The 70,739-nt window shown below is 37.6% G+C and overlaps 5 protein-coding genes, 2 long non-coding RNA genes and 1 pseudogene across 21 annotated transcripts; 5 read left to right on the forward strand and 3 right to left on the reverse strand.

Annotated features, from left to right (window-relative positions):
* Positions 1-14,993: 14,993 nt before the first annotated feature.
* On the forward strand, positions 14,994-25,069 carry LOC147566386 (F-box protein At4g19940-like). 12 transcript variants are annotated; one of them, XR_015230447.1, is made up of 12 exons: positions 14,998-15,910; positions 16,208-16,562; positions 17,050-17,138; positions 17,254-17,335; positions 17,598-17,638; positions 18,420-18,513; positions 18,603-18,720; positions 18,835-19,109; positions 23,274-23,328; positions 23,620-23,697; positions 24,203-24,231; positions 24,450-25,069. XR_015230447.1 is itself a non-coding variant. In XM_086652886.1 (6 exons), exons 1-6 carry the CDS (start codon positions 15,167-15,169, stop codon positions 18,655-18,657), a joined length of 1,398 nt encoding a protein of 465 aa, XP_086509012.1. In that variant the 5' UTR covers positions 14,997-15,166; the 3' UTR covers positions 18,658-19,605. The 12 variants fall into 12 exon arrangements, 3 of the variants coding, with proteins under 3 accessions (XP_086509012.1, XP_086509011.1, XP_086509013.1); XR_015230441.1 differs by lacking the exon at positions 17,254-17,335 and adding an exon at positions 19,483-19,583 and having other exon boundaries at positions 14,994-16,582; XR_015230443.1 differs by having other exon boundaries at positions 14,994-16,562.
* LOC147566387 (uncharacterized) lies at positions 16,996-18,224 on the reverse strand. The gene is made up of 2 exons (XR_015230449.1): positions 17,421-18,224; positions 16,996-17,388 (listed from the first exon to the last, which is right to left on the reverse strand). It is a non-coding gene; the product is annotated as an uncharacterized LOC147566387 (long non-coding RNA).
* On the forward strand, positions 21,038-22,674 carry LOC147566388 (uncharacterized; annotated as a pseudogene). The gene is made up of 2 exons (XR_015230906.1): positions 21,038-22,381; positions 22,459-22,674. The product of XR_015230906.1 is annotated as an uncharacterized LOC147566388 (transcript).
* A 4,359-nt stretch (positions 25,070-29,428) lies between the features above and the next one.
* On the forward strand, positions 29,429-39,219 carry LOC147566389 (uncharacterized). 2 transcript variants are annotated; one of them, XR_015230450.1, is made up of 3 exons: positions 29,429-30,006; positions 31,082-31,749; positions 39,156-39,219. XR_015230450.1 is itself a non-coding variant. In XM_086652888.1 (2 exons), exons 1-2 carry the CDS (start codon positions 29,658-29,660, stop codon positions 31,612-31,614), a joined length of 882 nt encoding a protein of 293 aa, XP_086509014.1. In that variant the 5' UTR covers positions 29,457-29,657; the 3' UTR covers positions 31,615-31,761. The 2 variants fall into 2 exon arrangements, 1 of the variants encoding a protein (XP_086509014.1); XM_086652888.1 differs by lacking the exon at positions 39,156-39,219 and having other exon boundaries at positions 29,457-30,006; positions 31,082-31,761.
* A 6,102-nt stretch (positions 39,220-45,321) lies between these two features.
* Positions 45,322-48,918, forward strand: LOC147566390 (calmodulin-like). The gene is made up of 4 exons (XM_086652889.1): positions 45,322-45,693; positions 46,854-47,011; positions 47,836-47,916; positions 48,586-48,918. The coding sequence occupies exons 1-4, from the start codon at positions 45,618-45,620 to the stop codon at positions 48,718-48,720; spliced, it is 450 nt and encodes a 149-aa protein (XP_086509015.1). The 5' UTR covers positions 45,322-45,617; the 3' UTR covers positions 48,721-48,918.
* A 3,135-nt stretch (positions 48,919-52,053) lies between these two features.
* On the reverse strand, positions 52,054-53,821 carry LOC147566391 (protein BASIC PENTACYSTEINE2-like). The gene is made up of 2 exons (XM_086652890.1): positions 53,712-53,821; positions 52,054-53,264 (listed from the first exon to the last, which is right to left on the reverse strand). Exon 2 carries the CDS (start codon positions 53,155-53,157, stop codon positions 52,288-52,290), a length of 870 nt encoding a protein of 289 aa, XP_086509016.1. The 5' UTR covers positions 53,158-53,264; positions 53,712-53,821; the 3' UTR covers positions 52,054-52,287.
* A 5,550-nt stretch (positions 53,822-59,371) lies between these two features.
* LOC147566392 (uncharacterized) lies at positions 59,372-62,403 on the forward strand. 2 transcript variants are annotated; one of them, XR_015237416.1, is made up of 5 exons: positions 59,696-59,855; positions 59,982-60,058; positions 60,785-60,895; positions 61,960-62,044; positions 62,211-62,403. It is a non-coding gene; the product is annotated as an uncharacterized LOC147566392 (long non-coding RNA). The 2 variants fall into 2 exon arrangements; XR_015237417.1 differs by lacking the exon at positions 59,982-60,058 and having other exon boundaries at positions 59,372-59,855.
* Positions 62,404-64,226: 1,823 nt separating this feature from the next.
* Positions 64,227-65,645, reverse strand: LOC147566393 (uncharacterized). Its single transcript, XM_086654440.1, has 3 exons — positions 64,775-65,645; positions 64,561-64,686; positions 64,227-64,261 (listed from the first exon to the last, which is right to left on the reverse strand). Exons 1-3 carry the CDS (start codon positions 65,643-65,645, stop codon positions 64,227-64,229), a joined length of 1,032 nt encoding a protein of 343 aa, XP_086510566.1.
* Positions 65,646-70,739: the final 5,094 nt, after the last annotated feature.

Here is a 70,739-nt window from a genome sequence, read left to right on the forward strand (position 1 = left end):
TTGACTGAAAAAAGAAGAGGTATGGTTGTGCTCAACAAGTCGCATCTCATGAGTAAAAAAAAAGTGGGAGTAATTGACAAAAAGTTGGTAGATTCTCTCTTGTTTTAATGGTTGTTACGAATGGCGCATAAAATGGTCCTAATCCGCGTAACGTATGTAAAACTAATATTTCTGACATAGTCAAAGAGTTCTTCTGAATAGTCTGCAAATGAAGAAGTAATTGAGACTTAAGAGCACTGTTCTACGCAGAGAAGGTGGATTCTAAATAGGTATAGAAATCCTTTGATATGTTGAACTCCAGAGTTGGAGCAAGAACAGATAGACACGATGTTGTATTCAACCAATTAATAAGAGTTTGGTCGATGCGAGTCCATCTCATAAAAGCAAGATCGACGATGTTCATATTAAGAGTTTCATCGAAAATCTGATCGGGAGGAGGAACATCCGAGACATCAATGTGGTGGAATAAATCCTGAGATTTCATAATGGGAAGGATCTACTTCTTCCATGTTAAATAGTTGGTATTATCAAACTTAATCGAGACAAGTGCAACAAGATTCGTAAGGGAAGGGAAATAATTTTGACTTTGAGAATCAGTGGCATTTGGAGTTGCTGTGGAAGTTAATGAAGAGAGAAAGAAAAATAACCAGAGAGAAGGAAAAATAATTAGAGTGAACCGTAGCTCTAGATACCATGAAAGTTAACAACCAAACAGAATTACAACTATCAGATTTACAAAGAATTGATGCTTATCCTATATAACAAATATTCAAAATTTAAAATACATTTGAATGAGTCAATAATTGAATGGGTTAATGCTCTATCAGAAGGAGCTGTAACTCGAACACGTGACTTTAATGTAACTAAGCATGCTACTACCATTGAGCCAACATCATTTTATTGGTCACAATAGGAATGCAGTTTTACTCATAATGTTAAAGTAATTATTTTTTAATTATTACATATTATATATTAGTTTATAAATGTTGGGTCTAGGGGGGTCTATAGACCCCATAGACCCAACATTGATCCGCCACTGCACACCACCATTGTATCTTAACCACCACCACCACCACCATGTGTATCTCAACCACCGCTACCGTCCCACCACCACTACCGTACCACCACCACCATCACCGTTATACATCCACCACCACTATCCCATACCTTGACCACTACCATCGTACCTCCAACGCCGTCGTACCTCCACTAACACCATCCCCCGTACATCAACCACCATCGTCACTTACCCATGACCACCACTATCATACCTCCACCATCATACCTCCACCATCATACCTCCACCACCACTGTCGCCACCACCATCATACCTCTACCACCACCACATCCCTACCACCGTACCTCCACCACTACCATAACTCTGCCACCGTACCTCAACCACCACCATATCCCTACCGTCGTACCTTCCACCACCACCACCATCACACCTCAATTACATCACAACTACCACCGTTTCCATCACCATACCTCGAAGGCTCCACCACCACCACCACCACCAATATCACCACCATGAAAATCATAAATAAATTTAACTGAAATCAAGTATCTTTATGAGAAAAAATAAAATGAAATAAAAATTACATTACTTAACTAACATCATTCTTGGAATTGGAAGACCATCAGGAAGCATTACTCCATTATTGAGGACATGGCTACTTGGGAAGTGCAATCGGGCAGAGACATTAACATTTGGGAAGATCACTGGATCCCAGGAATTACAGAAGTTGCTCAAAACAATAATCAATCTAATCTGACGAGGGTTTCACATCTTATCACTGATAATAGTTGGAATGAGGAAGTGCTCAATGACAACTTCGATAATGTTACTCAGAATCTCATCAAGGCTATCCCGGTAAACAGTGAAGGAAATGATCAGATCAAATGGAAGCTTACGGAATCAGGCAAATTCACGGTGAAATCCATGTACCAGTACCTCAGCACCAATAATAATACGCAAGAAACTATAGCACATAATTGGAAGTTCATCTGGGCTCTCCCCACTGTACCTCGCATTAAAATGTTTATATGGAAAATATGCACTAATTCTCTCCCGGTTAGAGATCGCATTGGTAAATACATTGATAACAACATAATGTGCCCTAACTGCACGAACGTTGAAACCATAGAACATGCACTTCTCCACTGTGCTCTAGCTAAGAACATATGGTTCCACTTTAATATTATTACGGAAAATATTACTTCCATCAGGGATTGGATCTTCTCCTGGGAGAACGATTCGAACCTTGGTTTCACGAATGACGATATACATTTTGCGAACATCCTTTGGATTATGTGGAAAATTAGATGTGACCATTGCTTTCAACATGAAATAAACGATCTGAATAAAATGATTAAAATGATCATATCTTTTCCGAGAAACAAAATACATATAGCGAAAAAGACACAAAAACCTGTAGAAAAATGGCAACCCCCGCCGCCTCATTTCATAAAAATTAATGTTGATGCATCGTTTGTGAATGTAATATCCAATGCGGGAATCAGTTTGATAGCTCATAACAATAAAGCAAAATTCATCGAAGCACAAGTGAAAACTACCAGGGCCAGAAACAGTGAAGAAAGTGAAGTAAAGGCTATTCTGCAGGGTCTTGAATGGGCAAAAGAACAGAACCTCAAGTCCATCATCATAGAAAGCGACAATAGCCACATCATCAATCACTTAAATAACCAGAAGCACTCAATTCACTGGCAATCGATGTCTCATGTTCAGAAAATACGAGGAATAAGACGATGGTTCGAGAAAGTTCATTTCAGATATATTAATAGAGAATGCAATGTGCTCGCAGACAAGATAGCAAAATGGGCGAGAAAGAAGAATAGAAATAAGAAATGGTCAAATATTCCATGTATTTTAATTGACAAATATTGTAATAACTGTATTATCCATTAATGATATAACCTCTTTCAACAAAAAAAAAAAAAACTTTTTGACTTCTTTTAGGGTTATTTTCCAAATGGCCCCCAACTTTGTGACCAGCTTCCTGCCTAGCCCCCTAGATTAGCAAAAATACCCATATGGCCCCCATTTTGAATTTTCGTAATAACACCATTAATCAGTCAACATTTCTCTCTCCTCCATCTCATAACCTCTCTCTGCCACCTCATCTTCTAGCCAACACATCATCTTCTCCGGCGAAGGTCGTCGGCCGACCAATTTTCCTGCCGGCGACCTTCAAATTAAAAAAAAAAAAAGTTATTTTTTTTCATCTCCTCTCTCTCTCTCTAAACTCCGGCGAAGGGGGTTTCCCTTCGCCGGAGGTCGGAACAGACCTTCAAGGTCTGTTCGAGCAGACCATGAAGGTATGTTCGAACAGACCTTTAAGGTCTGCCGACCTCCGGTGAAGGAACACCCCCTTCGCCAGAGTTTAGAGAGAGAGGAGATGAAATTTTTTATTTTTTTTTAAAGAGAAAGAGAGGAGAGATGAATTTTTTTTTTAAAATTTTAAGGTCGCCGATCGGAAAATTGGTCGGTCGGCGACCTTCGCCGGAGAAGATGATGAGTTGGCTAGAAGATGAGGTGGCAGAGAGAGGTTATGAGATGGAGGAGAGAGAAATGATGACTGGTTAACGGTGTTATAACGGAAATTCAAAAAGGGGCCCATATGGGTATTTTTGTTAATCTAGGGGGCTAGGCAGGAAGCTGGTCACAAAGTTGGGGGTCATTTGGAAAATAACCCCTTTTTTTAATTCATAAGTTAAAATTTTGCCAAACATATGATAATTTTTTTACTTTCTTGAAGAAAGCTCTACTACAAGTTCCACGTACTTGTACTTATTTAAGTAAAAAAATTAAAAAGTTAGTTTGGTAACACAAAAACTTCTGACTTTACTCAAGTTAAAATTTGACTTCATTTCAAACTTCAAAATTTTTGCTTTTGACTCCACAGTTAAGTTACTTATGTGCAACGCATACACGAAATGACTATTTTTTTTGTCTACCTCTGCTCCACCACAGTAGAATTAATTCTTGTATCAAGTTTAAGGATCTTATTTCCCAAATATCTTTCATCAATAGTCATTTGTCTCACTCCCAAGAATGAGGCACTTTCTATTTTTAATTCATCGGAAACACCTTTGCTGAAGTATATTTGACGATTTGTGAAAATTTATCTATTGTCCTGAAAAACTTGTATAAAGGTGTAAAACTTGATGAAGTCCATAAAGATTCGTGATATTGCATCCACCAAAAATGAATAGATTGTCCGCAAAGAGCAGATGTGAAATTGGAGGAGCTAAGCCATTAATCTTATACCCTTGGAAGAGACCTGATATTTGTGCCTGAGACATCATAATAGAAAACCAATTTTACACAAGGATGAAGAGATACGGAGATAATGGACATCCTTGTCAAAGTCCCCTGCTACTACCAAATTTCTCTTGAGGAATTCTATTACATAGAATCTGAAATGTTGGTGTAGTAACACAATTCATCATCAAATTTTGTATCAACCCAGTTATACCAAAACAATGTAGAGTTCATTTTAAAAAATTCAATCCACCCTATCATATGCCTTTTGCGTATCCATTTTAAGAGCGAAAGTACCCTTTTTTGCGGTGGAGAGTTTCATTGAGTGGATGAGTTCCTTTGCTATAATTAAACTATCTGTAATTTATCGTTTCGGTACAAAAGCATTTTGAAATTCAGATATTCTATCATCTAAAAAGGGCCGAATACGATTAGATAATATATTTTGGTCACTATTTTGTATATAACATTACATAAGGAAATTGGCATGAAATCTGATTCTTTACATGGAGCATCCTTTTTAAGGATTAAAGATATAAAAGTATGATTCACTTCTGGAGGTAATGTACAAGAACTGAAAATGTTACATATGAGAGAATGCATTTCAGAACCTATAATAGATCAACATTTTTTATAAAATAACACCGAAAATCTATCTGGTCTTGGAGACTTTAAGGAGACCATATTTCTAATAACTTCAAATATTTCCTCCTAAGTGGGAGGGGCTGCCAATATAGGAATGTCAGAAGGAGGAATACTCGGGAAAAGATGGTCGAGAGAACTCAATACTGGTTCAACTAGTTCAACAGTGAAGCGAGATCTAAAGCGATCAGTCAACATTTGGTCGATTTGGGCAGAATTAGTAATCCAGGTGCCGTCCTCTGTCTGTAAATATTTGATAGAATTTTTCTTCCTTCGATGTTTAACTGATGCATGAAATGCCCTCGTATTTCTATCACCGTTTTGAACCCAATATTGTTTCGCTCTTTGTTCCCAAAACTGTCTATTCATTTCTTCTAATTGTTGTAGTCCTTGGCGAAGATGTAGTTCTAAAGATAAAGAAGATGGCGTAGGTGATACAACCTGAATTTTCAACAATCTTGAAGATAAACACTTTATCTGTTTTCTGACATTGCCAATGGCGTTTTTGCTCCATAATTTAAGAGTTATACCCTATTCCGCCAATTTTTTAGGTACAGATGGGGATGATGCCAACCATGCTTGTTCCACTGTCTCGTTAAATTGATGACGAGAAACCCATTGAGATTCAAATTTGAAAATATTTTGTGGTCTGGATTGTGGGCTATCTGTTTTAAGTAAAATTGGAGCGTGATCCGAATTATATCTTGGTAAATGGAAAACACTTGAGTTCGGATATACACCACACCAGTTGATATTTGCTATTGTTTGATCAACTCGTTATCTTATATGACCACGATAGGATTGTTGATTTGTCCATGTGAAAGCAGGGCCTATATGACCAAGGTCAATAAGAGCATGATCATTAATAAAGTTGTTGAAATATTCAAGAAATGGGATCCTATCCGAACCACCAACTTTTTCAGATCGAGAACAAATAACATTAAGATCTCCTGTGCAACAATAAGGGTGGGTAGAGCCAGAAATAATTTCAGAAAAATGATCCCAAAATTGTATTTTGTTGGCTAAAGAAGGAGGTCCATACATGCAGTGAAGATCCCAAATTGGGATTGGACCCTCTCATTCAATTTGAAGAGAAATTAAATTACACGAGTGTCGTACTATTGAAGCTGAAATTGATTGATTCCGAAAAACCCACAATACAATGGTATGGGATGTGAACACTAAGAGGGTGTTTGATTTTTTAGCACTTACAAGTGATATCACTTATTAAGTGATTATCACTTAGTAAGTGATATCACTTGTAAGTGATATGACGTTTGTTTTCTATCACTTCTAAGTGTTTGATTTATGTTTTTATATTAATTCTAAATGTCATAAAAATGAGAAATTGTCTATTTTGACCTTAAAGTATCTACATATTAGCATTTCATACTAATTTATTATGCTCGTGAGTTTGGGTACAAGAGAATTACGATTTATGAATACTTTATGTTGAAAATATTAACCTCAAGTAATTAAAAATTATGAAGGAAAAAGACCTTAAGTTGCATGATGGAGTTTGGGTGGTTCCGTGATTAATGAAGGAAGAGATGTGAAAAAATTTAAGAGAAAAACTTAGGTGAAGAATGAGTAAAGAAGGAAAAGGGTCATTGATGAAGTCATAAAAAGATTTTTTTTTACTTATCAATTGTTTAAGATTTTCTGTTTAGTTATAATTATATTGGTAATTATTATATTCGGTAGGGATAGAAATGTCTTTTTTAGCACTTAGAAAGTAAGTGCAAAAAAATAAGCTCCAAATTGGAGCTTACTTTTTTGCACTTACTTTGACCCCACTTACAAGTGATATTCACTTATTAAGTGAAAAAACAAACGGCCTAAAATTGCCGGCCCGCACTTATTAAGTGAAAATCACTTAATAAGTGCAAAAATCAAACACCCTCTAACTAGGACACTTCATTTGGTACGATGATGTTGTAGGTGTCTGTCTTGTCTTGTCAGTGCATCGAACCTGTTCAAGTGGAGATCAGTAGACGAAGGCGAGCCAATGAATGCAATATCTTTTTCCATTGCCTCTGGATACGAAAAGTTACTTTTTGAATGGTACTCGGAAAACATAATTCATCTGCTCACTGAGAGATCTACCCAAGTACACTGGATATCACATCATCTGAAGCAGAAAATGATTACTATGCGCTTCTTTTGCTAGTTATAAATTTTGTTATGTAAATAGAAAGTTCAATCAAGAACCAGATAGACTTGCTCGATGGACTTAGAAAAAAAAAATGGAATCGTCCCGGCGTAATGTAAGCCACTCCACTAACTACCCCAATCAAATTTGTAATCTTTTGAACTAGTAACACGACAGTTGGTTTTAAAAAATATGCCTTAATTATTTCGGTGCGCCGAAAGATTTTTGTTGTATTAGGGTGGTGTTCGTTTTTTTTTTTTTTGAGAATTCGACTACTATCTACGTTAGTCGTTACAAGGCATTGATGCATCATGGAAATGTAATAAGCATGATAACCACCTAATTTAAAACGAGAAAGAAAGAGGTCTAACATCCGACGACAAAGAGGTCAAAAACCCGAAAAATTATTACATTATTTATAGCCTAAATTACATAGGATAAATCTTAATGGCAACTGTTTCCACCGAGACTTGATCACATGACCTCATGGGTTTAAGAGGGGTGGCCAACCGTTACACCAAAGAGGGGTGTTCGTTAAATTGAGATCTAGACCGATTCGATAGGATTTGTGATGGGTTGTTTTTTTTTTGTTGAAATAGTAATATTATTGAAACTAGAACTTTAGAGTCTTATTACAATACAACTTAGAAACCATAAAAGGAACATTATTCCAAGATTGAGTCTTTTTTCTCTTTCTCTCCCACTTCGCCAACTTGTCTGCAACTTGATTGAACTTCCTGTTCGTGTAGGAGAACTTGACTTTATCCAGACGTCGCTTGATATCCTGAATTTTCTTGATATGAATTTTGGATTGCCATTGTATTTCATTCCTTTGATTCTGTAAATGTTGTATGATATTTATATTGTCACTTTCTATGATGATCTGTTTATGATTGTGGGATTCAGCCCAAATCATGCCATTTAAAATTACGATTGCTTCGCTTTCTTCTGCATTTCTGCTCCTAGTGGTGGTTGCATATGCTTCGATAAATTTGGATTCGTTGTTATGAACAACCAAACTCGTTCCTACAACATTCTGAAAATCAAGGAAGAATGCGTCTACATTAATTTTTAATGAAGATCTATCAGGGGAGTTCCATTTTCCTGATTCTATTTTGGTTGTGGTAGTATTTACTTCTGTGTATTTAGGGAAGGTGGAGATCATGTGATGGGTTGTTATTCTTTTCAATTTGCGTCTGTCTTAATGGCGAACTCCGAAAAAAAAAAAGGAAAAAGAAAAAAAAAAAGGGGTGGGCCGTGGGCAGAGAGTGAAATGGGCTAAGAACAAAAAAGCCAGGACGCACGTGACCCATTTACCTAGTAATGCCCTCATTCATGTGTGTTCTTCTTTTATGATTTTGGGCAAGCATTGTCCTATTCTAATATCTACCTTTCAATTATCTCATCTATCCATACCATCACTAACACCCATATGAGTCATATATGTGTGGACGAAAGGGTTTTTGAGGAGAGAGAGACTCCGAGATGACGTCAGCCACTTCGAAGTCACCCCTCTCCTTTCTCCCTCACTGAAAACCCTAGTGCATGCTTAGGTATTGGTGAATTCATTAGTAGTAGTGATCAACAAAGGTATCTAGGTAAAGCATATCCTCAATCTAAGTGTAAATCCCAACTTCACAGAAGACGAACAAGCAAGTAAAGGAAGATCAAAAGCTTCTCGCCTCGGGAAGGAAAAGGAGAAAGGATATTCAGGCATATCCAGGTAAGATCTTTTTCCCTTCTATCTTTATTACATCTGGCTTAATTATTCTGGAAAGCCACCATGCGTAATTAAGCGGGTTTCAACCGAGTAAACTCCTCGTCTTCCCCTCGCATGCGCCGTCCCTAGGATCTGTACCAGACATCCATAGGTTAGTGGTTCTTCTCTCATTACAAGTGTCGCTGATATCTAGAAGATCCTTCACTTCTTCAGACGAGTGTAACCACCCGAGTGTACACGTGGTAGATGGAGTGGAAGGAGAGGTTTTCGATAAGAAGAAAGAAGAGTCCCAAGATGTTCTTTAAAGTTCTTTCCTGTCTTCTTCTTCTTAGTTGCAGGCTCCTTCTTAATCCCAGAAAGTTATTCCTTAACTTTGTCTTCTTCTTTCCCTCGAGTCCTCTTATGTCGACCCAATCCTCTGATAGGAATCTAGAAGACTTAACTAGGAAGATGGCAGTCCAACTGAGTCTCTCTGAGGGAGGTAACCTTACCATCAACTACCCAAAACCTTCTGAAAATAAGGAACTCATGGAAATTTCTTCTGGTTTTCTAGCTAGGTTATGCTGTAGGTATGACTATGGTATTGGTTTTATAAGAAAACATCTTTCGGGTCAGTCTAGGTTCTTTAGAGAGTGTAGAATAACCCCATCGGCTACTGGTCCTAACCATTTCCTCATTATACCACGCAACCTTACTGTTTTGAACGAGATACATCAAGGGAGGCCGTGGATCATTCGAGGCTACTTAGTGGTGATGCAAGAAGTGGAGCTACCACTTAAGGAGGTTATCCCTGCACTCATGTTAGAACCCATGTGGTGCAGCTTCTCGGGCTTACCCTCCTCGATCCAGAACAGACAAGATTTGGAGCTCATTTTCTCTTGCATGGGGTACATAATACAAATTCAACCTAAAAACTTCAGCTCAGGGGCAAACTCCACCATTAGGATCCAGTTCATGTACGACGTGAGGAAACCTCTCTTGGTTACCCTCAACTCCATCTTCACAGACAGAGGTAAACCAGTTAATTTTAGTTACTATAAGTTCCCCAAAGCCATCTGTCATAAGTGCAGAATAGTTGAACATCCGATCACTCCATGTATTTTACCTCTACCTAATGCTTTTGGTAATAATCTTAAGACTAAGCTCCCTGTTCCCCTCTCTACTGATTCTTGGGCACTCTCTGTGGTTACGTCTACTTTGGCCAATGAAATGTTAAACCCTCCTATTCCTCCTCATGAAATTTTTCAAAGTCGAGGTAAGAGGAAAGACTTAGACGTGCTAATGGAAGTGAAAATAGAAGAGGATGTCAGGAGAAAGTCAAATCTTAGGCAAGCATTCGAGATGGAGAAATTGAAAGATGTTTATAGGATGGAGAATCAGGTAGGTTGGTATTCTGGTCAGTCGCCTTCATCTTCCTTGCATTCATCCTCCATTCCCCCTAGTTGGTTCTCTCCCCCGATGGAGTCTATAGATAGCACTGAAGAACGGCGCAGGCACCTCTTTGCTGACACTCTAATGGAATCCCCTGGCTCAACCATGGAAGTCAGAGAGGAAGGGGATAAGGATAGTTTACTCGGTTGAAGAGCATAGCCTGCAGTTATTTAGTTGTTTATCTTTCTGTTTTGTTAGTTTTGTTAATTAATCTGGTTTGATAACTGTTAATGCATCTAATATAAGATAGATGCTTTTTGATTTATGTATAAACTTGGTTGGTTATGTTAGTTTGAATTGATTAATAGCTTTCGGTTCAATAGTACTTTGGTTTTCATCTCTTTAATTTGATAACTTCATATCTGTTTGCTTCCCTTATTATTCGATCTACTGTTAGTTTTAATCCAATCTATCTTTAGGGTTTAGATCTTTTGTGCTATTATAATCTACGCTTCTGTCTGATTAGGGGTGGTATTTCACCATCTTATAGGCCACTATAAATTATTCAGTAGTCTTTCCGGACCTAAGGTCCACTTACTTTCACATTACCACCCTCGGTTTCTCCCTTTCTCTTTGGTGAAGAGAAGACACAGCAGAGAAGGACGGGTGTTGGTGTCTGGGCTTATTAGTGTCATTTAGACCCGTGGGCCAAATGCAGAACCCTACTATTCAGAGCCCACGCATTCTAAGTTGGAATGTTAGAGGGATAGCCCAATTCCTCACTAGGAAGCACCTACTGGGCTTAATCAATAGATATGATCCGGATATTATCTTCTTAGCGGAAACCAAGAATAGAACCACTGTGATTAATAAAAACTTAAAACTCCAAAAATATTATAGCAGTCATTTTGTAGATCCTATAAATAAAGCGGGAGGGCTTGCTATGTATTGGAAACACCATATTAATATGACCATCATACACTCTGATAATAATATGATTCATGCCAAGTTAGTTAACCCTAATAATAGTAGCAATACTTTCATTACGGGCTTCTATGGTTGCCCTTATCATAAGAATAAGTTGAAACCTTGGAAAACGCTGGCTTCCGTTAATGTAGACAATAGTATGCCCTGGACGATCATAGGAGACTTCAATAGTGTGTTAGATAGAGAGGAGAAAATTGGCGGGTCCTCAGCCAATAATTCTCATCTAGCTAGGATTCTCTCCATTATAAGTCAATTAGAGCTCACCGACTTAGGTTTTCAAGGCAATCCGTTCACCTGGAGCAACAAGCAATTCGGAGAGAACCTGATCCAGGAAAGGCTAGATAGAGCTCTATCTAACTTTAAGTGGCTTCAGATGTACCAACAATCTTGCATTACCCACCTTGACTCGGTGGGTTCGGATCACCTCCCCATTCTACTAGCGGACAAGAATATCACTCTTAGGAAGACTAAACCCTTTAAATTCATCCGGACGTGGATGAATCACCCCGAGTGTCATGATTTTATTGCGGATAAATGGAGAATTAATCTTGACATTCAAGGTAAACTTAAGAAATTAAGTCAACACTTAACAACATGGAACAAAAAAGTCTTTGGTAATATAGATAATAATATTAAGAGTCTGACGGAGAGAATTAATAACTGTAGTAATAGAGAGGAACTCAGCATGCTGAACGAACAGTTGGAACAATTGTACCTTAACCAAGAAAATATTTGGAAGGAGAAATCCAGAAACAACTTCATTTCGGTTGGAGATAAGAACACCAAATTTTTTCACTCTCAAGCTGTGCAGCGTAATCGCCAGAACTTTATTAGGGCAATTAAAGATAGTAATGGTGATTGGCAGGAGAACATAGAACACATCCAAGAAATCTTCACCTCTCATCTCTTAGACATTAATACTTCTGAACATACTTCAACCGCACCAGACATCCTTAATCTTTTTCATCCGTTTATCTCCCCTCAGCAAAATATCAAGCTAACCGGCATCCCAGATGAATATGAAATCAACAATGCGATTAAAAGTCTTAAGAGAGAAGCGGCGCCAGGACCAGATGGTTATCCCCCATTCTTCTTTCAATCTAATTGGGATACGGTCAGCCCGGATATTCTTCAGCTAGTTCAAAATTTCTTCCTCACAGCGTCGCTTCCTGAAGGAGCCAATCACACACACATCTGTCTCAATCCTAAATCGACCACCCCGCAAACCCCGGCAGACTACAGACCCATCAGCCTTCTGAACACGACATATAAGATCATCACTAAAATTCTAGCCGATAGGTTTAAAGTCACCCTAAATAGCATTATTTCCCCGGTCCAAGCAGCCTACCTTCCAGGACGTCAAATTTCCGATAACATCATCATCGGGCAGGAAATTATTCACTCTATGAAAAATATGAAAGGAGCGACAGGTTATTTTGGACTGAAACTGGACATGTCCAAAGCTTTTGATAGAATTGAGTGGAACTTCCTTACAGACATTATGCATAAGCTGGGTTATTCGGAACATTGGATTAGGATGATCAATACATGCCTCGCCACCTCCTCCATGGCAGCGCTGGTCAATGGTCACCCCGGGCGCACCTTTCATCCTACCAGAGGCATAAGACAAGGAGATCCACTGTCCCCTTTCCTTTTTATTTTGGCCATGGAAGGTCTTAGCAGATTATTAGCTAACTTTCAAGACCAAGATTGTTTTAAAGGGTTCCCTACTAATAGCTCGGATCTTACCATTTCTCATCTGCTGTTTGCGGATGATTGCATTATTTTTGGCCGAAATTCCCTAGATAACACTCACATTCTCAAGTCCATCCTTAAGATTTTCTGCGAGTCATCAGGCCAGATGATTAATTATAAGAAGTCTAACATTTTCTATTCAAAAAACTCCCACCCAAAGTTCAAGAGTATGATTATGCGCACTTTCAAAGTTAAGAACGCTTCTACTTCAGACAAATACTTAGGGGCGCACCTATTTATTGGAAAAAATAAGAAAGCTGCCTTTCAGGATATTCTCCAGCAGGTTAAGAATAAACTAGAGAAATGGAATTATTCATTCCTTTCTCAAGCTGGGCGCACTATTGTTATCTCGACAATAGCTGCCGCCGTACCCCGATACCAAATGCAATGCTTTGCCATTCCTAAAGGCATATGCAAGAGCATTACGACTCTTCAAAAGTCGTTCTGGTGGGGTAAGTCCAGAAGTATCTGTACGAAATCGTGGTCATCCATTTGCCTCCCTAAAGCCTTGGGAGGGCTAGGGATCCACCACACAGAGCTAGATAACGTAGCTATGCTAAGTAAACTAGCTTGGAGACTAAAGGCGGAACCTAAAGCGATGTGGGTTCAATTCCTCAAAGCGAAATATTTCCCTCACACGGAAGTTCCAGGCCCGGTTAAATCTCACCACTCTTGGCTGTGGAAAACCATCAGTAAAAGGTTATTTCAGATAGAAGAATTAACTATTTGGGAAGTTCACAGTGGTACTCAGATTAATATTTGGTCTGATCATTGGATTCCAGACACTCTCCCATCCCAGATCTATCCCAGAGATAATCAACTTACGAAAGTGGCTCAATTAATTTCTAACGCTAGATGGGATGTAGTATCTCTTAATAATAATTTCGACTCCCAAACCCAAAACCTTATTAAATCTATCCCTATCTATCCAATAGGAGAGGACCAACGGATGTGGAAACTTACAAAATCAGGCAAATTCACAGTTAAATCCATGTATAACTACCTTATCACCAGTATGAATTCTCCCGTGAATCTCAACCCCAACTGGAATTTCATTTGGAATATCCAAAATGTTCCCAGAATACAAATCTTCTTATGGAAGATTTGTACTAAAGCTTTACCTGTCAAAGTGAGAATTGGACCATACATTGACTCTAACCTCATATGCCCTAATTGTACTGAGATTGAAACTATACAGCATGCCCTCCTTCACTGTTCTATTGCGAGGAACATCTGGTTCTATTTCAATATTATATCTGAGAATATTAAGAATGTAGCAGATTGGATCTTTTCCTGGGAACACAACCCTCAATATCGTGAAACTACTGTTCAAAACCTCCTATCCACTATATTATGGATAATTTGGAAAACTAGATGTGATCATTGCTTTCAGCATGAAATCAATGATCTTAACCACATTGTTAGAATGATCTGTAATTTTCCTAAAAAGATGAATTTACACAGTAACAAAACCAAACCCATACATACTAGATGGAACCCGCCAGACTTTCCCTGGTTGAAAATAAATGTTGATGCATCTTTTATAAATGTTAATGAAATTACAGGTACGAGTTTAATTATTCATGACTCGAATTCAAACTTCATAGAAGCTCATACAGATATATCCAGGAACAGAAATAGTGAAGAAGGCGAAGCAGTTGCAATCCTAAATGGTCTCATCTGGGCTGCCGAACATAATTATCAAGACATCATCATTGAAAGCGATAACATAAACATTATCGAACATATTCAGAATTCCAATAGGAAAATTCGATGGCAATCTAGAGTTCACATCAACAAAATCCTTGAAATTACAAGTCGGATAAACAGGGTGAAGTTTAACTACATCAACCGTAATTTCAATCGGCCAGCGGATAAGCTAGCGAAACGTGCGAGGAAGAAGAATAAAGCGGAATCTTGGAATAGAATACCTTTCTTTTTATTTCCTTTTTACTGTAATAACAGTTTGATTTCTTAATTTGCTAATACCACTTAACAAAAAAAAAATAGTAATGCCCTCATTCTTGACGTAAGTCGGCAAGAGTTCTTAATCTCAGCCGTTAGATAGTGGACCGGTTAGGATTTATAGTTCCTTCCCAGATAAAACTCCCGAATGCGAACCCTTCCCCAATTCCTAAACCAAGCAGCCTACTTCTTCACAGAAGTGATTCTCTCACCCTCTGTCCAAAATTCCCTCTCTCAAATATAAACTGGTGGTGGTGGTGGTTTTATTCCCCCATAAAGAAATCTAAACATGGGGAGGAGGTCACACAAGAAGAAGAAGAAGAATACTTCCAACAGTTTAGGTATTACTACTACTACTATAACATCATCATTACCACATTATCCTCTTTTTGATATTAGTAGATGTACTAGTACTGTTATTAGTATTAGTAGTAGTAGTAGTAATGACAATGATTGGTTAGTATTTGAGATCCTAAGCAGACTCCCCGTGAAGTCCCTTACCCGTTTCAAGAGTCTTTGTAAAAGATGGTGTTACTTAATCGAAAGAGATCAACAATTCATTGATTTACACTTCACCCGTTCTAAAACACGCCTCCCCTCTCGTCTACTTATCGTTGTTCCTCTACCGCGCACACAGATACAAGAAGAAACCCTAAAGAGAATACAAGGTACTACTAACATCGACCTTTGGCCATTCAAGGAGTTCCATCTTACAGCTGACCTCTTGTTTGAAGAAGACGATACAAAACTGAAACTAGTTGTTGACACAGTTAGGGAGATGGATTCGGAATCTTACAGTGTCATCTCAAAGTCTGTGAACGGCTTAGTCTGCCTCATTGACTCATTCATGAGTCGTGCTGTTTGTATACGCAATATCAGTACTGGAGAAATATCACCTTGGTTTCAATCATCCTCAATTGTCGTGGGAGAAGAACGGTTTCAATCATCCTCAATTGTCGTGGGAGAAGAACGCCTCTCTTTCCCTAACTTGTACGCATTTGGCTTTGATCCTGCTACTAATGAACACAAATTGGTATGCGTCTTGACCGTATGCTCACGTCCTCTCTCCCCTGCATCTTTTGTCTGTGGGGTTTTGACCATTGTACGCCAATCTAATAATAATAATAAATGGAGAAGGATCACAGAGATCCCACCGTATCGTCTAAATAATAATTATGTTCATGTGAATGGTGTTATTTACTGGACCAATGGTTCTCTTACTCAATGGGGGTGGATACCTCGTCCTCCCATATGCTTAGTAGCATTTGACTTAGGAAGTGAAAAATTCAGAACAATCACAATTCCTGATTCCATCCTTGATTGCCCTCAGGTTCTTGGCGACTATTTAAATTTCAAAGACATTATTCAGTTATTTGAAGTGGATGGGTATTTATCTATGGTAGTTAAACTGAACAATTGTACGCTCGACATGTATATTTACGAAGATGATTATTACATGGACGAGGATGAGAAGTTAAGTGGAACGTCTACTACTTCTTCTCTTAAGAACGGAAGATGGAGTGAAGTGAGTTGTATCACCTTGCCTTTCTATATGATGAACAATCATAAAGATGTCAAGTTCCATACTTTCATCGGGTCAGACGACAAGATTCTTGTAACATCATCTACTCTAGGTATGGAGGAAAAGAAACGGCTGTCTATTTACTGTTACAATTGGAAGAAAGGTACTTGGATAGAGGTTGATGTAAGTGGAATCCCATTCTCAGTTCCACAACTAGGCCTTCGTTGCTTTTCTACTACTTTCTCCGAAAGTCTTCTGCCCTGTAACAATCAAAGTGCTCTCTGACGCCATCTTCGCAGAGGAATCAACTTCACTCTATCTATATTTGCCTTCATTTTTAACTTATGTTATTTTGTTTTACGTAACTTAGTACTTTATTTTCCTTCTATTTAACTGATCTATATAAATAAGGGAGGAGGGTATCTTTTTCCCTCCTCCTAATGGCCCAGATTTATCCTCACAAGTTTGTCTTTGATGGTGGAGATTTAGTTGTAAGTAATTGGATGGCTGAGATTACCTTTAGAATTGATCCAAGGGTTTGAATGAGGAAAGAAAGAAAAAAAGCATCTTTTCCAAAGATGCCGTATTTTTGTAACCTTCTCAAACAACCCTTTCCTCTCATTCCCGCTGTTTCTATCTTTCTCACGCAGAGACCCTCTCTCCCCCTCATCCTCCAGATTTTGAAAAAAAAGCTCAATGTGGCTCATCTCCTCTCATCACCGTCAACATCTCATCGCAGGTATATCTATCTCTCTCACTCAATCATTTTAGGGGTTTAGATTGTCTGAGTTTAAGGTTTTGATTTAGGTTGAGTTTAGGTTTTGATTTGTCTCCCTCTCTCTTCTTCCTAGCAGATTTTGATTGATATTTTGACACTTTCTCAAGCTCCATCTACGTCTCTCTCAGACACATACAAACACTAATAGTCCATTCAGGGTTAGAATTTATGTTCTTTACCTAGAACCGATTTAGGGTTTCATGTTTGTTACCTAAAATTGGTTTAGGGTTTCATGTTTGTTACCTAAAATTGGTTTAGGGTTTCATCTCTGTCTTTCTTTCTTATTGCTGCCTCCTGTAAAATCGATTTAGGTATAATTTTAACACTGTTTCTCTCTCTCTCTCTCTCTCTCTCTCTCTCTCTCTCTCTCTCTCTCTCTCTCTCTCTCTCTCTCTCTCTCTCTCCCCTTTAACTTCTTAGGTGTAGAGGGCTACCAGCAAAGGAGAAGAAGTCTTGCTTATGTAAGTGTTCTAATTGAGTTGTTTCTACTTGGTCTTGCTTCCTTTTTGTCTAATTGAGTTCTTTATTAGTAATTTCATGTTCATAGGACATTTGGTTATTGTGTCTGATAAATTATCATATACACACCTTAGGATTTTGATGTTGAATCGTGTTTTACCTATTTATTTAGATTAACTTCAAGTGTTTAGTTTATTTTATCATAGCTGATCTACTGAACTTTTATGATTAAATGTTGTGAGGATTTGTAGTTTATTTTGTTTTTTTCCTCATTTGTTTTCCCTCTCCGCAAACTATAGAATCAAAATTGACTATACAGTTTCCATTTGGTGGTGACCTATGTACTTGGGATCGCCCCTGCCCCCATCCACCCAAATAACTCTTGGACCGGATCGAGGACAGTCTGAGTCGATCCCTTGAGTCATAAGAACCTATATTAATTTGATACGGCTATCGGTAATGAAATTGAAAAGATATCATGAGAGTATAGTGATATAGACGTTGATATCAATGACATCTAGATCGCCCTCTAGATCGACCATTGGTTAGTTCAGTTCTTGATGTCAATCTTTTGCCCATACACTGCGATTAAACTTATTATATAGATTGTAATTTTGGTTGCTAACCATCCATCTGTGTGTGTATACTACGGATAAAGATGATATATCTTACTTTGCAATCTGAAAAAAAAAGTAATCACATTTATGGTCATCTGAATTTAAAGAATTTGAAGGTCTTGAGTAGCATTTTCATGGTGTTGAATTTACAATCCGTAATCTACAGGGGTAATGGATATGGATTCTGATACAAATTCAAAGATAGTTAAAGAACCAGTGCCCATGAAAATGGATTCTTCTCAACCCTCTCTACCACCCAAGTATATTCCTCTTCTCTCCACCATTTTCTTTTTTCTCTTTCTAATTAAGTTGTGTTGATTAGTCACATTTTGCTTTTCATTATATGAAGTCGAAGGGTAAAAACAAAGCAGATATTTCGGAGTCAATGGAGAAACTACAGATAGATGAATCTTCATCAGGGACTTTCAAGAAGAAACCAGTTATTATTATTGTAGTTGGGATGGCAGGCACATATTCTAACAAATTTATATTGTCTATGTTAAGTTTTTTTTGTTTTTTTGTGTCAGTTAGGTTTTACAAGATGCTTTTCTAAAGTTTGCTTGGATGTTTGACTTATTTAGGTAGCGGAAAAACAACTTTTCTTCATCTTTTGGTTTGCCATACAAAAGCTTCAAACATTCGAGGATATGTAGTTAATCTTGATCCAGTAGTTATAGAGCTTCCTTATACGAGACACTGCTCGATACAAGGAAGTTATGAAGCAGTTCAACCTTTGTCCATTATCCAGTTGCTAGCTAGCTAACTTTTTTATTGGTTGGAATTTGGAACCAAGGTATTGAAGAACAACTTGTTGTCCTTTTCATCAACTGTGGGCAGGTGATACGTGTTTCATTAGGTGAGCATTGAAATCGTTTTTCTTTTTATATGCTCTCTTTAGAATTTTCTTAGTAGGAGTCGGTCTTGGAGTTGATTAGAAGAGAAAGCCGTCAATTTTGGTGTCTGAGAGTTATTATTAAACATCACACGGTTATCGGGGGTGATTGTGTTGCATCTTTGAGTTGAAAGAAAAACTAGGTATTCAGTAGGATTGTAGGAATTAATGTCAGGATTTCTGATCCTTTTTCAGGATATGATAATGGTTTACTTCTTATTTAGATTTGCTCGTGTCAGTTGTACAAAGTCACTTTTCTGCCAATACTGACAGAATGATGCAGTAGGTTGTCCATAAGAGTTATGGTTTTATGCATTGACGGTGTTGCTACATGTAGGAACGTTCATGGACATTCCAGAGCATACCATTCGAGAGTCAATCCTTCGTATAGACTTTATCTGTTTCAAATGGGTTGACGGTCTATGTATTTGTTTTCTGGTAACTTCTTTATTTTCTTGCCTTCCAGATGTTAGAAATCACCCACTTCTAATTCACTGCAATAGAGGAAAATACGTAATACATATATGTTTGTTTTAATTACTCAAATATCGACACTAGGGTCATTCTTTTTTGTTCTAAGTCTCAGAATTCTTTTATGCAACATCGGACAGGCTGTGTGGTTGGTTGGTTGGTTAAGAAAGTTACAGAGATGGTGTTTGTTTTTTGTTTTTTATGAATATCATATGTTTGTTGTAGCTAAAGCTAGGATTTCAGATCAGACGTTTATAAAGAAGTTTGATGTTACTACCAAGGTTACCAGATTCGTTTGATCACCCCACGAATCGCGATCTGGTTCGCGCGTACCCTTTCAGCGTACGTTCGCGAACCAGATCGCTCGATCTAGCGAATCGGTTTTAAGAGAAGAAGAAATACATACCTTGATTACTTGAAGAAGGCTCCTAATCCTTTCGAAATATGAAATTTTTAGAGAATGGTTGAAGAAAAAAAATGTAGAGTAATAGGAAGAAGAAGATAAAGTACAAAAACCCATTAACAGATCTTGTCTTCTTCTTTCTATTACTCTATATTAGGTTTTCCATTATCATAGTTTTCTTGAGAGGGAGAAAAAGAGAGAGCCAGAGTGGTCGGCTAGTTAGAATAAGGAAGCTCCTTTTTGTAGCCCATTATCTTTAGGGTTTCTAATATTTCATCTTGATGGATTTTTGACCGTCGGATTAGATTTAGGGTTTTGGGTACTTTTTATAACCTAAAACAACAAGGACAACTCATATCTCTATTAAATCTCCATAAAAGACAGCTCACTCTCCACACGATTTTCTATGTAAGATATTAATTTTTTAATTAAGTAATTTCCAGAAAGATCATATATTGTTGTCTATGCAGTACGACTCGGCCGAGTCAGCCGAGTGACCCGGGACTCGGCTCGGACTCGGACATACACCGAGCCGAGTCCTGACTCGGATCTGACTCGGGTCTTTACTAGTATATGCCAATTTTTTTTCCTTTATTTTTCGCATATTAATTCTGTTTTTGAAAATATTCTAGAAATACCAAAATTTTTCGTTTCTTTCAAAAGATTATTAGTAGTAAGTTGCAATTACAAAGTTTATTAGTAGTAAGTATTTAAACCTTTGGAATAGCAAAAGATTTTCTAGAAATATATCAAAACATAGTTATAGAAAGTTGCAATTTAGTAGCAAGTATTTAAAATCTTTGGTCCTCCAGTAGGCAAAAAAGCTGATATCAAACGATGTAATGTTTTGATGAGCAATCGATCTTTATATAAGAAAGTGCGTCAAAAATCAATTGAAGCGGAAAAAAAGGTATTTCTTCGTCACTAAAAAGTTCAACTCTTACCAAACCAAAACAAGTATTTTCAGGACCACTAGAAAGTGCATTCGAAATAATGGATAGAGACGAGGTTGATAATCATGAAAGGATTGTGTGCAAATGGAATTCCTTTTAATGTTCTTAGAAATCCTCAATTTCATGAGATGATCACAGCAATAAGTAGAGGGCCTAAGGATTATAAGGCTCCATCATATGAAAATGCAAGAACTACTTTGTTAGATGAGTGTAGAAGAAATGTTGAAAGGGATATGACGCCTATCAAGGATACATGGTATTCCCATGGAGTTTCAATTGTTTCAAATGGTTGGACTAATGTTAAACACCAACCATTGATTAACATCATTGCAGTAAATAGCCTCGGCGCCATGTTCTTATATGCTCGAGATTTTGAGGGAACAGAAAAACTGGTTTAGCAATTTCAGAGTTCTTACTTGAAGCAATTGAAACAATAGGTTCATCTAACGTATTGCAAGTTGTTACTGATAATGTAGCAAATTGCAAGCTTGCTGGTAAAGAAGTTCAGAAGGTACACAAACACATTTTTTGGTCTCCTTGTGTTGTTCACACTTTAAATCTTATTTTCAAAGATATTGCAAAAGAATTTACATGTTTTATAGATACTTATAGAAGTGGAAAGAATATTGTGAAGTATTTTCTTAACCACATACATGCTTTAGCTTTATTTAGGAATCATTCCAAATTAGAACTTCTTAAAGTGGCAAAAACTAGTTGCTTCACATTATATTTTGTTGAAGCGACTTGTCGATTGTAGAGAAGCTCTTGCAACTACTATTGTTGTTAGAACATGGAAACATATGGTAAAAAGTGGAGACGAACACAATCGGAAAATGGGAGAATTAGTTACAAATACAATTATGAATGAAGAATTTTGGGATGATTTGTACCATATACTAAGCATTACAAAACCAATATATTTCTTAATCAAGTTTTGTGATGGAGAAGGTCAAAAAATGGGTGAAATTTATGAAAGAATGGACAATATGCTTGGTGAAATTAAAGATATTATGTGTGAAGGAAAACATGTCGATAAATATCCTGAAATCGAAAGTGTTGTGCTTAAGAGGTGGGAAAAAATGAATATTCCATTGCATTGTCTTGGATTTGCACTAACCCCAAGGTATTATGATTCTCTCTATCTTGCTACACCTGCCCCAGGTGGTACAACAAGAAAATCTCCAAATCAAGACAAAGAGGTAATGATGGGGGGTTTGGAAGCGTTTGATAGAATATCAAAAGATGTTAATGAATCAAAAGAATTGCGGGAGGAATTTGAGAGATTTCACTTAAGAAAAGGTATATATGCCATGATGTCTGCCCAAACTGATGCTGTAACAATGAATGCAATTGATTGGTGGTGCACATATGGTTCAGAAACTCCAAAATTGGCTGAAGTAGCTAAAAAGGTAGCAATTTATTAGTATTTATTATTTTTCTACTATTATTTTCATAGTTTTAAAATATTTATATTTTTATTTTGAAGGTATTGGCTCAACCAATTACTAGCTCGTCTGCTGAAAGGAATTGGAGCACATATTCATATATACATAGTGTGAAGAGAAATAGGTTGAATTCTACGAGAGCTGATAAATTGGTTTACATTCATTCCAATATTCGTCTTCAATCACGTTTCACTAAGGGTTATAAGGAAGGCCCTTACAAAAAGTGGGACATCGATCTTGAACACACACACACCTAGACGACTCAATTATCAAACTAGAGGATATGCGTTGGAGTTCCTTAGAAGATGATCAAGTTCATGATGACAATGAAGAAGATAATATACCATCTAACACTTCAAGCACATCAAAGTTTGCAAAAGGAAGTAGTTCGAAAGACAAAGGCAAAGAAAAGATGAATTAGTATTAGTAATTTAGTAATATCTTTTCTGGATTTTGAGTTTTAGGTTTTTCCAAGTAATTTCTATTTTATGAATTTATCTTTATGTTTTAAGTAATATGACTCTTTTAAGTAATTAGTTGTTTCATCCCTTATGAGTTTTGAAATATTTATGTCTATGAGTCTATAATTAAATTTTGGAATATCTTATTAAGGTAACGAATCGAAATTTTATATTAAGCGAATTATGTACCGAATTAGCGTACCGAAGAGGTATACCCCCAACGTACCGGATACACTCTAATAGGCGTACCGCGAATCCGTTTTCGTACCGCGTACCGGAACGTACCGTGAATCTGGTAACCTTGGTTACAACTTTAAATTACTTTTTTTCATCCTCATATTCGAAGAATTAACTAAATTGACCAATCGACTGGATTTTGTTTCCCTTATTTACAGGTAAAACACCCATGTTATTGATTTTAAAAGACAAGAACAACCGAATATGTCACAGGTTTGGTTCATTTCATTCTTTATTTGTTGGGTAGTAAGAATAATGCTGGAGCAGTCTTTTCATACCCTTTTGATGGTATAAATGATTCAAAACCCTCATTCTTGAATTTCCTAAGCAATTGTGTCGACTTATTTGTAGAGAATTTTGTCTACAGGCCTGTATATGATTTGATATAAATTTCATAATTTAGGTTTATTTCGAGTTAAGTAATTTGATAATGGAGTTGGTAGATTTTTTCAATTGGTGAAGAAGAATTTGAGATTTATGACTAAGCTCTTCAACTTTGTTTAGGTACCACCATGTATATGCTCAATGAAGACTTCTTTGATGGAAACTCTAATCGGTGTCTTCCTCGAATTCGGCTGCAAGGTTCTTTTATCCTTCTCTCTTCCTTGACTACTTTTTCTTTCTTTCCTTTTAGTTTTGTTTGATAAGTTAACTTAAAGGAACAATCGGTATAGTCTGCATAACTATTAGCTCAATTTTAAATTGACAATTACGCAGAGACGGATGAGACGCACTGTCGCTTTGAAAATAAGATGGACTGTCAGACATACTATCATTTTTGTTAGATTAAACCTTTTACTCTTCCTTTTGATTAGTTTTCTTTATTTCTGTGAACTAGATAAATTAATAAATTGGGTTCACAGGACTGATGATTGCGTAGATTGTGAAAATTTGTGAATTAGAGATAACTGGTCAAATCGAAGATTTTGGTCAACCAAATATGGTTTTTGAAGAAATGTTTGAATTATGTGTTTGAACGAATGTTTGAACTGACTACGTGTTAGAAGAAACTGTAAACTGTTTCCATTCTAGAAGTTCTTTTGTTTCTTTTCTATTACTTCAACATTTTTTTTTTGTTAATTTACAGATCTTATAATTTCGGCGAAACACCTATAGGTTAGTAAGAAAATTACTTTGATTGTTCTTCTTAATTCAATCTTAATATTTGTTTTCGTTCATAATATTTTGAATTAGTTTTTCGATAAAATAGTGAAGAGATAAATTCAGTTCAGACGATTATATTGTGATTATTTTTTTTTCATCCATAAATGTTATTTATGCACGTAAGTTATCCGCTATCTTATTTAGTTTATTTTTATTACTCTCTGTTCAAGGTTTTTGAAGTTAAAAGGTGTTGAGGGCGATAAATGATGTAGAATGTCGATGTACCAGAGGCCATTCATGAGGAGAAAGCTATACATACATTTTATTGTGGAGCCCAGACTCTGACTCCGAAACTGTGCAAATCACTAGAGACTGTGTTTCTGCTAGGGTAGTAACTCAAATGACAGACATGGAGTTGGACAAATGGAAAAAACAATAATGCATGATGTGAATATAAAGGAATGTATGATTCTTCTATACCAAGCTCAATAGGCATACGAAGAGGATGAAGATATACATGGTTGTTCCAAGAAGGTCCAATGTACCCAATAGTAATTAGGGGGTTAATGAATTGATTTTAACTACTCTTTGACGTACGTTTACTTCTTTGTTAGCTCATGCTTATCTCCGTAAATGCTTGAGATTATATCTTTAGCTCTTCAATGCATTTGATTGGTGAGGTCGTGAGTTCAACTTTGCTAGCACTTTGATGGTAGTGAGGTCATGACTTCAACTTTAGTGCCAGCACTTTGATTTGTATGGGACGAATGCGATTATTTATGTCACATTATACTGTAATTTCACACGGCTCAGTAAAAGATTCATGATTTTAATGTAGTTAAATTATTAATATGTGGTTGGTTATTACAGTTTTGCTAGCAGATAAGTTTTGGACTAATAGTACGTTCACTTTCTTTTATTTTATCTCTTTGCGTTGTTTTTTACCAGGTCAAGGCATCGGTTAGTGTTCTCTGGGTCACCAGAAGCTTGAGTCGAGCTTCTTCTTTTCAGCATAATAGACAAAAAATAGGGGACTTGGATCTTCTTAGTTGGTAAAGGACTATGTTTGGGTTTCATGTATTAAAAGGAATCTCCTTAATCGAATGAAGATAGAAGTTTTCGAAATCATTTTTTAAAACATTAATGATATTTTAAAGTCATACTTTATGCATATTGGCGTTCACAAAAAGCCAGTTAGTATATGGTCATATAAGTGATGAATCATTGGTTGTCTAGAACAAATAATGAAGAACAACGAATAAAAGAAGATTATTTCTATTTCCAGGCTAACAAACATTGACACAAGTCTTTGTCGAACATAATAAACATTCTGAAGGTCCCGATTTTGTTGTTGTGTCGGGATGATTCCCAATCAGAAAAAGAAAAATGCACAACCACGCGAATCGTTCAGAAATACTGTCAGTGCCCTATAGGCACGGGTTACACCCTAGTATTCTAACAAATTTATATTGTCTATGTTAAGTTTTTTTTGTTTTTTTGTGTCAGTTAGGTTTTACAAGATGCTTTTCTAAAGTTTGCTTGGATGTTTGACTTATTTAGGTAGCGGAAAAACAACTTTTCTTCATCTTTTGGTTTGCCATAGACAAGCTTCAAACATCCGAGGATATGTAGTTAATCTTTATCCAGCAGTTATAAAGCTTCCTTATACGAGACACTGCTCGATACAAGGAAGTTATGAAGCAGTTCAACCTTTGTCCATTATCCAGTTGCTAGCTAGCTAACTTTTTTATTGGTTGGAATTTGGAACCAAGGTATTGAAGAACAACTTGCTGTCCTTTTCATCAATTGTGGACAGGTGATACGTGTTTCATTAGGTGAGCATTGAAATCGTATTTTTTTTGGGCATTGAAGAACCAAGGTATTGAGCATTGAAATCGTTTTTCTTTTTATATGCTCTCTTTAAAATTTTCTCAGTAGGAGTCGGTCTTGGAGTTGATTAGAAGAGAAAGCCGTCAATTTTGGTGTCCGAGAGTTATTATTAAACATCACACGGTTATCGGGGGTGATTTTGTTGCATCTTTGAGTTGAAAGAAAAACTAGGTATTCAGTAGGATTGTAGGAATTAATGTCAGGATTTCTGATCCTTTTTCAGGATATGATAATGGTTTACTTCTTATTTAGATTTGCTCGTGTCAGTTGTACAAAGTCACTTTTCTGCCAATACTGACGGAATGATGCAGTAGGTTGTCCATAAGACTTATGGTTTTATGCATTGACGGTGTTGCTACATGTAGGAACGTTCATGGAAATTCCAGAGCTTATCATTCGAGAGTCAATATTTCCAACCGAATCTCACAATCCCTCTGAATATAGTTAGAAAATCAATCCGAAAACTTTCCTTCTCCCTCAATCGAATCTTTCCCTCGGTTTCTTTCTAAAAGAGAAAGAAATCTCTTCAATCTTTCGGTTTGTAAAGCTTCCATGTTAGATAGCATTCTCTCTCTAACCGAATCCATCTTCAATCTTTCTATATGTTGTCTTCCTTCTTTCTAAAGGAATAAAATGAGGAGATAAGAGAGATAGGTAATTTACCGACTTGGGGAAGGAGAAGATCATCACACGCAGCCCTGTTATCTCTTTCCTTATGTTTGAAAACTTTCCTTCTCTCTAAAATTATTAGATGGAGACGGGAGAGAGAAAGAAAGGGGGGAACAGATTCCCCAAATTTGGCGCCCTATAGGTACGGTTAACGTGAATCTTAGTTGGAAAAGAATTGATTCAGTGTATCTCGGAATGAAGAAAAATGATGCAGCGTGTGTTCTTGGTGAAGCCACGTGATAGGGACTCAAACCGGCCGCTGGATCTCGTAGCGCACGTACAGGAGCATCGTAGTACCGCGCCTCGCGTTACACAAAAGGTGAGCTACTAGCTGATCCCGAGTTTAACCCGCGCGTCCCACCTGCATACTGAAACATTAGCCCTCTCCTTATGTGAACCGTTCAATCTGCTCCACTCTTGCGCGCCACGTGTTTCTGGACAGTCTTTGTTTCACTTTAGTCTACTTGCTTTGACCTGGTCTAACTTTCTCGTCCGGTCTCCGATTCGACTTCTGTTTTCGCCTACTGATTCGTCTTGGTCTCTACTTTTCAACCGAGTACTAGAATTTCCATAAAACTCTAATCTCTGAATAACCAAAATGCCCTTAATTAATATGTCTTTCTCTCGATTTTATCTATTTTTCGCGCTCAATTCTGTAAAAGACACCTAGACAAGAGAAGAAAATAATTTATCAGAGTAACTGCTCGAAATGGACTAACTAGCCCAAGTTAAGAGATTCATATGGGACATTTTCAATTCTCATCAGGTGGTCAAGTCGTTTTCCTTGAATAAGGTCTCTCCTTCGGCTACCTCCATATAGGAAGAGAATAGGCTTTTGTCACTACAAATGTGACGACTTGCCTTAGTGTCGACCCACCATCTCTGGTTGTTAACCAGGTTATTTTCATGTGCCACTGCACAGAGGTTCATCTTATGAAGTATCTCAAACACCTTTTCGAATTCAGTAGTCATAAGACAGTGATTCCGATTTAAAGAAAAAAATAACCGTGTCTTTAGAAAAAATAACTTATTTCAGGAAAAAAATGAAAGAAAAGATATTCTAAGAGTTAAGAAAAAGAAATTAAAATCTCTCTTAATAAAATAGTAACTAATTTAAGAAACGGAAACAAAAGAAAATAATACCAAAAAATTGGGACATCCAGAATATAACAACCGTCCGTGCCCTTCATTAAAATTTAGGGGACTCTAGAAGCACTAGATTAAAGTTTCGTCAAGATTTGATTGATACAAGTGTCCGTGCACTAGGGCACGGGATATACCCTAGTGTGTATATACACATAAACTTGTATAATAAACCCTCGCATTGCAAAGTTGGAGTGGTTACCAAGTTGGTTTCCACCAAATAGGTTAAGGGTTCGAGACACGAAGTCATACCCCTTAAAAATATGCTGACATTTACAAAAAAAAGGCCGCGACTTAGGGGAATAAAGAAAATTCTCCGGAGAATAAATTCTCGAGGGAATCCATATTTTTTTGAAAATTCTGCGGGGAATAAATTTTTATAGGGATACAGAATACATTTTTTTGAAAGTTCTCCTCCATCTCATCACCTCTCTCCGCCACTTCATCTTCTCGACACCTCATCATCTTCTCCGGCGAAAGTCGCCGGCAGACGACCTACAAACATAAAAAAAAAACTTTTTTAATTTTCTCTCTCTCCTCTCTCTCTCTCTAAATTTTTTTTTTCTTTTCTCTCTCTCTTTAGAACAGATCTAGAGAGAGAGAAGGTATGTTCTACTCTAAAATCACACTCTAAAATCTCTGTAAACATATCAAGGTCAAGTGATAAGAAAAAAAATACATATAACATTATGTCAATTCTGCTCTGGATTTCATTAGGTTTAGGGTTTTGATCATGGAAACTGATACCCATTCTACATTCATGAACAGATCGATAACAAGCCAAATTTTTTAAAACTCCAAATTCAAAATAGAAAAGAAGATCAACCCATACCTGCCCACAAACATCTTCACAAATATCATCTGTCTTCTTTGAACAATAATACCCTCCTCCTTTAGGCATCATGAAATCAAAATCAAACAAAAAAAACCCTTCCTTTATCTTCTTCAATCTGATTTGGAAAATTTCAATCTCAAATCAAAACTTTAATAATCTAGATCAAGCTTCAAATTGGCGAAAATGGGTAGGCGAATCACCAACAATATCAACGAAATACCTAGAGAAGCAGCGGAATCAATGGCTTCTGGTATCTCAGTCGGTCTCTGATCTGTCTTTGGCCGTTTGGTGGTTGGGCTTATACCATTGAAGGTATGTTCGTGAGAACAGACCTTCTCTCTCTCTAGATCTGTTCTAGAGAGAGAAAAGAAAAAAAATTTAGAGAGAGAGGAGAGAGAAAATTAATTTTTTTTTTTTTTTATCTTTGAAGGTCGCCGGCCAGAAAATTGGTCGGCTGGCGACTTTCGCCGGAGAAGATGATGAGGTGTCGAGAAGATGAAGTGGCAGAGAGAGGTGATGAGATGGAGGAACCTTTTTTGTAGCATCTTCTAAAATTAGAAGCCTCTTAGCAATAAAAAGAAACATAAAAAATCAATCTTATTTGACTAGTTTTAAGAAAATTCTTTATTCCCTGGGAAATTTTCTTTATTCCCTGGAAAATTTTCTTTATTCGCCGCGGCAAAAAGAAACCCCTCTTGTTGCAATTATTTCTTCTTTCTCAAACTTCTATTCCTCCGTATGAGATTTCACACCCTTGTAAAACTTCCCTACTATCGGTTACTTTTTACTATCTCCGTCTCTTTCTAGCACGTATTCGCTCTCTGTCTCTCTCTCTCTCCCTCTCTCTCTCTCTCTCTCTCTCTCTCTCTCTCTCTCTCTCTCAATCTTTCGATTTGCAGTCATGGATCAATTCCACCGCCCACCTTCATCAACACAAAAACCCCTTCATTGGGGTGAACTTGAGGAAGATGATGGAGGAGATCTTGATTTCCTTCCACCTCCGATCACAATCGGACCAGATGAAAGCGGTATCAAGAAAGTAATTGAATACAAGTGTAACGAATATGGAAACAAGGTTAAAATCACTACTACTTCTGAGATTCTAAAACTCGCTAGAGGTCGACTCACTAAAAGCGCCATTGAACGTCGTGTTTGGCCTAAGTTTGGCGGTGCTGTTCATGAAGATGTTGGTAGTAAACTCACAATGGTTTCTACTGAAGAAATTCTCCTTGAAAGACCTAAACCCCTTGGTTCGTTTTCTTATCTGTCTTACTGTTTATTAATTACCAATTTGTCGAATTTTAGGGTTTCGGTTCCTGTTGATTCCTCTAATTTTATGGAATCTTAGGGTTTGGGTTCTTATTGATTCCTCTAAGTTTTTGGAATTTTAGGGTTTGGAATCATGATTAGTGAAGGGCCTGTTTTAGGTTAAGCAGTTTGTCACATATTGTTCTTTGTGTTGATTGATGTTAAGGTTTTGGTTCTCCTTGTTTCAGAAAACCCTAAATTCTTTTTTGGGATTTCAATGAGGTTATGGAACTGGTGTTAATGAGTGTTAGAAATTCTAATACCCCAATCCCATTACTGAGAAAGAAAGGGTTTAGGTGGGTAATTAGATTGATGTATGTCTACTTTTTTAATACAATTAGGGCACAACAATGTACTTGATTAGACTCTGTGATATATGAATGTCTGTGAGTACAGTTTAATAGAAGTAATACAAGCTTGGTTTTTGTTAGTCGTTATTTCCGTACTTGTATCTAGAACACTTGCGTAATCAATACGAAAGGCAATCTGATAGGTGTGACTTGTTTTGGAGTTTTTGATTTGTTAACTCCTAGTTTTGGTACAACGGCATCTGAGAGGAAGTCTCCTTCTCTATTGGTTTATTTAGGGTATGTGTTGCCTTTCTTTCCTATGATGTTAACAAGAGGTCAGCCAAAGACGAGCTCGTTCACTCGAGCTCGAGCTGATAGGCTCGGTTATATGTTGAGTACCTTAATAAGTTGTGGATAATTGATGGAAATATCGAAGAAAGCTCAATGGGTATATCATAGTTACACTTAAGAAGGCGAACGACCAACATTGTATCAGATTTTGAAGCACGAAAATAGTTGACATGTATATGGTGATATATAGATAGTTTACAGAGTATACGACAAGGGTTTGTTGTTCGGCCAAAGTTTGCCTACTTGCTTAGTTCTTTTCCATTTTGGGTTTCTATATAGGTATGTCTAATGTAACGCCCATGTTTCTCCTGCTGGTTTGAGTTATTTCTATTTCCTAAATAATTTCGGAGTATAGATTAATGGAGGTTATATACAGGTAGCAAAGCAGATGAAACCAAGGTTCCAGGAGATCCTTTGACACAGCTTGGAGGTGTTTTTCTTATGGTATGCAGGACTTGTGGTAAAAAGGGTGATCACTGGACATCAAGGTGTCCTTACAAGGATCTTGCCGCACAGTCTGATGGCTTCGTTGACAAATCGGCTGGGTCAGAAACTGCTGCAGCAAATTATGGTGGCGCCACTAACTCAGTCTATGTTCCTCCAGGCAGAGGAGCTTTAGAAAGAACCGGGAAGGAAATGAGACGTAGAAACAATGAAGAGAACTTGGTCAGAGTCACCAACCTCTCAGAAGATACTCGTGAGCAAGACTTGCTTGAACTCTTCCAAACCTTTGGAAATGTAAGTCGTGTCTTTGTTGCTCATGATCATAAGACTGGCGTGAGGAGAGGATTTGGTTTCGTCAATTTTTTGAACAAGGAGGATGCTGAGAGAGCTATTAACAAGCTTAATGGATACGGTTACAACAATCTCTTTCTTAGAGTGAAGTGGGCCACTCCTAGGACTAACTAGAAGGTTACTGCATTTCAGAAATCTCGGGGCCGCCAAACCTTTTTTTTTGTTGAACTTCAAGGCCACCTAACCTAGGGTAAAAAAAACTGTTACAACACTTCTTTTGTGCTTGCTTTTCTTTCTGGTTTTCAAGAGGCTTTAATACTTTTTTTTACGAAATTGGCCGGCCGGCGACTCTCGCCGGAGAAGGTGATGAGGTGGCGTAACAGATGATGTGGCATGACCTGGCAGAGAGAGAAAACATGATGGAGGAGAGAGAGTGACGGTGTTATAACGGAAGGGGGTCATATGGGTATTTTTCGTAAAGTAGGGAGCCAGGCGGGAAGCTGGTCACAAAGTTGGGGGCCATTAGGGAAATAACCCATTAATCTACATGATAAGAGTCGCATTACAATACATATTAAAAAGAAAATACGGAATACAGTCCCACTTTTTAGATCTTTCCTTTCTACGCGTCTATTTCGCTAGCTTGTCCGCTTGAGTATTCTTTTCTCGCTTGATGTAGCTAAATTTAACCTGCTGCAGCTCGTGCTTTAAATTCCTGATTTGCCGAATGTGCATTAGCGATTGTCATTGAACTTGATGCTTTGGGTTATTAAGATGTTTAATCAGATTGATATTGTCGCTTTCAATGATGACCTGCATATGATTATTATCTTTTGCCCAAATAGGACTGTTGAGTATAGCTAATACCTCTCCTTCCTCACTGTTTCTTGCTCTTTCAATTTTCACACTTGCAGAGATAAACTTTGACCGATTATTATGGACATGACTAGTACCTATTACCTGTGTCACGTTAACAAAGGATGCATCCACATTAATTTTCACAAAAGGGTGGGTAGGAGGTTGCCATTTGGCGCTAGTAATGTTATCATGATTTAATTTAGGTCGCGGCTTTGGGGAATAAAGAAAATTCTCCGGGGAATAAATACTGAAGGAGCATACTTACATTTTAGACCGAAAATTTACAAAGTTGTATCTTCCCCCCTAATCTTCATCTTTCACTAAGTTTATCTTCTTCTTCTTCTCTCTAAAAACCCTAATCCAAAAAACCTAATAGTAGTACTACAAATCAGAATCCCGAATAAATCAAGAGAAGAAGATTGAGGAATTTAAAGACCAACGGGGTTCTTCTTCCATCAAATTCGTGTTGGAATGGATACTAAATCATTGTCAATCAACTCACCCAATTTTGATATAACATTACTTTTAGGTTTCAAACTAATTGGATTTTTGAAGGTGTATGAATATTACTTCTAAAACTCAATTTGTAACCCTAATCCCTCAATCTTCTTCTCTTGATTTATTAGGAATTTTGATTTGTAGTACTATTATTGAGTTTCTTGAATTAGGGTTTTTAGAGAGAAGAAGAAGATAAACTTAATGGAAGATGAAGATGAAGATGAAGATTAGGGGCAAGATACAACTTTGTAAATTTTTGGGTTAAAAGTAAATATGCTCCCTTAGACTTTATTCCCCGGAGAATTTTCTTTATTCCCCAAAGCTGTGACCTTTAATTTATCAGTGCTAGTTTTAGGAAAAGTTTTGATCAGGTCTAAAATTGTGTCCACATTGTATAAAGTTTGTTGAAAGCAGTGATCACATCTAGTTTTCCATATATACCATAATATTGTTACAAACTGAATATTATCAGTAGTACAACTGGTTTGATCCGGATTTTGCCACGACATAATCCATTCAGTCAGGGATGGGATATTATTTGAAATAATATTAAAGTGAAACCATATTCTTCTCGCTATGGGACAATGCAATAAAACATGCTCTATAGATTCAGTTTCATTACAGTTAGGACAGTTAGTCATATTACCAATATATTTTCATATACGTTGTCTGACTGGCAGGGCTTTAGTGCATATTTTCCATATGAATAGTTGGATTCGAGGAATAGTGGGTATGGACCAAATGAAACTCCAATTTACTTCTCCATGGGAAGAAGATTGGTCGGCTGAGCTAAGGTGCTGATACATTTATTTGACCGAGAAGTTTCCAGATTGTGTTAAATTCCATTTCATCTTATCTGTTCTATCGGGTTGAATCGGAATTTCTTTAATTAGATTACAAATATTTTCAGGAAAGGTGTGACTCAGGATGTTGTTATTCCATTTATTATCGCTAATAAGTTCATAAACTTTATTTAAATTTGAGTTACTGATATTCTGAAGTTGTTGAATTTCACCAGGTATCCAACTATCTTTCCAAATATTTATGTTTTCTCCTGAATGAACTTCCCATGTGATGTGGTTATCTATGAGATCATAGTGCCTTCTGAGTACTTTCCAAATCCAAGAATGATAAGCTTTAGCTGGGCCTTGGTGATCAGTCTGAGGAAAATACTTGGCTCTGAGAAACTTCACCCATATGGCATCTGAATCAGTTTTCAGTCGCCACGCCAGTTTGCTAAGAAGGGCTTTATTATCTAGTTGAGGATGATGAATACCTAACCCTCTTGCATCTTAGGCAGAGAAATGTATGACCAAGCTTTAGTACATATACCTTTAGATTTTCCCCACCAGAAAGACTTCTGAGAAGTCGCTATGCGTTTGCTTATGCTCTTCGGAAGAGCAAAGCATTGCATCTGATATCGGAGAATGGCTGCCGCTACGGCAGAAATGACTACCGTCCGGCTAGCCTGAGAGAGGAATGAATGATTCCATTTAGATAATTTGTTTTTTATTTGTTCTAGGATACAGTTAAAAACTTTCGTCTTCTGAGAACCTATGAAAAGTTGGGTTTCGAGGTATTTTTCCGAAGTGGAAGCATATTTCACCTTTAGAGTTTTCATGATGATTCGTTTGAATTTTGGATGTGAATTTTTGGAATAAAAAATATTAGATTTGTTGTAATTTATCGTTTGACCTGATGCTGAACAGAATGAGGACAAAATTGCTTTCAGATTATGCACATTATCGGTTGAATTTTTACGAAAGATTATACAATCGTCTGCAAAGAGGAGGTGAGAAATCGTAAGATCCTGATTCTTGGTAGGAAAGCCTAAGAATTTACCTTCACCTATATTGGTAGTAAGCAGACGGCTGAGACCTTCCATAGCAATAGTGAAAAGGAAAGGGGATAGCGGGTCTCCGTGCCTAATTCCTCGTGTAGGATAAAAGGTTGGACCTGGATGACCATTTATGAGCACTGCAATAGAGGCCGTGGATACACAATTGGAAATCATCTTTATCCAGTGATCAGAGAAACCTAATTTTTCCATGATATCTATTAAGAATGACCATTTTATTCTATCATAGGCCTTAGACATGTCCAACTTAAGACCAAAAAAGCCTGCCTCGCCTTTCATATGCTTAAACGAATGTATGATTTCCTGACCCATAATGATATTATCTGAGATTTGTCTACCCGGAATGTAAGCTGCCTGAAAGGGAGAATTGATTTTGTTTAGATGAATTTTTAGTCTCTCTGCCAGGATTTTCGTAATGATTTTATAAGTGGTGTTAAGTAAGCTAATTGGTCTATAGTCTGCCGGAGTTTGGGGGACAAGCTGTTTTGGGGATAAGACAAATATGAGTATGATTAGTATCTGGAGGTAGTTCCGCCGTTAGGAAAAAATTCTGCACCATCTTGTATATATCTTTACTAACCGTGTCCCAGTTGGCCTGAAAGAAAAAGGGCGGATAACCGTCTAGACCCGGGGCAGAATCCTTTTTCAGCCATTGAATAGCCAAGTCGATTTCCGTTTTATCTGGAATAGCTGTCATGTCGAGGTTTTGGGCATAAGTAATGACTGGATTAAAGAGCTCAAGAATAGTAATTGATCTATTACAATTGGATGACGTGTTAATGGTCAGAAGATGGTTGGTAATGATATCAGTGACCTCTTCTATGTCATCCTTCCATTCCCCATTATGGTCTTTAATTGCTAGGATTCGATTATTTCTCTTTCCATAAGCTTTCCTACTGTCTATATAATTCTTCTAGTCGAACTTTATGTTTTATGAGTTCGTTACTACTAATATTTTTAGTTTGGATGGAAGTTATGGAGTTATCAATTTGGATTTCAAGGTTACCAAAAACCTCCTTATTCCATTTGGATAGATGTTTACCTAGTTTAGACAAGTTAGGTTGTATCATTTGAGGGGATGGGTCACCATTATTTTTCCATTTGTTGGCTATGAAATCATGACACTCTGGATGTGACATCCAAGTTCTGATAAATTTGAACAGTTTTGGTTTTGGTTTGAAAAAGTTAATAGAACACAGAAAAATAGGATTATGATCAGATCCACTAGTATCTAGATGACTAATACTGGAGTTAGGGACTGCAGCCAATGCTCATTAACTAATGCTCTATCCAGTCTTTCCTGTATTAGCTTACCGTCCAATTGTCGATTGGTCCAGGTAAAAGGGTTACCCTGATAACCTAAATCCACCAGTCCTAATAGTTGGATGATGTTTAGGATTTTGGGAAGGTATGAATTAGAGGACTCCTTACCCCCACTTTTCTCCTGTGGATCAAGAATGCTGTTAAGGTCACCTATAACTGCCCATGACTGGTTAAGGTTTACATTTAGGTCTATAAGCATTTTTCAAGGCCTAAGTTTATTTTTGAGATAGGACACCGTATTTAAAGAGTCTTTAATTTCTGCATGAATTATGTTGGAGTTAGACTGGAGAATCTGAATATTAATATGGTGCTTCCAAAAAAGAGCCAGACCTCCAGCTTTATTTAAAGGTTCTACGTAATGGCTGGCATATGTTTTACTAATGGGAATATGCTTTTCGATATTGTGGGATCTTTTTTTCGTCTCAGAAAGAAAGATAATATCAGGTTGTTTAAATTTCACTAAACTAAGAAGATATTTTTTTGAAATGTAGGTGGAGGTTCCTCTGATGTTCCAACTAAGACAGGAAAAACAATTGTTGGACTTGGTTGCAGCGGCCATGCTCAACCAATTGACTTAGGCTCCACAAACAGAAACGGAATTAGTGGATGAAAGTCTGGTTCCACACCAAACCTGAACGGAGAAAGCCGGGACAGAGAGGCCCGCCTATAGAGAGAGCAAACTTATAGCTGCTATATCTTAATAGTATGTATGTGAGTACCAATGATACTCTAATGGTATATCGTTGTCATTGTAATATTAGTATCTTAGATATTAATATTTTTATTTAATTACTTATATATTTATTAGTATATGTTATCCTTTTTTTCCTAGAAATTATGTTATACTAATAATCCAATATTATTATCCTATTATCTTCTACTATTACTACACTGACTTATTTTTTTTATGTTTTTATTATTATTTTTATTTTTTATTTTCTTTTTATATAGATACAATGAACTAAACTAACCTACTACTTAAAAATTTTCGGTGGAGGTGCCTACAGAATAATGAAATATAAAATACAAATGAGAGTAAAGGGGCCTACAAGCAAAGTTACTGACTATAATAGTACTTATGATAATAAAAGAGTCAAAATAAAAAACTACAGGCATTACCTCATTCTATTTATCTTTAAGCTGGGTAAGTACGAATATTACCTGATTGGAACCTAGTAGCACCCTAATATTATATTAACAGTCACTACTAACTATTAGTATTAAGGAAGTCCGAAGTTATCACTTAATCTATAAGAACTAGATGTGTTAATAGAAAATTACCCTTACTAATTACCCTTACTGAGTTCACAAAGAGTTCTCCAGTAGACTGCTCGGACATAGAAATAGATTCCAAAGAGGGAATGTACCAAGGCTTGGCTTGATACTCATCTGAAACCCAAGGACCACTATTCTGAGGGGAATCCCTGCTATCAAAGTGACCCCAAACAGAACTAGAACTCCCTTTCCTAAACTCTCTCTGTTTTTTGGCCGCAACAGGAAAAGATTGAATATTTTCTTGCTTAATCCTCAAACTATTGTCCCAATCTTTCCTTTTGCCTTTCTGATTGAATATGAGATGAGGAGGAGTAGCTTGACGAGTGAAAGGTTCTTGGGGCACCACGACAACAGCCAAGTTGGAGTTATGCCCTTCACCAGCATTATGAGGAGTGGTTTCCATGGGAGAGATCAAAGGTGAAATTGACATAATATTAGAACAAGGAGTAAGTGGGTGCTCTACGATCCTACACACATGGCAGATTTCTTTGGGAAACTTGAAGTAACTAAAGTTTACTGGAACTCCACTATCAGTAAAAATGGAATTAAGTGTTGCTAGCAAAGGAGTTCTCACATCATACATAAACTGGATGCGAATATAAGAAGAAACCACCATGCTAAAATTTCTAGGTTGAATTTGCAAAATATAACTCATACACGAGAATATGATATCAAGATCATGCCTATTCTGGATTGATGAAGGGAGACCAGAGACTGCACCACATAGGTTCGAAGAGGAGTTCTGGAATCTCACCTTGAAGAGGGAAGTCCACCTCTTGCATAACCACCATCATTCCCCTGATGATCCAAGGACGACCTTCTTCAATACCATTAAGAACATAAGAGTTTTTTGGCTTGATGATGAAATGGTTAGCACCAGAAGGAGCAGGAGATATGTCACATTCACGGAAAAACTTGGACTGACCATTAAGATGTCTCCTAATATATCCGATACCATAAACATATGGGCAGCAGAGACGAGCATAGAAACCATTACTGATCTCTTGAAGGTCTTTGTTTTCTACAGGCTTTGGATAAGAGATAGTTAGGTTTCCATGACTAGATAGATTAAGTTGAATAGCCATTTGGTCTGCTAGAGAGTCAATTAGATGAGAGTCTGAGGATTTCGACATGAAAAAGATAAGGAGGATGAGGAGATGAAGACTCTGAACCACATAAATAGAGGCTCTGTATGAGAGCTTGTTCATCTTCTCTCTCATTTAAAGGATGAGACTTAAAAGCTTGTCATGATGACATACCTCGAAAAAGTAAGAATATAAGGGAATTATCAGCAAGAAATCCTCGCTGAGATTATATGCAATCTAGGGAATCAGCAGAAAGAGAAAGAGTTCTGCCACTTGTTAGGATCGGTTTCTCGAAAAGCTAATAGGATATTCTAAGCCGCCACTTGCTAGCTTCTGATTCTCGAGACGCTGATTAGGAATACTAAGAGACTCAGAGAAGATGAATCCTCGACATGCAGAGGTTGGAGATTGGATCAGCCCATTGGAAGTTGAATCAGCCTATTACCTAGTCTAATTAATAGATAAAATTTTATGAAATAAAAACTTAGCAATTAAGATAGTTTAGAAAGAGAAACTTCCTTGATCTGATGCGTTTGGATCCTTAACCGAGAGTTCTAGCTCTACTTCCTTTTTGTCTTACTTGTTTGGATTATGCCTTTTTTGTGATTGGTGAACGGTTGTGGTAGTTGAGGCGTACTTACACCTGAGTTATTAGGTTAGTATCGTTCGCTAGATGATGGTGGGAGGTTGGTGATAGAAGATGAAAACTGTTTTTAGGGTTTCAGCAAAAGGAGAAAGGGGAAATCGCCTGCTGACGTCAGCTCAAACGTTCTCTCGACTAAAAAAACCTCTCTTCAGGTCAAATTTTTGATTCAGAGGCTTTAATACTTGATATACATGATGCTTTTGCTTTCAGTATATGTTTTTGAGAATTGACTTAAATCATTTTGTCTCTTGATTGTTGGTGCTCCTCTCTCTCTCTCTCTCCCCCTTTCTCTCTCTTTCTATCTTTGTTGGTGCTCTCTCTCTCTGTGTTTGTGCTCTCTCTCTCTCTCTCTCTCTCTCTCTCTCTCTCTCCCCCCTTTCTCTCTTCAACTTATCATTCTTACCTCTCTCTCTCTCCGTCGTATTGATTGTTGCCTTGTTGGTGCTCTCTTTCTGTCTCTCTCGTTTGTATTGTTCAACTAATCATTCGAGCCTTTCAAAAAAAAAAACACTAATCATTCGAGCTATATCTCTCCTCATTCAAATAATTGCGGGAATTTGCTCCATTGCCCTGATTGGGGTCAGGTAGAAAAATGCCCCTTCCCACAAAAGTTTTGCAAAATTATCCTTTTTAGGGTGTTTCTAATTTTTGGTTCTTTTTTTTTTGCCCTCATGTAAATGGAAATTTCCATTGTTTTACACCAAAATCTTAGGGTACCAATCATAGACAGCCCAGATGTGTTCCCCCTCTCTCAAATCCCTCTCCTACTAGCTCGAAATCTCTCTCACTTTATGATCACTCCACATCTCTCTCTCAATTTTAGTTCAAGTATTTGGGTTCTAGTTCGTTTTCTCTCTTGAAGATTCCCTAAGGTTTCATCCAAAATATTTGAGAAGCTCTCACTCTCTCTAGGTTGAAATCTATCATTTTCTTTTCTACCAATTTCAAACAAGTATTTGAACTAAATCTTTCCACATTGTTGTATGTTTAAGTCTCAATTTTGTGTTGTATGAATGGATTAAAGCCTAGGATTTGATTTTCACCAAAATATACGGTTTATACTATAACCAAATCTAGGATTTTCTAACAACTATTTCACATCATGATTTTGATGTTGAATCACGCCTGGATGAATAATTCCGCTCCTTTGATTATTTTCACGATTAATCCTTGCTCATGCTCTTGGAAACTTGGGGGAAAATCTTGTAGAAGATGTCCTTCGATCAAAGATGCAATGCGAGCAATTTGTCGGATAGGACAATTGATGAAGAAGATCATCAAGTCCGGATGATTTAGGGATCGTAGTGTTTAGCTAGAAACCAACTGCGATCGTCAAATCACGAAGTGATTCGCGGCTAACTTCGTATGGATCCTACATCGGTTACACAAAGAGCGTCAACTTGATCGAAAGATATGGCTGGATGGATGAGACACATATGGTTGGGTGAGAACCATACATATGTCCCAAAGGCCTAAAAGAAGTATAGGCAAAGATAATGCAAAAAACTCGAAAAAGAGGATTTTGGGTCGGGCAGCACCAAAAGAGGTAATTTGGGGCCCAAAAGAGGAAGGCCATGCTTGGTGTGTGGCCATATAGGGGTCGGTCATATCTGCCCAAGATGGGCTTGATATGGTTGACCATACTAAGGGAATCAAGAAAATAACAACTAACTATTTTCAAGGATTTCCTAAATCTTATTCAAAAGGGCTTTTTAGGAAATCTAATTAGGGTTGTACTCTAACTTAGGGTTCAATAAAATGCCTCTTGAATAAGGTGTGGAAAATTCTCAAGAAGCATTTTAGCTCTACAACATAAAGTAGAGAAAGGAAGAGAGCAAATTTCTCAACTATCTATCTGGTGATATCAAAAAATGACCATCTGTTATACCAACATAAAAAAGGGAGTTGACGCATGACAACCTCCGTTATGTATGTCTGTGATGTTAAGTCTGATTCTCTCGCCTGGTCCTCGCTCTAGCTCTGGTTCCTCCTCCTGCCCCTTACTCCAAGCTCCTGTTTCCTTGATTCTAGGGGGAAAACCTGAAAAGAGTTTCGAAAACCGCTCCGACCCTCAAGACAGTCAGGGTGTTCTATGTAGTAAAAGATTGAATATTGGTTGAACTTTTTTAGGGTTGAGTATGTGTTACTCAGAGAAAAGTGAACCTGTCTTGTGGAAGATGATGGGGGGACCTTTTATAGGCAACATTAAGCCGACTTTGATTAGTGGTTGTGGTGAAGCGGTGACCGTCAAACCGTTAGAGAAGTTTCCTCTTATTCGTATCTAGGGTTTTCCTTAGAGTCTATCTCGGATCTTAGATAAATGGAATTCCTAAGTTCAAGGATACTTCGTAGATATCTTGTCGAAGTGATAGATCTTTGGGAAGATACTTTCTCCTCTCAGACTCTTGAAGCCCAAGCTTGCTTAAACACTTAAGATCTGTGACCGACTGAGATCTTTTAGAGAAATTCCGAGATTGAGTCGGTAAGCTGTAGGCACTTTCCTGTCTCCCTAGTTTAGGGCGTGAGACAGAGGCGTAGCTTACGCGGACCACCTCATTCCTTTAGTGATTCCGGGACTGATCTGTCTGTGCTGGGGGTGAAACAGAGTCGATGCCTCTTAGCTTGTCCAGGCCGACCTCCAAGTTAGGGGTGTAGGTGGCGAAGCGTCGAGGGCTTAGCTGTTCTGCTGCCTTAAGCCGGGTTGACCCGTTGGACTTCAGGTCAAGGCTTGACTTTCTGACGTCAGTCAACGTCTGGACATTTTATGCATCATCACTATCTAGTCAAAGAAGAAGGTGTTCTTCAATCTAACCACCATTGGAGTTGTAACGAACAACAAGGTGGGAGATCAAGGTGATTGCTCGGTGTCCCAAGTAGAGGAGCTACAATTGGAGCTCTTGGTCTTCTCAAAAGTAATTGGAAAGGTTTGAGAGAAAACTAGCGATTAAGGTATTTATTCGAACTAGTTAACATAGTTATGATTATTAGCTTATGCATGAGATCACGGGGATACTGGTGTTAGACATGAGATGCTTGAGATTCCGCTACCAACACTGGGAGACCACATAACCCTACTGTGGCGTTAGAGCCTCTTGCACGTAGCTACTTTTTTGCTAAGTTTCGGACCAATCTATGCTTGTTTGAATAGATAGTTGTGTCTAAAAGTGTTTTAGGCATATCAATTTGATTAGTTTTGAATGAGACTAGGTTCCCACCGCGCCCTACGGGCGCGGTAGATCCCTCTTGGCTGACGCCGTCGGGATAGATCACGTGGTCTGACTTTCCGTGTCGAGCATATATCTCCACGTGCATGTTCCAATATGTATTTTTTTCACACCTTTTGGCGACATGTGAATACCTTTTGGCAGATATAATGCTTCTTATATAACCAACTAACCCTAAAAAATTCAGGCCAATCCGAGTCCTAGAAGTACCCAAATCGTTCTAGGCCCAAAACCCTTATTTCGGGCATTTTTGCTATCTTTTGCCCAAATTCTATTTAGGCCTGTGAGATATGTTTATGGAACATTCCAATGTTATATCACACTCCCACTAGTCATATCATCCGATTAAATACCCATTCTTATGTGTAACCCGATGTAGGATCCGATCGAAATTAGACGCGAATTACTTCGTAATTCGACGATCGTAGTTGGTTTCTAGCTAAACACTACGACCCCTAAATCAATCGGACTTGATGATCTTCTTCATCAATTGTCCTAGCAGACATATTTCTCGCATTGCCATCTTGGTCGAAGGACATCTCCTTCAACTCCTTCAGCCGGAACACCCTTGAAAATCCGGCCAAAGTTGGAAGAAATCCGGCCAAGAAAGCTCCTTCACGGCCCTTGTGCATCCGGCCGGTGCTGTCCCGTACATGTGCACTACCCGTGAATACATCACGAGTGTCGTCTCGAGCTGCAACCGTGCATCCCGTGCCGGCCTGTTGAAGACCCGAGCTGCTGCCCCTTGCAGCCGTGGCGGGGCAACAGTGCGTCCATGCTGCAACAACAGCTTCCGTGCATCCTTCCCGTGCCAGCCAGCTGCTGTTGCAGCTCTCCCGAGCATCCTTCCCGAGCAGCCCGAGCTGCTGCTCGGCTGGCCAAAGCTTGGCCGGTTTATGCTTTGGCCGGATCCTCCTTCTTCTTTTCTCTTGTCTTTCTCTTCAAACCCTCTATTTCAAACTCTTAAACCCTCAAACTCAAGAACCCTCTTGCCTCTTTTCTCTCTCTTCCTTCTTGGTTGTTGAATGATGAATGAAGAAGAAGATGAATAGTAACCTCACTTCATTCAAACCCTAGACTTAGTCAACTTGACTAAGTCTTTAGACTACTTTGACTTGGGCCCAAAAGTGGGTGCTCATAAATTCTCTACACCTTCCTTCTTCTTTGGGTTTTCTTGAACTTGGGCTTAGATGTTGGGCTTTGAATTAAAGACCAAGGAGGTGCCTTAATCTAGCCTCTACAATTAGAACCAAAGGGGGTGCCTTCAAGAAAAGACCTTGGCTTCTATCTTTCACAACTTCCTCGTCCGAACTCGGAATTGACTTCCGTCTTCACCGTTGGACTCGCCATTGCCTCCACTTGTAATTTGATTTGCTTGAAATATTTTTCTCTCATTTTGGGCACATGAAATGATAGTGGCAATTCGTTCCCTTTATTCCGATTTACACGCTTAACTCCAAAATAGGTACCTAACATGAAAAACATATAAAATATTATTTATAATACTCGAAAAGAACTAATTAGTCTAAGTTAGACCCTCCAAATGTGACATTTTTGTTTTCGTGTCACATCAGTACCAAAATGGTTGTCCAAGTGGCATTGTTCATTTCTTAACCATACGTAGACAGTGGCGTATCCAGAATTTACTTTGAGGGGGGTCAAAAAAATTCCTATCTATGAACTAGTCTTTCTAAAGTTAGACAATCCTAAAATCGAGTAGGAAAATTCGGCCAATTTTAGAAACCCTACACCCAAACTAATTCACCACAAAAACTAGATCAAGGAATTGAAACCGGGACCTCTATAACATACACCCAATTATGCCTTGAGATCTTACCAATCTACTAAGAATCAAATCATGTCTGAGTATGCACAAAGTTATCTTTATTACTTGCTTCCTCCTTCCAACAAGAGAAGGAAGATAAAAATGTAACGGTTGGGTTCGAACCCGCGACCACTAAGGTGGTAACGCTAACTACATTAGTTGGGCCAACAACAATATACATTATAAGGAGCAACTTACATTTACTTAAACTGTTACGATTTTTTTATTAAATATCGTATATTATATCGTACAAGTTGAGGGGGTCTATAGATCCCCCTAGACCCTACATGGATCTGCCACTGTATGTAGATCTTAAAAAGAGAATAACACTACGCTTTAATGAGATGTTGATAAAACTATTGGATCTTAAAAAATTCTTTTGATCTCACTATGTGTGGTGATGGCATTGTTCATTAATGTTTTTATAGCTCAATTTTGGAAAATCAAAATAAAAAACGACATTGAATTAATACAACGATTGAATCTGAAACATTTTCAGTCTTGGATGCATTATAATTGGGATAAACTCTAAAGACGCAATAGGGGACAGTCATTTGTTTGTTTATGACGGCCAACACAATGAGTCAATACCTCTTACTCAAAAAAAGCCCAGCGTTTTGGGGAAAGCTAAATAGTTTTCGGGGTGTAAAATTTTAAAGGGAATATGTAGAATTTTAGAAATTTTCCGGGGAAATAAATTTTAAGAAGAAATAAAAAAAAACACTCCACCTCACCTCACTCTCTCTCCACCTCACCTCACTCTCTCTCCACCTCACCTCACCTCTTTCTCTTCTCCGACAAGGTCGCCGGCTGGAAAATTTTCCGTCCGGCGACCATTAAAAAAAAAAAAAAAATTTCACTCTCTCCCTCCTCTCTCTCTCTAAAATTTTTTTTTTCCTTCTCTCTCTCTCTAAAACAAATCTAGAGAACAGGACCTTCAACAGATCTTCTCTCTAGATCAAATCTAGAGAGAGAGAAGGAAAAAAAAATATTTTTTAGAGAGAGAGAGAGAGGAGGGAAAGAGAGTGAAATTTTTTTATTTTTTTTTAATGGTCGCCGGCTGGAAAATTTTCCGGCTGGCGATCTTGTCGGAGAAGAGAGAGAGTGGTGGGGAGAGAGAAGATGAGGTGGAGAAAGAGAAGTGAGGTGGAGAGAGAGGGAGCTGAGGTGGAGAAGCTATTTTACTTTCCCCCTAAATAAAATTGTCAAACAAAATTGACCAATTTTTAACCAAGTCTTCACACCCCGGAAACTATTTTGCTTTCCCCAAAGTGCTGGCCCAAAAAAATTATGCTCCACATTCATCACCGGAAAAGGCGAAAACCTCTCCGCCATTTACAAAATATCTCATAAATTAATAGGGACTTAATTCAAAATACTACCATCTTTTCAGGACTAAAATTAAATAAAAGCAAGAAAACGAAGACCTCGCCCGGTCGTCCTCTTTCATCATCTCTCTCAGATCCTATAAATCTAGTCTTTAAGGTGGATTACAGATACATTGTGTTCAGTTTCCACGCAACACAAAGAAACCAACCAATATTTTTTAGGTTTCCGCTCGGAGAAATACTTTAACAGAAAGAAAATGGCGGAACAACTTACCGAAGAACAGATCTCCGAATTCAAGGAAGCTTTCAGCTTATTTGACAAAGATGGAGATGGTATAACTCTTATTCACGTTTCTTCTTCTCTTTTCCGTACTCACTTCTAGTTTTTATGGAACTTTACCGATTTGTGGACGGAACATTGTTTATGTTTTAGATCTAACGCGTTTTCTGATTTTTGACCATCTTAAGCTCCTGAATCTTGAGCTTCGGTTAAAAAATCGTTTTTCGTTTTCATTTTCAAGTTCATTATGTTGTCAGGGCTTCTGTTATCTTTCGAGTTCGCTTTGATCTTGTGAAAATGATTGTTTTTGATGGTCTGAAACCTGATATTAGTTAGTATTCGATCCATATCCTTGTTGATTTTGTAACTTGATCGACTTCGGTGATGATGACATCTAAAAACTTACCGCCGGTCTTAAAGGTTATGTAACAGTACAAGTTAAACAGTTTCATAGATGCTTCTAAAGTTGTTCATATATTGGGCTTACTGAATCATGGAAAGGTAAAATGATGAGGGGTATGTTCCTTTGTGATGTTTCTTGCTTTATATTGTTTAGCTAAATGAAATAGAAAATGTCAGTCCGAAACTTCTTAGCATTAGGTTACCTTATCAGGCTTTAAACTTAAAAAAGGTTACTGTGACATCCTTTTGATCATATACTTTAAGTTCATATCTTGTGGGGTTGAGAAGATGATCTATGCCAGGAGAAATCTTAGAAAAAGGTGAACCCGTGAAGTAATTCATGCTTGGTGAATCAGTACCATTGGGTTCACTTTCTTATCTGTTTAAACCAATTTGTTTGCTCTAGGTGTGTGTCTTAATTCACAATATGCAACTATGGTATTGACGCATGAGGTGCTGCTAGACTAGAGTGCAGCCAACAAGTTACTAATTGTAGCAATTCCGAGACATATACAGTAACAATTTATTCTTACAATCCGGTGCATATTTATGTCCAAACTGATTTGGTTGCATATAATGAAGTAGTTATGTATTAAACACCCCTTCACGTATGAGAGAAATGTTTCATGTTTTCCAATATATTACCTATTTATGAGTAATGAAATTGAATATTTCGAAGTGCCTGTTTATGCTCCTTTGGTCTTGTTAATAGGGTCTCTTCTCATGCATTCCATTCATAAACTGTGTTGAATGGCCTGTTATGCTGTACTCATAAGAATGTCTTTTCTCTCTTGAATAATAATAAATGTAGGTTGCATCACCACCAAAGAACTGGGTACTGTAATGAGATCTCTTGGGCAAAACCCAACTGAAGCTGAGCTTCAGGACATGATCAACGAGGTTGATGCTGACCAAAATGGAACTATTGATTTCCCCGAGTTCTTGAACTTGATGGCAAGGAAAATGAAGGTGAATTTTAGTCTTTATCTCAAATGCTGTGTACATTAGTGTAAAAGTGCTGCACTAGTCACATGGCACGTGTTGTCAAACATGAAACTGTTCGCTTTTCATGTGTTCGCTTCAAGTTTATCCTAGTGTGGCATTAATCAGATGGTCCTCTACATCTGTGAGTTAATTTTTTCCTTCTGTTAAAAGTCCTACTCCATTTTCAAAATGCAACTTCAATGTTTTCGACAGCATATTAGTTTTTAGGCTGTTTCTGTTTTAGACTTGCAACTTGCATATGATGTCTTACGTTACAAATGTCCAAACATAATATGTTCTTATCTACACTATCTACATTGAGTTATTGAATAGAAGCCTTTTCACATAATAACGCACCGGCTGCAAATACCATGTAGCCACCAATTGGTAGGGTTTGAACTAGGAAGAGTATAAATGTATTCTCTGTGCTTGTTATATATTCGCTGGAGAGATGAATCCTTCACTTGCATTTTTGTTTTCTTTGGGGCATTTTTTGTATGTATAATTCTACTGTATCGAATAATTTGGGATATTATGGTTCTTTTACTCCTTCTGTTCTTACAGAGACTGTTTTTTCTGCTGGAAATATGCTAAGTTTATTGTAAGAGTATATTAATAGCATGTTTGGGTGCAGTCTATATACTTGTGTGGCACCTTTTATAGTCAGTTTGGGTACAACCAAGAGGACTTGAATCATAGAGAAATTTCTGATCAAGATCAAAGAAGGAAACTTTTGTCCTTTATAGTTCTAATGTGGCCAATGTATGGATATGAGTAAACATCCTAAAGTTCATGTTTTATCTCTGAAGGACACTGATTCTGAGGAGGAGCTGAAAGAAGCTTTTAAGGTCTTCGATAAGGATCAAAATGGTTTCATTTCTGCCGCGGAGGTAGTTTCATATTCTCTTTTTTTTTTGTCATTACTATTTCAGTATCGTAGATAAACCGTCTTCCTATAGAAGAAGCTGAAAGTTCCGAGGCTGGATCCTTGTTCGCACAACTTTTTGTGTACCCAGTGTCTGCGTTGGTGGCCCACGTGATGGGACCTACAAGGCTATTATCCATAATATTCTGAAGCAGTTGTAACTGATCCCTGTAGTGATGAGACGAACCATGCGGAACCATGTTGAATAATTGACTTGTGGCTACTCCCAAGTCATTGCCAATGTAAATAGCACCTCGGACATAAATATACCTACATCAAAGAACTTGTCTAATTTTCACCCCTTTGACTTCTCAAAATAAAGTCCATTCAGAATATGCAGATCTCTTGTGTTATTTGTCGTTAGGGGTGGGAGAATGATCCAATGGCCAGATACCCAACCCACAAGACCTAGTGCGAGTCGGCCCATGGGTGCCAGAAGCGGGCATTACCTGCCTGACATGCTGAATTTAGTGGGCTTGGCCAAATTGGAGCCATAATAGAGTCTGGCCCGTTTTGCAGCTAGTCTACCCACACGATATGCAGTTCCCTGGTTTTCGAGTTTGTCATTGACCATGTCTTTGGTATATTTTTCATGGAAACCTGACCTCTTATCTCCTCTATTACAATTGAACAGCTCCGACATGTTATGACGAACCTTGGGGAGAAATTGACAGACGAGGAAGTAGATGAGATGATTCGGGAGGCAGATGTTGACGGAGATGGTCAGGTTAACTACGATGAGTTTGTCCGCATGATGCTTGCCAAGTAAACAATGGTCTTTTTACTGGAAGAAGAGAAAAGAATTGAAAACCAGACACATATGATAGTGGTTTTAGTGTCTCCTTATTTTCATATGATGTTAAGATCTATTGGATTAATATTCAGTTGCAGTTTATTTGGTTTGAATGCTTAGCTTGTATTTTGATTTCATCAAAAAGTTCCACTAAAGAAGTATGTTTTCAGAAAATTTGTTGCTTTAAGATTCTTGAGATTTCTGTGCTTCTCCCCAACGGTTTGTTGAGTACGTTTGGCTTGCATCCTTGTGGAGAAGGGGAAGTTCTTCATCTTGACATATTTTCTCCGAAGTGTTAACACGTATGATGCCCCAAGCCATATCGGAGACAGCCAAACACGAGGGATTCAGGGACTGATACTAGAATACTCTAAAGCTGCTTTCTAAGTCAGTTCAGAAATCTGGCTTGAGATCTGAATGGATTAGAGTTAAATTGCAGAACATTTTTTTTTTCTGACTTGTGATGTTTGATCTGTATGTGGTTGATTTTGGGTTATTTTGAGTTGGTCACAACCTCAATTGAGGAAGATCAAAACTCCCAATTTGCTTAACTTTTGTAGGATTTGCAAGATAATTTTCCAGCCGATTTTGTGGGGTTCCCACTGAACGTGTTTCCCCAAAATCTAAGATGCTTAGAGCTATTCAATAAAACTCCATGGTGGTTGATGAAGAAAAAAAAACCTAGAATAGTGAGTTTTAGGTTTCATTTCAATAAGAAATTATGAATGTCTTAGTGAAGGTTCGTCAACCAAGGGTGCGTTTGTTTTGCTTGATTTTGCCTTTATTTATTTATTTATTTATTTGGAATTCGACTATGATCTAACCTAAATTACATGAGCTAAATCTTGATGGCAAACTGCTTCCACCGAGATTCGATCTCACGACTTCATAAACTTAAGAGGGGTGTCCAACCGTTACACCAAAGGCTGGTGGACTGATTTTGCCATTTTAAACAATGTTCTTTCACACTTTCTCTCTCTAAAGTATCAGTAACTAGAAAAGAAGAAGAAATAAATGGCAATTGGTAAAGGGAGCTGAGAATTGTTGTTGGGGAGCTGTAGTACAAAATCAAATTTTTATACTACATCTCCTTGTACCAATTTGGTATAAGGAACTAGTTTTTTTGGATTTGAAATTAAATAATGATATAAAGAGGGATTAGAAATAACAATTACACAATTAAAAATTAAAAAAATTTAATAGTAATTTTTCTTTTCTTTTTTTATATTCTTTCTTAAATCTTAAGTATGTCAACAATACCTCTTTTTTCTTCTCCACAGTTAAGTTACACGACAACCATTAGCAGTAAACAACTAGTTTATTAATTCTCACTTTCTTCTTCTATTAGAAACTTACGTTTATTATGTCTCAAGATATTTATGATGTTGCTTCTTTAATGGAGGAAGAAGATGTTTTTCAATCGAACCAACAACCACCAACTCAATAAAACAATGTAGTTGATGGAAGATAATACCTCTTACCACTCCAACCAAGAGTTGTTGGCCGAAAATTTGTAGTTGATGGAGGGAAGAGATGGTAAGATGACAAACCGGAGGGAGATTGGGAGAGTCGAATTCGGAAGAACGAGTGAAATAAGAAGAAATTGTTTTTTTTCTTTTTGTTATTTTTGAGATATTTTACTGTATTACACATGAGTCCTTCAAATTATGAGTTTTACATTTAAAATCTGTAACATGGAAGGTCTTTAAAATAATAATCTAAAAGTCTCATCTCCCTTTACTAATCTTTATAGCTCCCCAAAAATAATAGTTTCCCAACAACAATTTCCAGCTCCCCTTACCGGTCGCCAAATAAATCTGGGAATGGATGGAAAGGCTTTATAGAAAGAGTGAGGGACTTATTTTGAAATATAAATCCTTTAAAAAGTATAAATTAAAATGTACTATATTTGTTTACCACTATAAGATTTTGGGTTATTTCCCAAATGACCCCCAATTGTGACCAGCTTCCTGCCTGGCCCCCTAGATTAGCAAAAATACCTATATGGCCCATTTTTTCCGTTATCTTTAACTGTCCAATACTCTCACTCATCCACCTCATTTCCTCTCTATGCCAAGTCACCTAAAACGCCACATCATCATCTTCTCCGGCATGGGTCGCCGGTCGGCCAAATTTCCGGCTGGCGACCTTCAAACCTAATTTTTTTTTCTCTTCTTCTTCCCCTCTCTCTCCTGTTTTCTCTCTCTTTTTCTTCCTCTCTCTCTCTCTCTTCTTCTCCCCTCTCTCTCTCTCTCTTCCCCTCTCTTCTCACTCTCTAAAATGAAGATTTAGAGAGAGAGAGTGAGAAGAGAGGGGAAGAGAGAAAGAGAGAGGAAGAAGAAGAAGAAGAGAGAGAGGAAGAAGAAGAGAGAGAAAGCAGGAGAGAGAGAGGAAGAAGAAGAGAATTTTTTTCTTTTTGCTTACTTTTATAAATCAATGTCAAATTGTTTTTCCACGATCTTTGAATTTGAAGTACTAAAATAAAGTATTATTTGGTCAAAAGTATAAATGAACAACAATGAAGATTTTTTTCTAGTAATCCTTATTGTTGCGGGAGTTCGAAATATTTTTTAACGAGTGTAACTCGAGAAGAGAATGATTTTCCTTAGCAATGTGAATGATTTTCTGTAGTCACGAAACAAATTGAAGGAATTTTTTTTCAGCAAAAGTAACAATTAGGGGTCCAGTTCATATTTATCATAAACTTGTATACAAATTTAGTATGTACTCTATTCTTTGCTTTCCTATGCATTTTCTGATTCGTATGTCTCTAATTGCAACTGAGATGATCTATGAATAACAGGCTAACAGCTAAACTTACGCGTTTCGTAACCAAAGTCATCGTACGAGCATACTCGATCATTCCGCTAAACAACACAATAGGTAACGAATCTTGCAGGTCGAATACAAGTATAATAGGATACACACTAGAACATTTTAACAAACATAAACTAGCAATACCATCTAGAACTGCAAACAAGATTACATATTCATAAGAAGATAGACAGATATGAAGTCATCTTACATAGTTTTTCTTTTCATGAAGAAATATGATAAAAGAAACCAAGAAACATACCAAATTTCAAGTAGGGAGATTTTATAGGGCCTCCTCATTTTTGTTAAAAGGCCTCCCCTCAGTGATAATTTAGCAAGTAAAATGGTTCATGGGGAGGCCTTTTAACAAAATTGGGGAGGCCTTATAAAACTTCCCTTTCAACTAACATATGTCTGATTTCTAAATCTCTTGCCAGATATAGAAATATGATAAAAGAAACCAAGAAAGGTACCAAATTTCAACTAATATGTGTCTGATTTCTAAATCTCTTGCCAGATATATAAGTAACCCATACATTTAATTCAAGAAAACATGAAACAATAAATTGAGTGTCGAAAATCAAAAACATGTAAATTAACTTAGAAAAAAATCGTTGACTACAATCTATTCCAAAAGCTTCTGCAAAGGCTAAAACATATATATACAAGATAAACAGGCCAAATGCAATGTGAGATGTCAAAAAGCTAATTGAATCCACTTTGTAACATCTACCTGATTGTGACAAACTTGTTGGTTCCATGTTTTGCCCAATGAGTCCTCAAATCAATGGGATTTGAAAAATTATAGCCTTCACTTGTTAATTTCTCCAAAACTTTCTTAAAAGCTCCTAGACTCATCTTTCTACCAGCTATCCTTGCTCCTCTTCGTTTATTACTCATCGGCAATGGATGCATAGAAATACTAGTTGTACAACAAGCTGATTGCCACCCACCACATCCCCATCGATAACATTGTTGAGGAGCTCCAGTACACGAACAAACAGGTATAGGTATCCCGGATAGATCGATATCAATTCCATTTATAACAACACCCATGTTTTTTCTCATGGATTTTGCTCTTACAACAGAAGAATTACTTCCATCTTTAAGTACATCCTTCTTACTCTTCTTTGGTTTCGGGGATTTTGGGGTTCGCCCACCCAACCTTTTCTTCAAAGGTCCATTTCCTTTGTTGGGAACTTCTTCCATTCGAACTAGTGATTCGTCGTGCTTCATTGAATCTGGTTGTTGTTGTAGAATCTGTAGCTGATGATTATGACTTCCAGATGTTTCGGGTATATAGTTCGAGTTAATTGGTAGCATTTGTAAATATCTTTCCCTATGACTATGAGTAATCCAGTCAAACTCCATTGGAATTTGTGGTTCTGATAATCCATAATCCCTATGATTATGATGTTGATGATGCTGATTATGATGATAAGCACCACTAGAGTTAACCATCATAGAAGTAGAATTTCTTCCAGGAATAAAATGTTTAGTATCTCTCTCAGAAGTAGTTGATCTGAGTTGTAAACCTAGGTTCTCTTTAATTGGAGGGTAACAACCTCCCCAATTCCGCAATCCACTACCATCATCCATGACAACAATCAATACCAGTAAAAGAAAATTTGCAGCAAAATTGTAACTTTAGGGTTTCCACTTATAAGATCTACTGCATTTTGACTCTCTGCTGAATAGCCATAAACCTGAAAGAAGAATTAAGAGATCACAACTAAGAAAAAAGAATGAAACTTTACAAAGAAAATCATCAAGTTAGCACCTTTTTTGTTTTTTTCAAAGATGGGTAACTAAATCTAGAAGAGAAATGATGAAATCAAACAGAAATTTGAGATATAAAAAAACGAATTTGATCAATAACAGAAAAGATCTATCAACTTGGTTGGTGAAAGCAAGAGGAAATACATAAATGTAAATGCAGTTGATTTTGTAATAAAGGTTTGAACTTTTTTTAGGGCATTTGTGAGTTAGATCTCTATGCAACAAATAAATCTTATATGAGTCCATTATAACAACAAAGATATTTTGGATCATGGTTTACTTTTCAAATAAATAAACCTCAAAGCATACAAAATATTATACAGATGTGGAGAGAGAGATATGAGAGAGAGAGAGATGAGAGAGAGAATACTCACCTGGTGAAGCGTAGAGAGCTCTTTTCTAGGGTTATTTTGTTCCCTTTTGGAGGGAGAGAGAGAGAGAGAGGGACGGAGAGAGAGAGAGAGAGAGAGGGACGGAGAGAGAGAGAGAGAGAGAGAGAGAGAGAGGGACGGAGAGAGGGAGAGAGAGAGAGAGAGAGAGAGAGAGAGGGACGGAGAGAGAAATTGAGAGAGACGGAGAGAGAAAGAGAGGAGACTAAATAGGGACAAGTTAATCTTAATTCCAACTAACCCTAGAAAGTAGAAATATTGATTATTTTTTTTTAATGCGAGGCATTACTTCAAAATAGACAATATTTTTTTTTTTTTTTTGTTGAAAGATAAATTATATTAGATAGAAATAAGAGTTCTATTACAATACAGCTTGCATAAAAAGTAAGGAACATGTTTCCAGGCCTTCGATCTGTTTTTCGTTCTTGCCCATTTAGCCAGCTTATCAGCGACTTGATTGAATTTCCTGCTTGTATGCGAAAACTTGACTTTCTCCAGTCTCTTTTTTATATCGTTGATCTTGATCATATGAACTTGGGATTGCCATTGAATGTTATTCTTTCCTTTTTGTAGATATTTTATGATGTTAATGTTGTCACTTTCGACTATGATTCTTTTGTATTCATGAGATTCTGCCCATTGCATTCCTTTAAGAACAGCAATTACTTCGCTTTCCTCTGGGTTTCTGCTTCTAACTGTGAAAGTTGCCGCTTCGACCAATTTTGATTCAGTGTCATGGATAACTAGGCTGATACCCGTTATACTTTGCATGTCTATGAACGATGCATCTACGTTTATCTTTAGAAAAGACGATTCAGGGGGTATCCATTTACCTTGTACTGTTATGTTTTGTGGTGTATTCAACTTTTGGATTTGAGGGAATGTCGTAATGATTGAAATCATTTTGTCTAACCTGTCTTGGGGTGGGAATTTTGTTCGGCTACCTGGACTCGCTCACGGGCACTCGAGTCAGTGAGTGCTCACGGGTACTTGAGCCAGTGAGTGTGGGTGCCCGTTGGGCAGAACCGAACGGACAAATCCATTCGACCGTTTAAAATAGATAGACACACGTGGAGGTAGGGGTGGGAATCGGGCGGACACGGACGGGCTCGGACAACTATGAGCCGGATTCGGGCGGATCGGGCTCGGATAAGCCGAGCCCGCAATAGAGAGTCGGGCGGATCGGGCCGGACTAAACTCTCACTATAGGAGCCCGTAACCCGTCCGAGCCCGGCTGCCCGAGCGGGTTCCAACGGGCACGGGCCGGACGGGCTCGGGTACTTTTATTAACAAAAGTATTAAAAAAAACTGAGTAAAAAAAACCCAAAGTTCCTAGTTCATACTTGTTATGGTACTGAACAAATCTATCAATGATGTATCAGAATCTATTCATGATTTCAACAAATCCATTCATGATTTCAACAAATCCATTTATGATTTCGAATTTGCTATAAAATTTACAGAAGAAAAAATAGAAAGAGAAACAAGAAAACATAATAAAAATACTTCTCTACAAGAATTAGGTCTATCAATCATCAGTTTCTTAGATGAAGTAGTAGTTGAAGAAACAACAAATGAGAGAGAAAGATAAGAGATAGAAGAAGCTTAGGAGGTGAATAGCTAGGGTTTAAGATTTGGGGCTTGCTTGAGAAATGGTGTTGAAGAACACGAAGCACCACGCTAGAGATTGAAAGATACGGTCTTCCAGGAGGACAAAGACGAAATAAAGTACTATCCTTCAAGTTTTGTTTTGATCAAGTCAATAAATCTCTCTCTCTCTCTAATCTTTGGTATCTCAAATCTTCAAATAAAGAATGCTACTTCAAGATAACAGAGAAGGAAGGCTATGTATATGGTGGTCTGTTAGGGTTTTTGTTAATAAACGGCTGAGATTCACTCTTAAATAGGATATAATCTCATTCGTTGAAATTATTTTATTTGCACGCGGGTTCCTACGGGCGGGTTCTCGTGGACGTCCGTTGGACGGGCCAAACGGGTCGGGGCTTGGAATTGAGGGTCTATCCGAGTCCCGGCCCAATAAGCCCGAGCTATCGGGCCGGGTATGTCCGGCTCGGGTAGGACTTGGTCGGCGGGTCAAAACGGTCCAGGCCGAACGGGACGGACCCCGGGTTCCCGGACCGTTTTCCCAGCCCTACGTGGAGGAAGGCTTAAACACATCTACTCGAACTTTTTTCAAAAATAACTCCAAATTCTAGCAGATCTATCGGATTTTTTTTCAAGAACTAAATACATTTACTATATATTGGAATTGCGCAGACTAGAACTCAGACAACTCATGGTCGTTCATTCAAATCGAATTCAAGTTGTTTGTGATGAACTCCGACATCCAACTTGTGAATGATTATCCATAATTTAGGACGACCCCAATCCCCAATCGAATTCAGAGATCGAGTCAATTGCTCGAGTGTCTCAAGTAGTGGAGCTGCAAATCTGGAGCTATACATAGATCTTCGACAAAAGCAATCTACTTAGTTCGACGGAAAAGCAAATATTAAGGTAATTCTTGTGCTTTGGCTAGTTCATTATTAGTTAATGCATGTGATCCTGCTAAGCTAGTGTTAGATATAAGATATCTTAGATCCCGCTAAGAACACTAGTAGATATTGTAACACAACACAAATATCTCCTCTACAATCCTGTATTACTTGTTCTTTCCTAATGCCTCTGCATTGTGATAATCGTGCGGTTTCACACATTGCCGATAGGCGATAATCCTGTCTTTCACGAACGCACTGAACATATTGAAATTGACTGTCATTTGGATCGTGAAAATATTAAATCCAAACTCGTCACTTCTTGCTGCACACCTGCATCTAAACAATTCGTCCATATTTTTACTAAACCACTTGGTGCTTAAGTTCTTGAGAAGATAATTGGTAAATTGGTAAATTGGGCGTTTATTAACATCCCACTCCAACTTCAGGCAGACAGGCAGAGTAATATTAAGTGTACCTGAACCATAAATGGACGTGTCACTCCACCCAATGTATCAAGCAACCAATTAATCAAATAGGATCAACAAGCATCAATTCTTTGTAAATATAGTATCTTTTAGTTATATTGAGGTGTATCTTAATTTAGTATATAAAATAAAAGTATACTAATCTTCTATAATCAATGAGGAAACCTGTAAACTTACATTATCTCTATTAATCTTTGATCCCTAGTTTCTCTCTCTCTCTTTTTTTCTCTTTTTGTTCTTCTCGCTATCCCTCTCAGTTCTCTCTATTTTTTCTTTTGAATTGTCAGCGCGCCTCGAACTCTTGACTTCTCGGAATTGTCTCTATCAATATCTCATGTGAAAATACGACGGTGTATTTTGAGAAGAGCGATTGATTTAACACAATGGTATTATAATAACATAAAGAACAATTAAGAGCAGAGAAAAGAGCTAGGAAACCATGGTTATCCAAATCATTCCTCTTAACATAGGCAATAACATGTTTCAGCAAATGGGATAAACTCCACACCACCAATATTCTAATTAATACGATTTATAGCCACTTTCGCTTATTTAATTCATAAAAGTACTTCACCACTTGAGCGATTTTATTAAGCTTGAGGTTGGAGGCAAGCATCCAAGTCTTTGGTGATCTGTTCCACGGTTTCAATGTACTCAGTTGGAGCAGGAACGTCATCGTTGATCTTTTCATATTCTGTTAAATTGATAGAGACACAAGAAATATAATTAGCAAAGGTGCTTTCATTGATTGAATGGGATACATATTTATAGAGATTACAATAGGGTTTGTAGAGAAATAATAAATAAGAAAATATTACAAAGAGGAAACAATTAAAATTACAATTGCTATATTATGTATTTCTTTCTATCTTGGGGAGATATCTTCTAGATATCTTCCTTTTCTTCAATATACTTCAATACCCCCCCGCAAGTTGGAGCAGGGGAAGGAATCTGAATCAAGCCCAACTTGGAGAGTAACCGATGAAATGGATCTGAACCAAGTGGTTTCGTAAAGATGTCAGCTATCTGATCGGCAGAGCGAAGGTGAGTCGTCTTAATAAGACCAGATTCAATTTTCTCCCGAACGAAATGGCAATCGATCTCGATATGCTTTGTTCGTTCGTGAAAGACAGGATTGGCGGCAATGTGCATAGCCGCCATATTGTCACAGAAGACCTGAAAGGGTTCTGGAATTGAGACACGAAGGTCTTGAAACAAATATTTCAGCCACTGCAGTTCCGCAGTGAGTGTAGCTAGAGCCCGATATTCTGCCTCAGCCGAGGATCGGGAAACAGTCGGTTGTTTCTTGGACTTCCAAGACAACGGACTTGAACCAAGCATAGTGAAGTAGCCGGTGGTCGAGCGACGGGTGATGGGACAACTAGTCCAATCAGAGTCGGTAAAACCAAAAATAGTTAGAGTGCTGGACGAAGAGAGAAGGAGGCCATGATTCATGGTGCCTTTCAAATAACGAACAACTCGAGTAGCCGCATCCATATGATTGGAGTGGGGATTTTGCATGAATTGACTAAGGTAATTCACAGAAAATGAAATGTCAGGACGAGTCACCGTGACATATAAAAGTCGACCAATAAGACGCCGAAACGAAGTTGGATCGTCTAATGGCGTACCATCAGTAGGTAATAACTTTAAGTGTTGTTCCATAGGAAAAAGACTTGGTTTAGCTCCGAGGAGACCCGAGTCGCGAAGAATGTCCAACGTGTATTTGCGTTGACAAAGGAAAATGCCTTTTGGGGAACGAGATACTTCGATTCCAAGAAAGTATTGAAGTCGTCCAAGGTTTTTAAGAGAAAAACGTTTCTCGATACGTAATTGAAGAGATGAAATTTCCGAGGCATTATTGCCGGTGATAATGATGTCATCTACGTAAACTAAGACGTAAATGGCAGTCGGACCATCAAAAAAACAAAACAGTGAATGATCAGAAGAAGACTGTTTAAAACCTTCAGCTTGTAAGCCGGTAGAAAATTTGGCATACCACTGTCGAGAAGCTTGTTTTAATCCGTAAAGGGATTTGTGCAAGCGACATACTTTGTGGTCACCAGTCCTGGAAAACCCAGGTGGAATAGTCATGTAGACTTCTTCATCCAAGTCACCTTGGAGAAAAGCGTTATTCACATCCAACTGATGGAGGGGCCAATCTTTAATGGCAGCAACGGAAAGAAGTGCACGAGCAGTGACCAATTTGGCGACTGGGGCGAAAGTATCATGATAATCGATGCCTTCTACTTAGGTATAACCCTTGGCAACGAGTCGCGCTTTATGACGTTCAATTGATCCGTCAGAGCGGTATTTGATTTTGTACACCCATTTACAACCAATTGGTTTCTTTCCCGGGGGTAAGGGAGTTAATGACCAAGTTTGATTTTGTTCAAGAGCTTGAATTTCCTTATCCATTGCAGCACGCCATTCTGGAAAAGCCTTGGCGGCGGAATAGGATGTGGGTTCTTCCGTATTGACAACGGAAGTAAGAAATGCTCGATGGGACGGGGTGAATTTTTCAAAACTGACATAGTCAGTTAAGGGATATTTGGTGGAAGTCGTAGGTGCAGTAGTACAAGAACAAAGATAGTCAGCCAGATGGGCAGGACGTCTCGTTGTACGGACTGGTCGAGAAGAAGGTAAAGGCTCTTCGGGACAACACTACAAAAATACGGCCTATTTGTAACGCCTTATTATAACGGCTTCCAAATAAGCCGTTACAAATAAAGTAAATATAACGGATTTCTTTGGTCCGTTATAAGTATTCACTCTTTTATAACGGCTTGGATATGGATAGCCGTTGCAAGTTAACTATTTAAGTTGGCGTCTTGTCGTTTTATTATAACGGGTGCTTTCCCGTTATAATAGATACCTTTTATAACGGCTTTATTTTGTATAGCCGTTATAAATGAGTTGGATTTATTATAACGGCCTTGCCCCGTTACAAATGAGTCTATATATAACGGCTTCTTTTCTTCCAGGCCGTTATAATTGTGAGCCCTATAAACCACACCCACGGGTGCACGGCCAGTTCTTTCTATTTTGGTTTTCTCTTTCTACTTCGTTTAGAAGAGGATTCAGAGAGAGGGAGGGTTCAAATTCGAAGCAACTAGGAATTGTAGCTCGATTGAAATCGATTTCTGGTGAGTTTACCATTTTCATCTTTTTGTTTATATAAGAATTTTAGGAATTTTATCAATAAGAAGTTCAAGCAGCAACAATCAATTAAGGTTTAGGTTGTTGTTGTTGAGGACTTCAATTTTTTTTAGGGTTTCTGATATCAAAAGCTAAAGCTAGGTCAGGAGTAATTAGGGTTTGAGAAAAGGGCATTAGTTCTTCTGGTGAAGTAAGTTCTTCTTAAACCTACTTGTTCTTCTAGATTGACAGGTTTAAGGAGTAATTAGTATTAGGGTTTCTAATATCAATCTACTTCCCCAGTTGTTCTTCTAGATTGACAGGTTTAAGGAGTAATTAGTATTAGGGTTTCTAATATCAATCTACTTCCCTACTTGTTCTTCTAGATTGATAGGTTTTTCTTAATAAAGGAATGACAACTCAGATTGACAGGTTTTACAATTACAGGAAGTTAAATTTCTTATCAATAAAAAAATATGAAAAAAAAAATTACATTATATTCTAGATCGTTCCATTTCGTTTCCGACTTAAGAGGAAAGAATAATATATTTTTACATTGTTAAGCTTCTCGTGTTAGTATTATAGTAAGTATTTACTCTTTCAGTCTATCTTAAAGTTATTAGGATCCCTAGACCCCAACTATAGTGATGGGGTTCAAGTTTCTTACTTTTTTATCCTACCCATTAGCCAGTTTATCATACCATCAATGTTTGTTACTTCAATGATTCGCCACTCATTTGTGGCGTTATGCTCATTTAGAAAATTGAAGTTTTGTTTGTATAATGATAATTCATTGGAGTTCTCTTACTTTTAAAATAATTTCTTTGGGTTTCTTCTTTAATCTATTAAACGAATTAAATGAAGAGAATGTACCCTGAATTTCTCCTCACCGTAAACTTAATTTGATGACAATTGTGTACTTCTATTCTTTTTTCAGTATCCTGTTTATTTTGCTTTTGAGGATGAAAAGATCGATGCTGTATTAGCTGATATAAAGAGGAATGATGAAATAATTTCTTGGCCAGCCAGCTACAGCAACCACAGGAGGGTAAGTTAAACATATGGGATATTGGGATTATGCAATAGATTGTGAAATATTTGAAACTTGATTTTGTCATTACATTTTCCATCTTACTTCTTTCTTTGAATTAGCTTGGACATTTTGTTTGCATACCCAACTGCTAGTACTTTCCTTTTGCAATAACTTGCTTCTTGCTAAGTTTATGACTGGTTGGGAGTCTCGTTATTACTTTTAAAAAAGAATTGGGGAAAGTCCTAGCTCTTATGACAACTTTACTTCATATACGAAGTGGTGTGGTTAATTTACTTTTATGTTTATCTTTATTCCTTTGATATTCAATTGAAGTTGATGAGGTTCAACATTTGAAAGAGGAGTTTATCTGATGTAATGCACAAGTCATGATGCGTAACTGCTAAGTCTCTAGTCTTTAGGCACATATCAACCAGCTAGGGTTTTCCCTCAAGTTAAAGTTGCGTGTTCTCGACTCCTGCCTGTGCATGTAAGGAACACACGTATAGTATACGGATGAATGGACCATCTTAAACAGTAGAGCCTATATCTTGAATAAATTTTCTTGAAAGTCTCAAGTTAAAGTTGTGTGTTCTGGTACCTTTTCTTTTTGTTATTCATTATTTTATTAACAAGTAGTTAGCATAGTACTTGGGAATTATTTTATTAACAAGTAGTACCAGTCTCATATATTGCATAGCTAAATCATGTTTGTGTTTTATTTGTAAATACCACAGTAATTAAAGTCAAACAAACTTAACAAGGAGCTGAATTAGAAAATTTATAATAGATCCACCCTGAAATCGACCACCTTACAACTTATAAGTCTTCGATTACAAACCCATGAATGCAAAAATCTGCCTAAAGCAGAGGTGAAATAATTAGTATAAAGAAGAAGATGAATCAATATAATTGGCATATGGTCGGACCAAACCTTCGGCACGGCAAGGTGCCTAATGTTGGTTACTGAGTTGGTTGGTCATCCACTCAGAAAACTTGCTACACTGATCTTTTAGCTTTTATGAAAGTTTTAAAGGGGAAAGTTGAAAAAGCGTATGCTAAAAATTGCCTTAATTCTACAGAGTGGTGTTTGACTTAGGTCTTGCAAGAAGTCTTGACTATTACATTGGAGTTATCTTTGAAGCTGTTTTCAAGGGCACAACACAGGTAAGTATTTGATCTTAGCCACTTAGGCTGAACGACTAAGTTGTTAATACTTGTTATGTTTGAAACTTTTAGACTTTGATTTGAATGATTATAGTAGAGTTTATGGCATACAAGCGTATCAATATTCTAAATGTGGTTAATTTGTGTTGTAACTCTTATTTAACAGCTATAGGAGTTAAAGATGATGCAATGTGGAGCTATACAAGGTCGAGGTACGAAGTGGTCCAACTCCTGCTGATGATTTGAATGGGATAAGCGTGTGAGATTTTGATTTTATATAATGTAATATGTTTGGGTTGAATCAATGCACGAACTTGAAACTTATGTTACTATCAATCAATATGAGTTGTTTCGTTTTATTATTGTGTGGTTAGCTCGAGATGTCTCTTTTGTTTTGGTTTTCTGAATTATAAACAGGTACATCAGTAAAAGCTGCAAAATATTGCAGCTGGATTCCACAGCTTTTGAATTTTTTTTTTTCAAATCAGACATTTATAACGGCCTTTCTCATCAAAGCCGTTACAAAAAAATGCATTTATAACGGATACTTTCAAAAGGAGCCGTTACAAGAGGAGGCATATATAACGGTTTTAGTCAAAACAACCGTTACAAATGACTCTTCTCATTTGGCGCCATCACATTCCCGCCAAGTTTTGACAGCTCTTTTTATAACGGCTGAAACACAACAAGCCGTTATAAAAAATGTTATTGTAACGGCCTTTAGCCGTTGCAATTGTATTTGCAACGGGACTTTTTATAACGGCTCTTTTTTTTTATATGACGGCTTTCAACAGTTATAAAAGGGTTTTTATAACGGCTTTTTGGTCTTTTGTAACGGCTTTGGCCGTTATAATTGGGACGTGTTTTTGTAGTGCAAGTAGCTGAAACCGGGGTGGTGTCAGAATTCGAAGGTGAAGGTTCTTTCGAAGGAGAAGCACCTTGCAGAGGGGAAATACCTTGCAAGGGAATAACAGAGTCAGAAGGAAGCTCGGGAGATTCCTCCGAGGAAGAAGCAGCGGAAGATGAGGAGTCTAACACAATAGGTGGGATGGGGGTCGCGTCAGTGGAAGAGTGTGAATGGTCGTCGACCAAAGACGGGAGAGTATACAAGTCCGGATGAGGCGAGTGGGTATCGTCGATGGGACTGAAGTAATAGGCGTCCGATGAAAGCGAAGTGAAGGAGGTAGGTTCAGAGAATGTCGATTGACGTTCAGCGAAAGGGAACTTATCCTCAAAAAAACGCACGTTCCGGGAATCATAGAGATTGTGTGTCTCTAAATCGTAAATGGTGTATCCTTTCTTCCCAGGCGGTTAACCAACAAATATTCCAGGTTTAGCTCGATGATCGAACTTATTTTGGATGTTGGTATTGGTTGCAAAACATAAACAACCGAAAACTCGGAGAGCTAAGTAGTCCGGTGGAGAATCATATAACATTTCATAAGGAGATTTGTATGAAAGTATTGGAGTCGGCATTCTATTGATTAAATAGGTTGCCGTTTTTAAACATTCCCCCCAAAATTTTAAAGGGAGATGTGCTTGAAAACGCAAAGCGCGAGCAACATCGAGTAAATGACGATGTTTACGTTCGACGACACCATTTTGTTCGGGTGTGGAGACGGAACTGCGTTGATGGAGAATTCCATGAGAATGGAACCAAGTTTGGAGATCATTGGATAAGAACTCGGCTCCATTATCAGAACGAAATGTTTCAATCGGGTTTGAAAATGTATTTTCAGGACTCGAGGATATAGATTTAATCTTCTTATGATATTGTTTGGAAACAAACTGAAAAAAGAAGTTTAAATGTGTTTTAGTCTCAGACTTGGTTTGCACAAGGAATGTCCAAGTAAATCTGGAGAAGTCATCAACAAGTGTGAGGAAATAACGCTTGTTGGTTAAAGATGGAACCAGAAAGGGTCCCCAAATATCAGCATGAATAAGTTGAAAAGCAAAAGTACTAAAACTACTACTTTTATTAAAAACCAACTTAGATTGTTTTGCCATAGGGCATACAACGCATTCATGCGACTTATTAAAGGAAATAAACGGGAAACGTTCTGATAAAGTACGTAAACGGCCTAAATTAGGATGTCTAAGTCGACGGTGCCAGACGTCGATTGACTTATTCAAAGCAAGTGCAGTAAAATTCCTACGGAGAATGTAGAGTCCATCAATAGCATCAGCCCGACCAATCTCCTGATGATTTGAGATCGTCTGAAAAAGGCAATGAGTTGAATCAAAATAAATACCAGATTTCAAAGATTTACAAGTCTGATTTACAGACATCAAATTAAATTTGAAATTAGGAATGTAATAAACTTGGTCAATAGAGAGAGAGTCGGAAAAGACGACTCTGCCAATGTATTTGACTAAGTAAGTCGCTCCATCAGGAATTTGAACATAACAAGATGGTGGTGCTAAAGCATAAGAGCTAAAAGCATCTAGAGAGAAGCAAACATGGTTTGAAGCACCACTATCAACAATCCAAACAGAAGGGTGAGATAGGGAAATACCTGACATCATAGCAGAACTGGAAGGAGTTTGTGCATTGATAACTGCCATAATGCGGTCATAGTCTTCTCTGGTAAGAGTTGGAGCTGGAGAAGAGCTGGAACCCTGAGAAGTGCTACGGGCACCATCTGGACGAGGGGCGACCATGTAGGAGATAACATCGATCAACAGAATGACCGAGACGTTTGCAATGAGTGCACATTACATCTCTGTTACAAGTGTCAGCAATGTGTCCATGAAGGTTGCACTTAGTACAATAAGGACGAACTCGCTTATTTTTCGGGCGAGGTAAATCACTTTCTTTCAACTTGTTAGCAGCCGTGATCTTAGCGTTGAAAGCGTGAAAGTCAAAAGGAGCATTGATCTTATTTTTCTGCTCTTCTTGAATGACCAAATTATATACCTTGGCCAGAGAAGGTAGTGGTTCCATGAGAAGTATGTTATTGCAAGTCGCAGAATAACGTTCATGAAGACCCATGAGAAATTCAATCGTACGCGAGGTAAGATGATATTCAATAGTTGTTTTGCCAACAGGGCAAGCACATGAAGTGGGTGGAATGATAGCATCCAATTCGTCCCAATAAGACTTCAACTGAGAATAATAAGCTGAAATAGTCTGGTGCTCCTGAGTAAGGGCAGAAATCTTTTTCTTCAGCTGATAAATGTAGGTAGCGTTAGACGTAGCAAAACGCTCCTTCAAATTCTTCCAAAGATCAAAAGCAGAAGCCGAACGTCTCGTGCTACGTCGGATTTCCTCGCTGACAGAATTGGATATCCAAGCAGCCACCATGGTGTCACAACGGGTCCATGCATGAAGTTGCGCAGGATCCGTCGGTTTAGGGAGCGACCCATCGATAAAACCTTGCTTATTTTTAATGATAAGAGCATCGTGCATACTGTGAGCCCATTCAGCATAGACTGGACCGGTAAGAACGGGATTAACACCAACAGAAGTGGCATTGTCCGAAGGATGCACATAATAAGCCTCACATATTTGTTGAAGAGGAGGAGTAGTGTCTGTCATCGGTGGAGTGTCATCTGAATTCGAGTTCAGATCACTGATATTGGCAGATTGTCCAGAAGTCATTGTTCTGTAAAGAATTGAAGAAAATAATCTATTTTAAAATCAACGTCATAATAATATATAAGGGACGGTTCAGAATTTGCACAACTAACAGAAGTGTCGGAAAGAAAAAGGAAGTAGGTGCTGTCTCAAATAGTCCAAACAGAAGTGTTAGGAAATAAAAGGGACAGCCCAGAATGTCACAACTTAACAGAAGTGTTGGGAAGTTAATATGACAGTAGATGCTGTCACAAATAAGCCAAACAGTTTATGTACTGTGGGAAAAAAAAACCGTCACAAAAGATCGTAGTGAGGTGCTGTCACAAATAAAAATTGGTCAGTCAAAGTCAGAAGACTGTTTCGGTCAAAGTGGGTAGACTTTGTCGTTCACGGGTTAAGGCTACCGGGTAGGGTTACGGGTCAAGACAACCGGGTAGGGTCACGGGTCAAAGCAACCGGGTAGGGTCAGTCGATTTTCCCAACCAAATTTAGGGTTCCTGTTTGAAGCGCCGTCGCCGACCAAAATTAGAGTTCAGGCAGAGGGTTTATCAAATTAGGGTTTCTTCAAATATGATCGGTTTGGTGTAATTAACAAGGGGGAACTATCAATCGAAGAGGGAGTAGTTGAAATCGATTGATTTCGTCCACCAACAGTAAGTAAATATGGAGAATTCGTAGAGAGAGAAAGCTCTCTGGAACTGCCGCTTTCGGCCAAATTTGTAATGGATTTGGTGGACGACCCTAAGTGGTCGTGGTTATTTTCCGAGGAGAAGATGGTCCAGGTGTGGTGGTGTTTCCGACACGGGCAGATTTCCGACAGGAGATTCAAACTCTAGAGTTTGATCGCCGGAGAAGATGAAGTCGGGAACCAAAAATAAGTTTTGGTTCCGATCTGGAACTGAATAGATGTTGTTCCGGATTTAAGATATCCTCTGGTATTGAAAAAAAAATCCAGGTTTAATTTGGTTCTGGTATCCTAATATATTAGGTTTTCTCTATTTCGGATTTATATGGAACCGGATTATGTCTGTTCTGGTTTTGTGAAGAAAACCCAGAACGAAACAGAACTAGTTTTAACCTTAAATCGGAACAGAAACAATTCTAACCTAGAATTGGAACAGAATTATTAATTCTAACCTAAAAATTAGCAAAAAAATAACAAAAAAATTCGAAAAAAATTGAATTTTTATGAAAACTGACCTTTGAAGATGGAGTTGGGATGATCAAAATATAACGATAATAAGAATCCGTAGAGCTCCTTGGAAGAATAAAACCGAAGTAACGAAGTAATTATTACCAACAAAAAATCCCGGAAATATTAATTTGGCTCTAATACCATGTTAAATTGATAGAGACACAAGAAATATAACTAACAAAGGTGCTTTCATTGATTGAATGGGATACATATTTATAGAGATTACAATAGGGTTTGTAGAGAAATAATAAATAAGAAAATATTACAAAGAGGAAACAATTAAAATTACAATTGCTATATTATGTATTTCTTTCTATCTTGGGGAGATATCTTCTAGATATCTTCCTTTTCTTCAATATACTTCAATATATTCTATAGTCCATTTGGCCAAGCAACCATTTCCATCGACCTTAGGAGTAACAATGAGCGTGACGTAGAAAACCTTGAAGAATTTCATGGGATCTCCTTCAAAGAAGCTGTGAGTGATCACCCTCTTCTCATCGTTCACCACTGTCATCTTCTCCTTAGCATATTCAGTTTTCCCAGCTGCATATCATAATCTTTTTTCAACAACAAGTAAGAAATTTATGTTGTCCCAAGGGTTTCTAAATTCCAAGATAGGTTGATAGTGTGTGAAAACCAAGGTCGACTCTAACTATTTTGAGGCAACGAAAATTAAGCAAATGTAGCACTATACTTTGTATAATTGTATGTGTAGGTATACATTTTTTTTTTGTCATGAAGGATTAATCAAATGTTTAGACTTCAACTATGTGTTTTAGTCTGCATGGGTTTGCACATAATAAGATTTACACAACCTCACACATTATGTAAGATTTACACTACATAAGTTCACATAAAGATCCACGAGTTTTCTTATGAGACCGGAGCTTAAAAAGTATCCATATGTACTTTTTCAACCATGACAAACAAGAAATTCGACCTAATTTCTTGTATATATACCTCTCTGTACGTATATTGTACTAAGAAATTGTAAATATCTAAATTATTTTTATTAAACTTGGGTGCAATATTTTTATGTATATACTAAGAAGTCTTTCAAAAATTTAATTAATGATACTAATTATGTGGGTCAATTGTATTTGAAAGTTCGTGTTTTCATTAACAAGATTTTTTCGGTTGACATATATAGGTTGCTACAATTTATCTATATATAATGTTACCCCAATTATCAATATCATGCGTTATAATTTTTGTCCAAAACATGATCTTTCATTAATTTGACTCAAAACTATACAATTTCTCGAGGTTTTCCCTTGAAATATGGAGAGGAGAATTTGTATCCCGCTAGCAATACATTGTAACATATGAAAGTAAAAGAGTCAAAAGACACAGTTGGCTCGAAAGACACGTTAAGATCTTCAAGGAGAAGCCCCAGTTAAGAGAGAGAGAAAGAGAGAGAGGGTGAGCGACCAAGTGAGTGAGGGAGAGATGGTTTAGGGTAAAAAAGAAAGAATAAAGAACAAACTACTTTGGTTGAAAAAGGTAAAAAAAAAAATCGAAAATTCGAGAGTTAAGTTTTCTTTTTTTTTTTTTGTTGAAAATTGAGAGTTAAAGTTAGTTGATGGAAATATAATTTGAGGTCAAATTTAATTTAATTTAATTTAATTTAATTTTTTTTTGGGGAACAATTAACTTCATTGAAAGCCAAAGGTCAAATTTAATTGATAGATTAATGTGATGGCCAAAATTTACTAAAAGTCATAATTATGGGCCAAAAGTCGTAATCCATGTGTAATCCATACTTCGACCCCAATATAAAAGGTGGGCCCTCATGTACGTTGCCTACTATTCGTTTAGTTTCATTATGGGCTTTAGTTGGATGATCTTCTCTTATAGACACCCTTCAATTATAAAAAAGTTAACAAAGCCCCAAAATTTGGTGGCCCAAATGACCAGGCGAACCCTAGTGAAAACCAAAGTTTTTTTTTTTTTTGATGAGAGTAGTGAAAACCAAAGTTACTTGCAAAGATAATTTCTAAATATAAAAAAGATTAGTGCGATGTTAGTGCGATGTGGGAGGACACATAATACATATGTGCCACAGTCTTTGTTCTTCATATGTTTAGGTCGATATTTTGGGGAAACAAAAAAAGCTTACGGAGTAAAAGGTGGAACCCCCAAAACATTTCACCAAACACACCTTACAAGTAGCCGGTTGGAAATGGTCGGCGACGTCCGACAACTTCATCATCTTCTGTCTCTCTTTTCTCTCTCTCTCTCTTCTCTCCTCGTCTTTTACCCTCTCTCTCTCTAAGTTCCGGCAAAGGAAATGATCTCTTTGCCGAAATCCTTCGTTTGATAGAACCAGTAGAGGGTTCCAGCGAAGAGGTATCTTCTTCTCCGGAATCATAGAAGAGAGTGAGAAGAGAGGGAAAGAGAGGGTAGAGAGAAAAGAGGGAAGAGAGAGAGAGAGGGGAAGAATCAATGGTCACCGAAGTTAGTGTTAGAGGTGCCGCAGAAGTTGCCGAAGTTGCTGGTAGTGTGAGGGGAAGACGAAGGAAGAAGAAAAATAAAAAGCATTAACTAAATTTCGCCAAAACACCGACTTATGTTTATATGAGAGGATAAATCTAAGGCCCAAAAAGGAGCCCAAATGCCAAATCCAACCCAATAGGGAATAATATCTCAAAAAAAAAAACACCCAAAAAGTGATGTTACCTATCTATCCCCTCAAAACAAATACATACCACTCATGTCCCTCACCCATTTCCCGCCCAATCTAACCCAAAAGCCTGCCAATGTGTCAGCACCCACATGCCTTACCCTCTATCTCTCTCTCCCTCTCTCTCTCTTTCTTTCTTTCTCTCTTTCTCTCTCTCTCTCTCTATCTCTCTCTCTCTCTATTTCTCTCTATTCTGATTTGATTAAACATTCTTCTCAACTCAAAATGCTCTCTCTCTAAATTGATTAAACACTAAAACACTAAAAAACGCTCTCTCTTGAAACCAAACGATTTTGGGCGTCTCTATCTCTCTCTCTCTTTCTCGCTCAAACGAAACGATTTCCGGAGTTTACCCTCTTAACCGAAGCATTTCCGGCTACTCTCTCTATATTAAAACTTCAAAAGCAACTTCAAAACCTACGGTTCTACTCTCTCTGCTTATACGGTTGTTCTCTCTCTGCTTCGATAATCATCAAACCCTAAACACTATTTCTGTTCGTCAGCGTTTAACACACAGGTGAGACTTTGTTCTTCGTCAAAATCTTCTTCCTATCTCTGTTCTTGGTCAAGTTTTAGGGTTTTTGGCGGTGAAATGATGAGTTTGTTTTAACATTTTGGGTTATTTTTAAAAAATTAGGGTTTCGTTTCACACATTTAGTGCTTTGATCTTGATTTTTGGGGTTTAACTTGCTCTTAAGTTGTCGTTCTTCGTGATTGTTGTTGATATTTTGGTTTGTGATAAAACATTTATGGATTTTGTTTTTGATTTCGGAAGCATGCATCTTCGCAGAAGTATGGTTCTTTATCAAGTTTTTAGGTTAGGTTTGCTGATGAAATTATGGGTTCGTTGTAAAATTTTGTGTTATTTTCAAAAAATTAGGGTTTCGTTTCACACATTTAGTACTTTGATCTTGATTTTTGTGGTTTAACTTGCTCTTAAGTTGTTGTTCTTCGTGATTGTTGTCAACATTTTGGTTTGTGATAAAACATTTATAGATTTTGTTTTTGATTTCGGAAGCATGCATCTTCACAGAAGGTAATTTTCGGGTTTATGGTTCTTCATCAAGTTTGTAGGTTAGGTTTGCTGATGAAATTATGGGTTTGTTGTAACATTTTGTGTTATTTTCAAAAAATTAGGGTTTTGTTTCACACATTTAGTACTTTGATCTTGATTTTTGGGGTTTAACTTGCTCTTAAGTTGTTGTTCTTCGTGATTGTTTTGCACATTTTGGTTTGT

The sequence above is a fragment of the Eschscholzia californica genome, unplaced genomic scaffold, assembly GCF_041429995.1.
Source record: "Eschscholzia californica isolate CP2 unplaced genomic scaffold, dmEscCali1.0.p SCAF_1, whole genome shotgun sequence".
NCBI classification, from domain to species: domain Eukaryota; kingdom Viridiplantae; phylum Streptophyta; class Magnoliopsida; order Ranunculales; family Papaveraceae; genus Eschscholzia; species Eschscholzia californica.

Excerpts from the sequence above, each read along its gene's own strand:
- LOC147566386 (XM_086652885.1), top strand. The coding sequence starts at position 15,167 with ATGGGGAGGAGGTCACACAAGAAGAAGAAGAAGAATACTTCCAACAGT. Across the intron at positions 15,777-15,812 it reads TACTGGAGAAATATCACCTT|GGTTTCAATCATCCTCAATT; the intron begins GGTTTCAATCAT and ends TGGGAGAAGAAC.
- LOC147566390 (XM_086652889.1), top strand. The coding sequence starts at position 45,618 with ATGGCGGAACAACTTACCGAAGAACAGATCTCCGAATTCAAGGAAGCT. Across the intron at positions 45,694-46,853 it reads ATTTGACAAAGATGGAGATG|GTTGCATCACCACCAAAGAA; the intron begins GTATAACTCTTA and ends TAATAAATGTAG. Across the intron at positions 47,012-47,835 it reads TGATGGCAAGGAAAATGAAG|GACACTGATTCTGAGGAGGA; the intron begins GTGAATTTTAGT and ends TTATCTCTGAAG.
- LOC147566393 (XM_086654440.1), bottom strand. The coding sequence starts at position 65,645 with ATGACTTCTGGACAATCTGCCAATATCAGTGATCTGAACTCGAATTCA. Across the intron at positions 64,687-64,774 it reads TGGACACATTGCTGACACTT|ATGGTGCCCGTAGCACTTCT; the intron begins GTAACAGAGATG and ends CCCCTCGTCCAG. Across the intron at positions 64,262-64,560 it reads CAGTTCTGCTATGATGTCAG|ACGATCTCAAATCATCAGGA; the intron begins GTATTTCCCTAT and ends TGCCTTTTTCAG.
- LOC147566391 (XM_086652890.1), bottom strand. The coding sequence starts at position 53,157 with ATGGATGATGGTAGTGGATTGCGGAATTGGGGAGGTTGTTACCCTCCA.
- LOC147566389 (XM_086652888.1), top strand. The coding sequence starts at position 29,658 with ATGGATCAATTCCACCGCCCACCTTCATCAACACAAAAACCCCTTCAT. Across the intron at positions 30,007-31,081 it reads TGAAAGACCTAAACCCCTTG|GTAGCAAAGCAGATGAAACC; the intron begins GTTCGTTTTCTT and ends GGTTATATACAG.